The sequence below is a fragment of the Mangifera indica genome, chromosome 18, assembly GCF_011075055.1.
Source record: "Mangifera indica cultivar Alphonso chromosome 18, CATAS_Mindica_2.1, whole genome shotgun sequence".
NCBI lineage: Eukaryota > Viridiplantae > Streptophyta > Magnoliopsida > Sapindales > Anacardiaceae > Mangifera > Mangifera indica.
In genome coordinates this window covers 10,709,398-10,774,344 of record NC_058154.1, presented here as the reverse complement: position 1 = coordinate 10,774,344, position 64,947 = coordinate 10,709,398, and the positions used below count along the sequence as shown (strand labels likewise).

The 64,947-nt window shown below is 31.1% G+C and overlaps 5 protein-coding genes across 6 annotated transcripts; 2 read left to right on the top strand and 3 right to left on the bottom strand.

Annotated features, from left to right (window-relative positions):
- Positions 1-653: 653 nt before the first annotated feature.
- On the top strand, positions 654-2,280 carry LOC123201649. The gene is made up of 3 exons (XM_044617241.1): positions 654-834; positions 911-1,433; positions 1,639-2,280. The coding sequence occupies exons 2-3, from the start codon at positions 932-934 to the stop codon at positions 2,019-2,021; spliced, it is 885 nt and encodes a 294-aa protein (XP_044473176.1). The 5' UTR covers positions 654-834; positions 911-931; the 3' UTR covers positions 2,022-2,280.
- A 4,641-nt stretch (positions 2,281-6,921) lies between these two features.
- LOC123201383 (trafficking protein particle complex II-specific subunit 130 homolog) lies at positions 6,922-17,325 on the bottom strand. 2 transcript variants are annotated; one of them, XM_044616865.1, is made up of 22 exons: positions 17,148-17,325; positions 16,254-16,483; positions 15,716-15,897; positions 14,858-15,041; positions 14,395-14,485; positions 13,619-13,779; positions 13,367-13,456; positions 13,080-13,241; positions 12,774-12,835; positions 12,510-12,600; positions 12,195-12,337; positions 11,808-12,021; positions 10,771-11,316; positions 10,463-10,675; positions 9,835-10,228; positions 9,643-9,733; positions 9,420-9,504; positions 8,931-9,120; positions 8,503-8,801; positions 7,627-7,717; positions 7,338-7,509; positions 6,922-7,152 (listed from the first exon to the last, which is right to left on the bottom strand). In XM_044616865.1, exons 1-22 carry the CDS (start codon positions 17,287-17,289, stop codon positions 7,149-7,151), a joined length of 3,837 nt encoding a protein of 1,278 aa, XP_044472800.1. In that variant the 5' UTR covers positions 17,290-17,325; the 3' UTR covers positions 6,922-7,148. The 2 variants fall into 2 exon arrangements, with proteins under 2 accessions (XP_044472800.1, XP_044472799.1); XM_044616864.1 differs by having other exon boundaries at positions 6,922-7,148.
- A 6,018-nt stretch (positions 17,326-23,343) lies between these two features.
- Positions 23,344-27,816, top strand: LOC123202197. Its single transcript, XM_044618033.1, has 7 exons — positions 23,344-24,163; positions 25,142-25,282; positions 25,375-25,488; positions 25,583-25,756; positions 26,601-26,716; positions 27,413-27,497; positions 27,583-27,816. Exons 1-7 carry the CDS (start codon positions 23,693-23,695, stop codon positions 27,586-27,588), a joined length of 1,107 nt encoding a protein of 368 aa, XP_044473968.1. The 5' UTR covers positions 23,344-23,692; the 3' UTR covers positions 27,589-27,816.
- A 7,189-nt stretch (positions 27,817-35,005) lies between these two features.
- Positions 35,006-36,909, bottom strand: LOC123202190 (NAC transcription factor 56-like). Its single transcript, XM_044618017.1, has 3 exons — positions 36,607-36,909; positions 36,223-36,530; positions 35,006-36,131 (listed from the first exon to the last, which is right to left on the bottom strand). Exons 1-3 carry the CDS (start codon positions 36,788-36,790, stop codon positions 35,619-35,621), a joined length of 1,005 nt encoding a protein of 334 aa, XP_044473952.1. The 5' UTR covers positions 36,791-36,909; the 3' UTR covers positions 35,006-35,618.
- Positions 36,910-58,322: 21,413 nt separating this feature from the next.
- On the bottom strand, positions 58,323-60,432 carry LOC123202462 (NAC domain-containing protein JA2L-like). The gene is made up of 3 exons (XM_044618416.1): positions 60,151-60,432; positions 59,785-60,053; positions 58,323-59,210 (listed from the first exon to the last, which is right to left on the bottom strand). Exons 1-3 carry the CDS (start codon positions 60,329-60,331, stop codon positions 58,641-58,643), a joined length of 1,020 nt encoding a protein of 339 aa, XP_044474351.1. The 5' UTR covers positions 60,332-60,432; the 3' UTR covers positions 58,323-58,640.
- Between the last annotated feature and the right edge of the window lie 4,515 nt (positions 60,433-64,947).

Below are 64,947 nucleotides of genomic sequence, written 5' to 3'. Positions count from 1 at the left end.
TCTATTCGGGTTTGGGCTCGAGTTCGTTTTCGAGTTTGTGTTTGTTTATCTCGTGTTTGTATTAAGATTTGTTTAGATAAAACTTATTTTTAGTTTGAACAAACGTACGTAATTAACAAATATGTAAATTTCAAGAAATGCAATTTTTGGAAAATCAAAAGAAGCAAAATAATTTTTTCAACCTATCTTGTATTTGTCACTTCTATCTCAAGCTTAAACCCAAACTTTAGCCTTGTTTTAATAAAGTCGAGTTGAACATGGTTAAAAAATCTCATTTATTAATTAATTTTACAATATTGATTCATATATCAAATTGAAAAAAAAAAAACAATTTTATGCATCTCCATTAAATTTTCAATTCTTTGTTTCTGTTAACAATAAACCTCGTTTGAGTTTGATTATTTTTTCGAAACTAAATCAATCATATTGAATAAGTAAAACTATAAATCCGGTCAAGTAAATCAAGAGTTTTAAAATATTATGATAAAATATTTCAACTCATATTTTTATATATGAAATCTCTTCAGTTACTACTTAAACTATCGGCTCGAGCGCTTAAATTTTTAATTCCCATTTCACCCCTTCCTTACCCACCTAATATTTCCTCTCTCCACTCAAAAAAACACAAATGCGACGACGTAAAAGCGCGTGAATTGGTAATGTACCACTAAGCTTCTGCGATATTTTTTTTTATATATAAATATATCGTCGTCTTCTTCGGTTAGGGGAACCTCTGAGGCATAATTCCATTAGCCAATCAATTGTTCTTTTTCACAATCTGTCCACTCGAACAACACGACGCCGCATTAATTTTAGCATACGGATTTGGATCTGGTAAGTGAATTTTGTTATGTGTGTTTGTTTCTTGGTTGAGACAATGAACACTTTTCACTGACATTGGATGTTTCAGCTTTGTAAATATTTTACTAGGATGGGGAGTAAAACGGCGTCGTCCACGACGGCCAGCAGAGAGTGGACGCAGATCTACGCAATCTACGGGATGGAGCAGTGGCAGACGTTAGTGTTTCTGATGCTTCACGCGATTTTGTTCTCGGTGTTATCCGTTCTTTTCCTTGTTTATTTCGAGCCAATATGCGTGATGTTCAACTCCTATCTAAGCCTCGGCGCGGCGCGTTTTGCAGCCGGTTTCGGCGGCGCGGTCTTGGCCTTGTCGGCGGTGTGCTTGTTCTTCGCGGCGGGGAATTTCTTCTACTCCGCCGTGCCTTTGCATTATGAAATGGCGCAGCGCATGGTCGGGTCGGTCAACCAATGGTCAACAGTAAAATTGGCGCTTGATATTGGCTGCGGGAGGGGGATTTTGCTTAACACCGTGGCCACTCAGCTTAAAAAGACTGGGAGTTCGGGTCGGGTCGTCGGGTTGGACCGCAACAAACGAACCAGTCTCTCCACTCTCCGAACAGCTAAGTTAGAAGGTAACTTCCAAATTCAACAGTAAATTATGTTCTAATTTTAGAAACCTCTTAAATTACTAAATCTTTAATTTTATATATATATATATATATATATATATATATATATATATAGAGTAGTTTTCTTTTTCACTTTGTCAAAATTCCCAGAATTTTTTGCACAGTTTATGTTTGGTAAATAAACAATGTTAATGGTATGTGGAAACAGGTGTACAAGAATACGTGACATGCAGGGAAGGCGACGTTAGGAGTCTGCCATTTGGGGACAATTATTTTGACGTGGTGGTATCCGCCGTGTTCTTCCACACGGTGGGGAAGGAGTACGGCCACCGGACGGTGGAGGCAGCGGCAGAGAGAATGAGAGTATTAGGAGAAATGGTAAGGGTTTTGAAGCCAGGTGGCGTCGGCGTCGTGTGGGACCTACTACACGTACCAGAATACGTCCGGCGATTACAAGAATTGAAAATGGAAGATATTAGAGTTTCCGAGCGCGTGACGGCCTTCATGGTCAGCAGCCACATCGTATCCTTCAGGAAGCCTAGTCAGCATTTTGCCGGCCCCAGCGAGGTCAGACTAGACTGGAGAATATGACGTGGCAATACATAAACAAAACCAAACTTAGTCTGGAAATAATTAAAAATGTATACATTAAAAAAAAATCTGGGGAGGCGAAGCCGACCCAGATGGCTTGATGAATGAGATATAGTTGTATTTTGAAGTCCATGTCTAGTTTCTTTCAGTCCCAGAAATGAATTTATGAATGAACCCTTTGGTGGTTCAAGTTAGTTCAAATGTAATTGATTAAGATGAACAAAAAATTTATGAGGTTTCGTGACTTCGCTCTACCAAATTGGGAAAGATATTAAATGAGGCATTAAACCATTGCTACAGTTGGATTTAAGATGACTTTGTTCGAAATCGAAACAAGTTTAACTTGAACCAGTTCACAATGAGTTTGGTTTAAATCGACTCGAGTTTGGGTTTAAAAGGCTTTTTTTGTTGAATTTGAGATCAAACTCAAAATTTAAGAATATTTAACTTATCAAGTTTATAAATTTGAAAATTTTATTAAAATAACGTTATTTTATCTTTTTGATTATAGGGGTTAACCTAAGTGATAAAGAAAAGAATTTGCCTTATGAAAAACAAGAGTATGAATAATATAAACTCCCACATATGAAAGGCCAGAATAAGAATAACTTAGGATTGACTAGCGATGCACTATAATAAAACATACTTAAGTTACCTGGTGCAGTGATTGTGATTTACTCACTACATTCCAGAGTTTATCTGTCTAGCAAAATCGGGTGGAGTTGCAGATAAATTAAAAAAACGATGTTGTTTTGACTAATACACATTAAAACAACATTATTTGAGTTTTTTTCTAATTAGTTACACTTTCAAATTATACTTAAAGTTTGGCTTAAGCTCAAACTTGAATTAAACTCAAACAAATGAGTTTGAACAATTTTAAAATGAGCTAAAGTTTGGTTCAAATCCGGCCCTTCCTGCCAAATTAGAAAGCTTCAACTATAATCCGCTTGATAATTTTAGGGACAAATAAAGAAATGGGTTTATGAGGACTTTGTTCATGTTGAAGTTGCCTGTTTGAAAATAATTGTGATGATTTTGAAAAGAAAATGATAATTTTGGGAGAAAGTGACGCCATTTTTGTTGAGGTGATGGAGTGACGTGTGGCTTAAGGGGTATTCTCAAGTCACTATCTAGATCTCTGATTGAGTTAGGTTTGTGAATTAAATCATGTTGTTGGAAATTAACTGAAAATTTGGTGCTGGGTTTTTGTCTCAATGAAAATGAAATTTTACCTGTTGAACAACTCAAGTACAGTCATTTTTCATTGATGGGTCGGTTCAGAACCCGATCATGTGACATGGGTTAGCACTGAAATTAATAAATCTTTTTTTTCTTGAAATTGTGGATGATCCAAGCTTTGCGCTGAATAACAGATTTAAGTAAAACAAAGAAGCTGAATGACAATGGAGAATTGGAGATCTATCTTATGCTGGTTTTTTTCATCAAAGTCAAGAAAGCATCCTCCTTTTATGATGAGCTTAACTTTCAAGTTCCATCTCAGAGGGTAGTTCATGGTTTGACGATATTTTAAAATTAAACTTTCAATAGTCTGTAAATTATTTGTTCATAAATTTGTGGCATCTAATTTTTGTTAGCCATTGAATAAGGATGTAGAGTTCTACACCTGAAAATCGGTTTTAGTCACTTGTCCCTATGCAGGTAATTAATAGAAAACTTTCCACGTTTTGCAGTTGAAAAGATGAATGATACTTCGGTATCATGCAGATCTGATGAGAGGCTGGCAAGCTTGCAATGGGATCTTTCAAGTAGTTGTCTAGTCACCACCAGGATTTTGGTGAAATGGGACAGAAGTGATAAATCATAAGTGTTAGTTGGAGGCTAAATAAATCCTATGATTTCTTGAAAATCGTAGAAACTATGACACCCTTTAAGACAAATTCTATATCAATAAAATATGAGAAATACTGAATTTGTATAGAGTCTAACATGTGAGCTTCTGTTAAGATATGTTTTGGGTTATAAAACCCACAAACAATACCATTATAAACTATGTCCAAAATAGACTAAAGTTGACAATAATTAGAAAATGAACCAGATTATTATAAGTAATGGACAATAATAAGTAGTGTTTCAGTAATTTATTAAGCAAACCCAGTTTCTCCAACAAGTGTCAAAGATCTGTAGTGGTTCAAAACAGCAACAAATGGTACAAACTGAACGAGGGGAATGCATAACAAAGACATGAAAAACCCTAAAGGGATAGTATGAATAACAAAACATACAAAATCCTCAAGTGTAAGGGTTTGGGTTTAAAATTTGATAATGTCATATTATAATCAAATTTTTGATTTTTTTAGTACAGTGATTTCAACCCCTCAAAGAGATGGTCCGATTTGAATAAGTTTTCTTGTCATGAAAAAAAGAAAATAAAAAGACAGTGAAAATTTTTATAGAACAGTAAAAAAGTGAGTAATGTTATCCATAGTTTTGTTCATTTCAATTAAATGTAGCAGAACAGTACTCCAATTGCTTAAACCTAGTAGGGTGACTTGGAGATGCAAAGACTGTAAAAATGCAAGAGAAAAGGTGAAGGTATTTCAATGCAAAGCATAATAGAATCCATTATCCAATACGAATCAATTCGAGGACTAAGAAAGTTTCTCGTCCAATTCCAATGTGATAGGTATAGAAACCTAAAAATCACAAATTGAATATCTTGGTCCCAATATTTACAATCAACGTTTGTGATAGCTCTAAGAAAATCCTCTTTAGGATTCGAATGCCAACATACTCCTCGGTCCTAGTAGCCTGAGATCCTAAAGAAGTGTCCTTGTTGGATCCTAAAGGGAGGTGGGAGTGAATTATGATATGAGTAGCCTGAAGGGATTGAGCTTGGGACGACGGATGGTCATAATAGCCCAAAGGGATGAAGGGATGTAAACGCCCTTGTTTGATTCTATAGGGGGCTAACGTCCCCTTGGATCTTAATAGGCGAAAGATCAAGCTTGAGATAAGGGATGTCTTAGTAAGGGATCGAGCTCGAGAAGAAGATATTGTCACAATGTGTGCCAAAGGGATTGATGGATTCTAATAACCTGAAATCCTAAAGGAACGTCCTTTTTGCATATTATTGGGATGGATCCTAAACGGGGATGTGGGTGAAATATGACATTCAATAGCCCAGAGGGTTGAGCCTCGAACAAAAAAATGGTTATAACTGTAAAACTATTATGACTAAATCACTCCTAAAAAGAGATGGTGAATAGAAGTTATAAAAATATTGCGTAATTAAAATCTAAATTAATTTAAATTAATTTTTTTTTTTACAAATGTATAAACAATTTTATAAATAAAATGTAGTGAAGCCAGGAGAGAGTGGAAATAAATTGTTTAATGACTTTATGGTGGTTTGAGATTTTTATTTCAAACCTCTTATATTCACTTTTTTAAGTTATCTCTTGAGATTCTAATATTAGTGTATTGCGTTAATACAATAATTTTGTCACGATTTCACCTAGTTTATTTAGGATTTTGTCTTAGTTTATCCAGAATTTTGCCCTTACAATAGTTGATTCGAAATTTTGCTAAACAACTTTTGAGTACAAAAATTGTGAGATGAAAATGTCTCCAACTAGGCTGATTATCTTGATGAATAACAAATTTTCTCTGAAAGAAATAAAGGAGAGAAAGAGTTGGAGCAAAATACGTGAGCTTTAAGTAATTTGAACTTTTGATTTAGATTCACAATACAACTATGTGTACCTACTTTGGGTACACAAATGTGTACACACTTATATATGTCATTATATGATTGAACGATTTTGAATTAAAGATAAAACAACACTCAATCATGTGATAATACATATAAATGTATACATATTTGTGTATCTAAAATAAATACGTATAATATTATTCTTAGAGTAATTTCTTTCTTGTGCACTTCTCTAACCCTTGAATGACTCCTAGGACTGCTTGGCTGTTGGTCTGAAAATAGTCATCGTATTTGAAAAAGATGTTTAAATTAGGTAAAAATCTAATGGAATGGATTTTCATTATGATAGAATGAACGTCCTTGATTTGAAGATTTCACCATTTTTTGAAAAGTAAATCTTCAATTAACTCTATAGTAGTTGAATTTTATTCACAATCTTTTGTGGAATAGGCATTTGCCATTATGGAATGGGCATTCTAATTTTGAAGTCTTCGAACGAGCTCAAGATTAGAATCGTTACGGAGGAGAATGACTTAGAGCCTTTTGAAATGAATTTGAGGAACAAGCTCATTCAACTTCAACTTGTATCAAATGAGCGTTCCGTGACTAAAATGGGTGTTCTATCATCTGTAACTTTTGTTAGTAGAACAAAGGTGTTCTTAGTGGATTGACTTTCTTGAGCAATTGTTCTTGTCTTGAAATCTTTGAGAATAGGCATTCGGTTTTAAGAATGAGCATTCCATGTTTAATCTTCAAATATTGATAATAGGCATTCGGTTTTGAGAACGAGCATTCCATGTTTAATCTTCAAATATTGATAGAAGAACATAGTCATTCCTTAATGGAACAACTTGAGACCTTTCAAAATAATCAACCCTTTGAAGATGGATCGAGCGTTCCAATTTGCGAAACATGCATTCCATGCACATGTCTTGCATTTTCAAACTTCAACGAATGATCATGACATAAAGTCATGGCTTAAGCAATGTTGAACCAATTGCGATCATTTTGCTTGGTTTATATCATCAAAACACAAAGTGACCAATAATCTCTCATTTTTTTTAATTGATGAGAAAACAAATAAAACACATGTTGAAATTCGTGCAGGTCAAAATAAAAATGCAAGCTCCCCTTACACCAACGGTTGTTATTCATTTGGTTAAGATATAGATAAATTTTTTTCCTCTATAAATTATCTCCCCCTTCTTGTCATTAAGCAAATGGTGGATTTAAAAACAATTTTAGATAAAGGAGATGCTCCCCTTCAGTTTTTTACAGAACCATTGTATGCATAGAGTTACATAAACCCCCCCTTTTTATTAAATAAAAAATTCAGATTCAATTTTGTATTTAAAAAAAAAATACCTTACAATGAAGAGCTCAAAGTTCCGCTGTACATAAGCCAGGGCTCTACATCACAGTAACAGCCGATGTTGAGAACTCCCACAGAACTACCTAAAAACGAAATACTCTCTTGTGATTTTTCTAATAATCAGGAATATACAAATTTACAGATATCAAAACTGAATGCCTAAATTTATCTCTGCTTCGATCAAATTGTAATATTTCCGATTATACCGTCTAAAAAAATCACAATAAACTGGGAAAAGAGGCATGCTGGATGAGTTCAGAGACATTACGCTGGAATGCAGAATGAGGAGCTTATTGCTGGAGGCAAGACACCGATCAAATGGGGTTCAGAAGGATTGCAACTTATATTCGCCTTGTTCACATCTGGGAGGCCAAGTTGCGGGGGACGAATGTAACCTGCGACCAGTGGCACGCATAATATAGAGATAACTGTTTTTGAACCTGTCACAATAAAAAGAGACGATTCAGGCACCACAGAAATGGAATTTTTTGCTATTTTTGCTACTTAAAATATTCTATACAGGAAAATTTGAAAGCAAACGAAGTTCATTCAGTTACCTTGCTTTGTTGGGAGAGATATGTACCCTCTTTTCCTTCCAGCGATCATCCAATTGTCAGAATTGGCATTCAATTCATATAACACCTCATCCTGTTGCACAAATAATAAGTATGATCAGTAAATAGCCACCCAAAAATCAGCGCAGAAATCATGAGAATACAAATTCCTTGCATTTGACAACAACTGCCAACTTAATTGCAACCCGTCTTTTAACTATGGCCTATTTGACCCAGAGTGGAGAAGAAAGTGGCTAGTAACATAAGCAAGGTTGACCCCAACGGTTGTCCTAAATGGTGAAGAAAGGCTTCCCTTTGAAATGTTAGGAGTTCGAATAGAATGATCTTCCACGTGTGAAAGGTCAAAACACGAATAGTTTGAAAGTGACTAATGATATATCACAAATAGCTTGGGTCTAGTTAAAAAAAAAAAGAAAAGGTTTCGTTTGAATAATTTCAATCTTTTGCTACAAAAACTGAGTGAGAAAAACTGAATTCTCCTGTTTTATACTGTCTTAGTGTCCAAACGATGATAACTCACCATAAGTACAACAGGTTTCACAAGGCACAGATATGGTTTCCATATTTAAGGTTTATGAATCCAAATCAACAGGAAACTTGTAAACTTAGTTAAACTTCTTTTCATACTTCCCTTATCAGTGTAACCTCCTAGATGTGTGAGAAGACATGTCGGATTTCGACAAAAAATATTAGAAACACGATGCCACTGGGGTTGAAAAATTTTAGCCCCGCTATAAATGACATGTCATATTCCTCAATGTTCTAATAGATACTTTCTTAGTTAAGTGTTCATATAAATAAGAATGTTCAGTAGGCTTCTTTAGTGTTCGTGTAAATGAGAATGTTCAATTGACTTACTTTGCCTTGAGAAGATTCAGTGTCCTCAAGATCCTTTAACCTTTCGACCGTCCATTGCATGTTGACAAGCTGTCCAACTCTAAGGTCACCAGAAGGAAGGGGAAGAAACCCAAAAGCTAGGCTGGGATCAAGCACAGGCCGCTCCAAAACAAGAGCACTCCTGAAGATCGAACTGTTTTTAGCAGCCTCAGTTCCAGTGGAATTTGAAGTCAAAAGAGGATGTGCTTCAACTGTTCTATCACCAGAAATTCCATATTGGATATTTAATATACTCTCTGGTCTCACTGCCTCAACTTCAACTGTAAATCAAATAATGGCTTTGGTTACTTGCCATAAATATATGGCATCAGATCACAATTAAAGTGGCAAAGACGAAGCCAAAAGTCCTGCAGCGACTTTGAATCTAGTTTGAACACAAATGCCTATACCTTCAGTAGGTGTTTTCTCCAAGCATATACTAAAAAGGAGTCCTGCTCTAGAAGTTGGAGAAATGACAAGTGGAAAGAAGGCTGACATTGGCCTCCCATCACCTTGTCCTGCATGAATAAATCCATCTTGAAGATCAAGCCAAGCATCATATATAGTCAACGAGGCCTTCACTTGAGAGTGAATTATCACCTGAAAGTAACAAGTGGCATTTACAACTAAACAATTGAAACTTGACATGAGAATTTCAAATTCTGTTTTTCAATCGCAGCGATGAAAGTAAAATGTAATTATCTGAAGATACCCTTTTGAAGTAAAACACCCCTTTTAACCAACGTCTACATAAATATGCACATCTAAATATGGGAAATTCTGAGCCCTAGATGTTTGCTACTCTTCAGCTTAATTCCATCTAGTAATACAAATAATTTATTAAAAACTAGTACAAGCTCAATTAAGTAAAAATCATGCATGAAAATCAGAATAGGTACCTGCAGAAGTATAGTATCATCAATGCCTTTGTACGAAACACGTGTTCTCACATGGAAAGGGTCAGTGAAATGCACAGCTATTGTTCTGCAAATCAATGCCAGGTAATCCAGTAAATTTATACAGATAAACAACAAATGAGTAATCGCCACGCATACACACAGAGGAAACAGAGAAACACAATTTGAAATGATATCTGAAAGAATGATAGAAAAAAGAGAATGCCTCTCAAATGTCTGGTTGGAGGATATTCCAAATATAAGTTTTAGAGCAAGCGTCCTCATTCCATCAATGATGCTCTGCGTCGGGGGTGTTACTGTACATTAATATATATATTTGTTAACAACAGTTGAACACTGAAATAGAAATATACGCAGCAAACAATAGATTGAAACCATCAAAAGTCTCATTCCTAACCTGAAGATGATCCTCTTGCAAGACTTTTGTTGATAGCACGAACTGGGATCCACAGAATAGAATTCACATTACTTGCCCAATCTGGAAGTTGTATCCTACCATCATCAAGATGCAGCTGTTCAAAGTCTTTATTAACAGCCAATGAGCTGTTCTTTTGATTACTATGACAGTTTTTCAACTTGGGAACACTCTCTGATACACTAATATAGCTCTCCATATCAATGAAATGTGACTCTTCAATCATCAGACCTGGACCGGTATCAATATGCAAGATAGCACCTTTTAAAGAGTAGTCAATAGGGCGTACAATAATCCCAACCCACTGAGCTTCATTTATTAACAAAGGAGATGATACCGCTGCAGTAAGATCAACCAGAGGTCTTGGATTAAAAACCTGAAGAAAAAAGTAAATTTAGGTGATAAAATAATAATATAATATCCACCCAAACTTGAATGAATAGACTCTTGTATCAAATTAGAAATGGAAAGATTTAAAAAAAAAAAAAAGAACATAGCTAGACATCATATGCATAAGCATAAGCATAGTTGTTATCATCATAAAAATCTTTAGATACTACTACTCTTAAAATTCCCACTTTATATTGTTTTATTGCATGAGAGAAACTACCTTCAAAATAGGCCTGATTGGCTTTTCATAGCTCATAAAATCATCACTGTCAGCTGGGCCAACCTTGGAAAAACCATGAGATCTGAATCTCAGGAGTCCAATCTGCCCAGTAAGAGCTCCGAGGACATATGAACCTGGTTTTTGTGGTGGTAAATCAACTGTAATGGAATTCTTACCAGGCTTTAGTACAGTAGCATTAGAACTCTTTAACGCCTGAATTATCAGATGAAATAATTAATTAATCAAGAATTCAACTAAAAGTGTCACAGTACTGAATATAAAGTATCTTTATATTTACAAACGCATACCTTAGCACCTTCATCAGCGTTGTATGTAGCAGTCAAAGTGAGACTAAGTGAATCAAGGGTTATATCATCAGGAAAGCCACTCCAAACTGTTACTGATAGAGTGCCAGGATCACCATGACATAATTCCAAGGGTGACCCAGGATTACCAGAAAAAGTAATTAGAGATGATACATCTAAGGGCACAGGATCCTTCAATTCACTGTGAGCAAGACTTATAACCTCTGACTGAAAGGCTTGGCGTTCCTTTGTAGAGAATAATCCTTTATCTAGTGAAAGCAGTCTCACACAAGATAAGAGGTAACCAGCTTTATCATCTAGAATCTTCTGACACTCAGCTAAATTGGGCAAAACTTCAGCCAATAAATCCTGCCATCCTTCTCCTGAGTAAAGGGCACACACCTTCTCATACGATTTTGCAGCTAGATCAAAGTTTCCATGCTTAAACCAAATAGCTGCTATTTCACCATCAAGGACAACTCCATGCCTTTTCCACCATGACCGATGATAATTGTCTGCAGCACCTTTTGAAAGATTCAAATATTTTCGCTGCCAACAAGGTTCAAAATTAAAAAGAGAGAGACAGAGAGAGGGAAAACAAGGTTGCAAGAGAGAAATAGATTAAATTATAAAGGCAACAAGATCTTTCAAAAGCTTTCAAGTAGGAGCCTTGGATTCAAACCTTTATTACATTTGTGAAACTTTAAAAAAATTACTTACAAAAAAAAAATCCCAACAGTGATCTTCGACATTTGGATACAACGTGTTTATAATGTATGACTTTTGGTATTCTAAGTTAATCCACTAACAAAAAAAGCAAACACCATAGAAGTTCTTAATAAAACTTTATCTGAAGAGGCTACCAGATCATCAGGTGACCTCATGAAATAAATGTTTGAATTGAGCATGCGAAGTGAGAAGAAATTCTTCTTCTTCTTATCTTAATTTATTCATTTTTTAAAAATTCTTGATAGGATCTGCAGGCTTAAAATCATACCGCAAAGATTTTTCTTTAAGCAGAATTTGCATGAATTTAGTACCTCAAATTCCTCCACAGAAGACAACGATTTCCAAAGGTCAGGATTTGAAATTGTACTCTTCAGAGCATGCTCAGAGGCAACAAATATCTCAGCAGGTCTCATAGGTCGGTCAATTGAGCTCTCAAAGGTTCCAGGAGAAGAGTTAGTGCGTGACATAGCAATTGCTTGTAATTTTTTTGAACAGGACATCCTTAATGATGCATCTGAAACTGATCTGCCAATTTACACACCATTACAAATAAGAACTTGAAAAATCCCAGAAGGACAAAATAAATAAATAAATAAATAAAAAAGATTACTTCAAATGAAAACCTTTAAAATTCAGTTAACATCAATCAATGTGGAAAAACCCCAAACATTAGATTTGGTTCACATCACGTGCATTACCCATCAAACATTTCTAACATATTTGCACCACTAAAAGAAGCCCTTCGTCGATTGGCCTCACGAAGTAGTACTGAAGGTTCAAGAGGCAAAGTTTTTCTCTGGATACCAAAGGACTTGACCTTTGGAATTTCTTGAAGAATCAACTGCATAATACAAACAAGCCAGAATATTTCATGTCTTTTCAGAAGCAAATAGAATTACAGCATGCCAAAGGAGACAAAGTGTGGCAACTAAAACTTGATGCTTTTAAATATATAAATCAAAACATTGAATGCTCTTTTGCCACACAATTGCCTCTATAATTTAAGAACTTGCCTTTTCTTTAGCAAGCACTTCAGAGGAAGCATCAGGTGGAACCGAAGGCCAAACTGATGGCTTCGGCCAAGGTAGCATACTGAGAGAGGCACTGCTCAAAGGAAGAGAAAATAAATTTATAGACGAATGATAAACAACAAGAAGGTCAAAATTTGGTATGGTTTAAGGTAATTTAGTTTCAGACACAAGGTCTAGTTTATCGAATAACCAGCAACCATAATAGAAGGCTCAAAGTGATATTGATCTTAAATAATCAGTTTGTACCTGTTGACAGGGCTTCTTTCTATATCTGATCCATATCCAATTAGGTATGCAAGCCTCATGAACTGCCATCACCTAGACCCACTTAAAATATATCTCTACATAAAGTTAAAAATAAAAATAAAAGAAAAGAAACAAGATTCATGGTCCCTAGTGGTGTGAAATTCTACATATCTATATATATATATTCAGAGAAAGATGCTGGCACTGCCAGAATTCTGGCCCAAGTATCAGTTGAAAACTGAATCAATCACTTTTAAAGTGAAGGCAAAACACTAGCATCATAAACAAAACTGCTATAAAAATTACCTTAATTCTACATAAAGAATATAGATCACCAAGGAGTCGATAGAACTCCTTTTCTATATCAAGTGGTGCAAGTCCTTCATTGTAATGAGAAGAGGTCACACTGATTAAATCCAAGCATGCAGTGATTTCCCAAACTTCTCGCATACAGAAAGGTAATATATTCTATAAAAACTCCAAGTGGAGTGAAAGAAAAGGGAAGAAACGCATGATCAGAACTAATACTCCTTAGCAAGTGCTTAATATACAACATTATAAATTAACTATATGAACACATAGATATTAGATACCTCATGTTGTGCCAGGGACTTTGAGAAGGTAATTATAAATGAATAACCTCTTGATGCAACCTCAAATGGACGATTCAACTTGAATAAAAGCTACAAATTATAATAAATCATTGACGATGAGGCTTTCAAGCTAACAAAAAATGAAAAACCTCTTCATCCAACCATATGTTGAGCTTAAAAACTGCAGTAAAGTCATAAATAACTAAATCTAACCAATTTAAGGTTGAACAAGAAATTCCCTGTCTTGCACACCTTTGATTGACAAGCAAACAGATATTGTCTAAAGTCAAATTCCCTGAATGAGTCATCTTGAACAATTTGTGTCAATGCTTTATTTGCAGGATTAAGCAGTGCTGCTTGATCATCACCATGGTCTATGCCTCCAAATTCCCTCTGTTTCCCAGTCACATTAACTGAATAAAATTGGAATGAAATATGAATACTTGAGAATAAGGCTAAAAAAGAAAAGTGGGTACTGCCTTTACCAATTAAAAAAAGGCATCAAATGTTATTGGTGTACCATTGCTACAGAAATCAATATCATGCCTAGATTTTCAAATTATCATAAAAATTTCTTGAACTCTGCAAAATTGAACTCATGAAGGAAAACAGTTGGCTATTTCAACTATTAAAAAGAACTTGGATATGTTTAAAAACTATTATTCAGAGTGCCTTACCCTGACTACTTTATAGGCAGAACAATTTTAGCTAATTAAAATATGCATTCAAGTTAATTTTTTTCAAGCGACAATTACATAATCAATGAAGTTGACATATGCATTCCAATGCCTGACAGTGAATGCTTGTATACATTTAATAGCTTAGCTCCAGCCATATTTCAAGAACAAGGTATTAAGTCTTTCTTCCAGAGACCTCACCCATAGGGAAGCTTATAGGCCAGTAAAATCCAAAAACAAACACAAAGTTTCAAAGGTATCTATTCTTGTATAAACACAATCCCATATACGTCCAACCTAAGCAGAAAAGAGGATATATCTATCTAGCAACACATAAGAAACAATAGGCACCTGTTTCCAGATAGCACAACTCCAATTCATCATATTCACGTAGTGCATCTTCATAAAGATGAGCTATTTCAAATATAAATGCCAGGATTTCCTGATAACAGGGAAAAAAAATTGTTAAGTCAGAAACTTCCAATGTGCAATTAAGATTCAAACCTTGTTTTCCATCCCCTAATGTTAAAATTCAAGAATGTAATTTAAATGAGAGATACATGGCTTAAAAAGAACAATTCTAAGAGTTGAACTCTGCATTTATGGTCAAGTATGAAGCACTATCTCTTTCATACAATTATTGAACATGAAATCAAGGATATGCACTTCCATTGAAAGCATATTCACATGAGAAATAAGAGACATATCATTAAAAAGCAAACTAATGTAATTGACAATTAGGACATATTCTCCTTGCTGCCACAGTACCTTCTTATAACATTCTGTTGGTTTTAAGTTTGTTAAGAGAATCAACCTTTAAAATGAAAAAATTACAGAAGTTCCAGACTGGCATGCATCGCTGCTCACTCAGTTTGCGCATCTCATCCTCATAAAATTGCACACGCCTATCCAATGTATTCCGAATGGACTCCACAATCTTGGATTCCAAATCTTCCCAAAAACTTGGTTCAGGGCCATGTAGATCTAATTTGTAGCACCTGAAGTATATAATTAAAGTATTAAAAAAATAAATAGCAACTTCAATAAATACCCCCTTGGTACACCACACATTTAAGGAAGAAAAGATTCTGTCAATAGGCATATTAAAACCCCTTTCTACCCCAATAAAAATATTCATATATTATCCCCGCAATAAAGCCAAATTTGTGAGTTGACAAAAATATTATGCCTTTGAATCATCAACCATAACCATCAGAAAATTTAAGACGACTGGGCTGCTGTATTTTACTTATTTTTTTATTTTCTTTAGGGGATGTGTTTTGATAGTTTTACAGTAGATTCACTTTCGTTTGTAATTTTGCTTCTCTCAGGTTTAAAATTTTACTTTTTCATAAATAAAAAATCATAATCATTGACAGAGAAAGTGACATTATGAGTATGCTCAAGAACACAAATTCCTTTGGTGCTATTCCTAGTGACTTCATCACTACTAGACTTGTTAATATTAAACTTATACAATACACTAATATCACATTGCTCATCCTGTGTATACTGAAATTGCAAGAAAAAGCATATACTGAAGTAAATATTAAATTAAGAATGATGCATAAGCTAGATCAACGCAATTAATTTTGAGTCAGACTAGGATTTATGCATTGTTCCCAATGCAGTTGTTAAAGTACAAACAAGACATTCAAAACAGCAAGATTACCTCTCTCTCTTCTTAGAGTTAAAATCGGCTTCAATTTTGGCATATACTTTTTTTGCCATTTTGGTGGCTTGATCATTGCTTGGATGAGCTTTGGACACAAATACTATCAGCCATTCCCGATCATCATTTTGGAGAATCAATTTCAAGCGTGGTTTAAGGATTGTTTTGAACTCATCAAGATCCTGGGGAAAATATTAGTGTAGCAGAAAAGATTAGCAATAATACAATGTAGGGATAAAGACAATGAAACTTACCAGATAGCGGTATATAAGTTAGTAAGGCAAAATGATTTGAACTAGCTATGAGAATCCAACATCTAAGATCGTGTATAGTTTTAAACATTTTTTAAAATATCTTTTCGAGTCTAAACTAGTGCCGAACTAGAACATATGATCAAGATACCATCCAGCAGAATGAGTATCATTTACACAGTGTCAATAGCTTTAGTTCAAACCTGTCTCGCTAACACTAAGATCTATCCACTACCCAGGGAAAAGACATTAGATATTATGGATGAATTCAATAATTTGCAAGTTACCTCACATGTCACAAGAACTATAGTTGCATATGGCTCTCGAAACCAAAACAATAGTTGCTCCTGAGGAACTCTACTACGAAGTCTTGAATCTGTTGTTAATATAAATTCAGCAGGCAATTTCTCCACAAACATGAGATTACGTGTCTTGTTATTCAAACAAGCTCTCTTAAACGGCAACCGTTCCTCAAACCCACGCTTCACTGTTGGCCATACATCACTCACATCTTCAACTGCAAATCAGCTCACAGTAAAACCATTAGTAGCAAACATAACAGAATAAATTTGATCACAAGTTATTATTCTTGTCATTTTATATTCCAATTTCATATCACTCCTTACAGAATCAAAACAAATAAGAAACTAATTCACGCCCATTCTTTAATCAGACAACATCCAACAATAATCGTTAAACCAAATAATAAATTCTCCTACTAATAGGCATACATATATTCTTTAGAAAAAAATAACTGCTGCTACAACATTTTAACAATAGGAAAAAAAAAAAAAAAAAACAGAAACTAGTATCCAGCTACTCTAAATTATTAAAAATCTAAAATTATCCAACTTATGCTATACAAACATACATGTAAACATGAAATTTTCTTTGAGAATTTACAGTTTATTCTAATTGGAATCAACTAATCGAGCACCAAAGATTAATACAACAGAGCACAACGAAGTGAAAAATAGCAAATTCTCCGAATAATACCGCAGATATATTTACTAACTATACCATTTTCTTTAAAAATGTAATTTTATGCTAATTTAAAGCTGCTAATCGAAAACTTAAAACTGAAAAATAAATAATCCTTGATCCAGGTACGATCAGATAAAAACACAACAAAGTTATCACTGAAACTGAAAAAAAACTGTATATTATGAGATGAGATTTACCAGCAATTACGATGTGATCAGCCGCGCTCTTGATCGACTGAAACTGAGCTAAGTACTTCGACATTTCTGTGATCGATCTATAAACACTGCAAGCAATCAATGGATCGATCCATCCACAACTACAAAGTAAACGTATGCACATGGAGCAAACTACTGTAACGAACCGGCTATAAAATTTAGGAGGGAGAAATTGAATAAAATTAAAATATAAAAAAATTAATAAAGAATTAATAAAATTAAAAAAATTAATTTTAAAGATTATATCCGAAAATTTTTTATATTCAAAGGAGGGCAGCTAAAATTTTAAAGGGTAGAAGGACAATTTAAAGAGTCTATTTGAAAATATTTCAAAGTTAAAGAGATAAGCTAACCCTTAAATTTATCTATGTTCATCATTGAGAAGCGATCGAGCATTAATACAGAGTGAGAAAGTTATCGTTTAATTTTTTGTTATGTTCATAAGATAAAGAGAATAAGTGATGGTATGTGTGATAAAACGATAAATTTTTACCATTTAAAATTAAAAAAAAAGTCAAATGCCCACCTATTTACGACTTTGTTAATAAATATAATAAGTTTTTGAACTATTATTAATATTTAATATAAATATCCAATATTAAAATATTTTTACTAATTTAAAATTTATCATTTAAAAGGGGTTTAGTTTGTTTAGTTTAGAGTAATACGTAATTACCTTATTAATCTATATTTTATTATTATTATTTTATTGTATTATTGGCGGATTATAAAATATTATAGTAATTTGTTATTACTAAGGTAACATGGTAGGTGATTTAATATATAATCTGATAATCACCTACATATTAAGTATTAAAATATTACCAATATAATCTTATTTTTATGACAATTTTATTCTTGCTTGTTAAATTTTTATGACCAAAGTACCCTTATGTTCAATTAAAATAACACACAACTTAACTACCAAATTTATTTAATTTAATTATTTGATAATATGGTATATTAAAAATAATTTAATTAATTAATTATATTATTTGATAATATGAAAAAAAAAATTGTAATACAATTAACATTGGGAATATTTTATAACATACAAAAAAATGTTTTAATGTAAAACATGTTAATTAAATACAATACTAATTTATAACTAATAATTTTTAAAAAATATTTAAATAAAATAATATATCGGCAATTTTTTATTATTCTCAACCAACAATAATTATTTTATATATAACAATTTTATTAAATACAATATAAATATGATTAATAATCTTTCAGTTAATTTATTTTAGTGATAATATTTTATTTTTATTAATAAAAAATTACTGAAATCTTTTAAAAAAAATTTCAAATATTTTTTTGTCTCTTTTTGGGGTGTAATTGTCATTTTTAAAACCATTGGAGGACATATTAAAATTTTAAAAATACCCCTAAACTTTTTTGAATTTCTAAAAAACCTATGAAAATATTCCTTAATATACCTATTATTTTTAAAAATTGCAATTTGTTCTTTAAACATTTGAAAAGGAAAAATACAAAAAATAAAGGGAAAACAATAAAATAGATCAAAAAAAGAAAATAGAAAATCTATGTAAAATGATCTTTCTATTATTTTATTTAAAAAAATTCATTAACGAAAATATATGACAGTTGAAAATTAATTTTTTAAAACTTAAAATATGATAATATCATTTTAACAAACTCCGGGTGGGAAATAGCCTTTTGGCCTTTAAAATTTCACATCATGATTTCCAAATTCATTAGTAATGTTAAACTATTTAGGGACCTATTGCTTCACAATGTACCACACACAGACGATGACTTCTCATTTGACCGTTGGATAGCGCCCTCCGATAATGTTAATGGGTGTTTGGTCAAAGGCATACCTAAGCCTTTGTTACAGTAGGCCAAACCTCCCCGTAAATTAAAAAAATTTGATAAAGGCAAACCGTCAAACAGAAAATAATTATTGTCCTCATTTGTTGATTCAATATTATAACATTGTAGTCTGAATTCTCTAAGTGGGGTTCCTTCTGAAAACTGTGATAGCTTTATTTGTGGTGGTAGTGCACTTAACCGTGGCTACCTTATTTTTCCCGTTCCATCAAGGGATGACTGCATTTTCCTTTTTCAGTTATCTATTTCCTCCATAGTGATTACACTTTATAGTGTTGGCCAGAATAAATGATGAAACCACAGCTCATTTTGAGGCAATTCACCCGTTTCTAAATTGCATTTATAGTTATGTAGGAACTTGAGTATTGGCATAGCGATGGAGACCAAGGAAGCAAGCAAGGAACTCACCAAAGCAACAACTATGATCCTTTGGGTATGAGAGGACCAAAGCAAAGAAGATGAAAGAAACTGTAGATGGGCAGATTAATGACATTTGGGCAGGTTTGTATTGCATAGTCTATTGACCAAAGAATGCTTATCAATTTTTGAAAATGGAATGAGATGATATCAACATTACGAGAATCACACCTTAAAAGTTAAAAAAACATACCATCACACTCCGTAGCTCTAGCACCCATGCGGATTAGATATACGCTAACTCTTTGCTAACCTTAGGCAAATACTACAATACTTTACACTTAAAATTCTAATATACCATCAAACTCTACAACTCTAATACCCATATGGGTTGTTGCACGCTAACTCTCTACTAGCTCTGATAAACACTGCAATGCTGACATCATTACTTGCGCCACATGATTATGGCAAAGAGTCGTGATAATGACTAATATCAATTAATGTGAACCTTGAAATAATCACTCCTCAAAAGTTAGTTATTGAAATTTGAGAGTCCAAAATTGTATAAACCCTACATTAAAAATTCATATTTTTTAATGTACGATTAAAGTCTCATACTTTACATTTAGAATCCCAATAGTTCATATTTATCCGAATTTCATCTACATTGTATATGATTGGTTGGAAACATTGGTTTGTTTCTCCTACAAAGGTAGTGTGCTTTATTATCCTGATACCGAAGTCCCAAGAACTGGAGAACTTGCTACAAATACGAACATGACGACAATCTAAGTTGATATAAATACATTACATTGTATTCTCGTACTCTTTTAACTTATTTATGAAACACTATCTTGCTTTTTTTATTTTAGGCTTCTTTGGTGGACATATAATTCTTATTGAGAATTCCACAAAGAAAACTTAGTGGAACGATGGAGGGTAATGTGAAGAAAGCTCTAAAGGTATTTATTTATTTTCAATATAATGGATTAAATATGAGAAGGAATTTCAAATAAAGGGTGGTGGTAATATATATAGCATGGAAACAGAAACTTTAAAAGTATTTTCTTAAAAATATAGGAAATGTAAATGTGGAAAAATATATAAATATGAAAAATATAAGGTTTCGTTTATAAATACCAAATTTTATAAAAATACAACTTGTATTTAAAAAAATAAATACAACAACTTAATAGCAACATAAGTTATGTAGTCATCCAACTTAGTCTACCAATAAATAACCAAATAAATAATGTATATCAAATTTAATGAAACCGATTTTTTTAGTGTTCATTGACAATGGGAGAAGTTAGAGATGGAGAGGAGAGAATCTTTAGATGTCAAATCAAAGAGGAGACGAAATTAAAGTTAGAGTTTGAAATTGTGAAAGATTGTGAAACATCAAATTTTTTTTATATTTTCGAGATGCCTCTAAAGTGTTTTAGACCAGTTTCGAGGTGTTTTAAAAACAGAATCATTTCGAAAACACAAAGGTGTCTTTTTGTGCTTCCTAAGGTGCATGATCGAAGATCAATATCCTATCACTAAAGAATGAAGGCCAAAAAACTTACTCCCACCCAAGGTTTGGTCAATTCCTAAACTTTCACTTACAAAGTTTTAAAAATTCAAATACTTATCCTTTTGTTAAAATTTTTTTTTAAGGTTAATGAAAAACCCATCATTTAACAAAAAAATTTTAAAAATATACTTTAATCTCATTTCCCTCCTCTTAATATAAAAAACTAACAATGTCTCTCACCCCAAGTTTAAAAAGTTACCTTTCCTCCTAGGGTTTTTTTCTCCTTCTCTGGTGATCGTCTTCATTCTAATCGACAATCAGTCTTTTTCCCAACTTCTTTTGTCATCATGCCCAATGACCAATTTTATCGAATGAAGACGAATTGACTTTGTCTAACAAAGAGAAGAAGACTATTCATCTTTGTCCAGTCAAAGATCAGCTTTAGAAATATAGTATTACAAGAAATTGTATAATTAAAACAATAAAACCACATGTACCTAGTTTTAAGTAACTAATTAAGTACTCAAAAAAATATGTTATTATGTGATTAAATGATTTTGAATAAAAGAAAAAACAATACCTAATCATATGATGATATATTATCTAAATATCTAATTAAATATTTAAAACTAGATATATATAGTATTTAATAATATAATATCACATTACTGGATAATCGAAACTGAGTATATATATTATTACTCTATTTTATATTAGCTACGTAAAACAATCTAAAAATTCTTGACTACTTCCATATGCAAACAAGAATATATACTTATTGCTTCTTCTCCTCTCAATTTATGAGTTTATGACCATAAAATATTGAATGGTTTGCAAATTTTGGAAACAAACCATCTCCACAAGTTGCTAGGTTAATAATTGTGGTATTATTGACCAACTAATTAGAGATATCTGAGAAATGTAGCTTTCTTTCCCACAGAATTTATGGGCCACCCATGAGGCCATGATGGCCCATAATCCTAAATTATGTGGTCAACTTATGGGCTTCAAATGTCTCTTGTAGATTACATGGGACCCATTTTTCTCACGAGTTGGAGCTTGTTTTCTGAACCACAAAAATGCTCCATGGGTGACTCTTTCTTTTATATCGCCAGTTATAGTACCAAAAAAAAAAACGCATTTGTTAGAGATGGCGCTGGATCTAGGGTTAAATTTGAGCCAAGTTTCATATACGGAGGCTCAAGTTCGGCTCAAACTTGACTCAAGCTCAGCTAAGGTCAGCTCATTTTGAGTTCAAGTTTGAGTTCAGTTCGATTTGTTTTTCGTTATCAAAACGACATCGTTTTTAATATATATTGATCAAAACGACATCATTTTGTATAAAAAATTTTTAAAAAAAATTTACCAAGCCAGCTCGAGCTTGGCCAAGGTCGATTCGTTTAGGGCTCGACCGAGCTGAGCTCAAACTAGCTCGGCTCGAGTCCAACCCTAGTTGGATCAGATGAAAGCTGAATATCCTAATTTCCATTCATGTAAGGAAAATATTTCCTTGTCTTTGTCTCATTCCTAGAATTAGATTTGAACTGAGCTCATTAGAACTCGAACTTAAGCTTGATTCAAACAAACTTGAAATGAGTCAACTTTAAGTGAATTCGAGTGAACTCAAGCCTATAACTTCAAACTTAAGCTCGAGTTGTTCGTCAAACTTACAAATTTAAAATTTTGATACAAAACAATATTGTTTTAATTAATATGTATTAAAACAACGTCGTTTTAATAACGAATTAATTAGAGTTTAAAATGAGCCGAGCTCCAGCTCATTTACAAGGAGCCTGAGCTTGAGCTTATACTCGAGCTCATTTGCAACAAGTCAAAGCTTGAGCTCTATTTTTACAAATAAAATTGAACTTAAGCTCAAACAAATTCAAGCTTAGATCGGCTCAAATCTAACCCTACTCATTCCTATACGAGAATGACAAAGAGTTTATATCTCCTTCTCATAAAAAAAAAATTCTCTCTCATTTCCTTTGTTATCCTTATGAGAAGAATTTTTCAAATTTTTTCCTATCCATTCCCATAAAAATAATAATTGAATATTTATTAAGTGAGATATATTTGTAATAATTTAAAAATTTTAAAAATAATTTAATACGTAAGAGTTTAAATAATATGTTGATAAGAAGGCCAATTAGGAGTGGACAAGTCAAACGTATATTTAACCTTTTCATCGGCCTATCCAGCTATCCGCAGTTGCAGGGATTTCAACTATCCTTATCTTGTCTTTATTGGATAATCCTCCCCCTGTCCGAAAAGGAGTGCATCGAACCCGATTTGGTAGACCAAATTGCCATTTGTAGTATTTTATCAAAAGAAACGGTATCGTTTAAGCTGCGGCTGATTCCACTTTCTAGTGTCAAGTAAAGGGATTTTAATTTTTTTTCTTTTTTAAATCTTCAAAATCTGCCATTTTTATGTGGACTGCATTTCTCATCTCCAGATTCTCACATCACCATTGAACACCACACAAAAAAGAAATAATCCTCTACATAATAATCTAAATTAAAAATCTGCAACGGCACGAATCATAATGAATAACAAGCCTAGTCAATGTAAAGTTTTGGATCTCTGAATCCAACGCGTCATCTCCCGCGTTCATCGCATGATCTTAAACTAAGATCAATGTCCTGTATCTACACCAAGTCATCCACGTAATCACCCAGTTTTTTAGGCCGATGTCTCTCGAATTTGCAACTCGGAGAAACAGATCCAGTTTAATTTGAAGATTGACGAAAGTGAGGTAACTCGGTTAACTCACTTCCTCCCGAACGCAGCCATGGCCTCGCTTTCACCTCAAACGTTCTTTTCTCTATCAAAACCCCAAAAACCGAATTCAAAATCGTTCTCAACACACACTACCCTCCCCTCAAAACTTGTTCAGAACCCCATTTTCTCGAGAACCAAACAGAGAAGCCACAGCAACTGGGTGTTGAATTCAGTGGTTCAAGAAGAACTTGACGTAATCCCAGTACAAAGCCAAGACACTACAGACATGCAAGAGGGCGTTGTGGTGGGTCGAGAGGACGGTGAGTTGGCGAGTCAGGTGAGTCAGGTTGGCGGGTTCAGTGATGGATCGTTGTCACTTGAAGGGTTCTCTTCAGCTTCTGCTTCAAGTTCAATTGAAGATGGAGAAAGAAGAGAAGAAATGGAGAAGTTGATTGAGAGAACTATAAATGCTACTATAGCTCTTGCTGCTGGAACTTTTGCCATCACCAAGTTGCTCACTATTGATCAAGATTATTGGCATGTAAGTTTCTTGTCTTTACTTATAATTTTGAATTTAACTATTCAAAATTTATCAAAGCCTCGATCGAGACTATGAAAATGGTTTTGACATTTTATGTACTTACCAAACCAAGAGGATTTGTTTGTGATTAGGTGAAACCGGGAGATGGGAGTAATTTAGATTAAAACAATTTCTGTATGTGTATGCGTTTATGTGGGAAATATGTGAACTTTTGTATTTTATGTATGTGTAACTTTATCATAATAGGTATGTTATTGGTTTATGTTTTATGTTTATTTGTTTAAAGACGAATTGACGGAGTTGGGAATTAATTCCTGAGCGGTTTTGCATGTAACTTGTACTGTTAGATATCTTAGGGGCAAAACATGAATCATTTTTTCAGCAAAAACTTTTGCAAACTATCCTCTAAAATTATGTGTTCTTTTAGTAGGGAAAGAAATGAAGGAACTTCAATCAAGGTGAGCACAGCTGGAATTGTTTTCTTTAGATGTATTTGATGCAAGGATGAGACAGTGACGTAAGTCCACAGAGGAATATTAAGGGTTATGCCAGCATCTGGTTAGATTAGGGAAATTATTCGACCGAGTGAAATGAAGAGGGATACATTCACCAATGTTCTGGTGATTGAATAGATATTTAGCAATGTTACACTTGTAAAATGCATTTGCAGACTGTCAGGGCTCCACAGATGTTGTGGTGTGAGAGAGAGAATGATTTGTTTAGTCCTCCCCTCCAAATTTCTTTATAGTTGCTTGTAAGTAATTTAACCATATTTGGTGATTTGTAAATTGAGGAACGAAATTCATCTATATAAAACCTTTTTTTTATATGTTTCTCTAATTGATTCTAGCTTTTTGTTTCTGTTTTTATTTTGGATACAGATGGCTGTTATCCTGTTTTTTCTGCTTCTGGGTTGAGTAATGTTAGTGATCATTTATCAATTTGATCTGTTTAAACTCATGTTGGTTTCTCTTTTAGGGTTGGACCCTCTTTGAAATACTAAGATATGCACCTCAGCACAACTGGACTGCATATGAGGAAGCTTTAAAGGAAAACCCGGTTTTAGCCAAAATGGTTATCAGTGGAGTGGTTTATTCTATAGGTGACTGGATTGCACAGGTTAGTGGATGTTGTGGAATATATAACGTCTAACATGTTTTCAGTTGATTTTTCATTTCATAGTTTGCTCATTAATGTCCTGCAATTTGCAGTGTTATGAAGGAAAGCCCCTTCTTGAGTTTGACAGAGGACGAATTTTAAGATCAGGCCTTGTTGGTTTCACTCTACATGGTTCCCTTTCACATTACTACTACCAGCTCTGTGAGGTGATCATTGTGCAGTAAATTCATGTTTAACTCAGTTGTCCCCGCCAATGTCTTATCTATGTGGTTTACTGAAATACTTTTGCTTATTTTCCAGGAGCTTTTTCCTTTCCAAGACTGGTGGGTGGTTCCTGCCAAAGTAGTCTTTGATCAAACTGTGTGGGCAGCTCTTTGGAACAGTATATATTATTCAGTTTTGGGATTCTTGCGGCTTGAATCTCCAATCAGTATTTTTAAAGAGTTGAAAGCAACATTCTGGCCCATGCTGACAGTAAGTAAATTTTTCCCCCTTTCTAATGTACCTTGCCCTCTAACCTTCTTTCCAATGTAGTGAGATAGTCTTGGTATCCAAACTTACTAAATTTAAGGGCAAATATATTTTACTTTTCACTATTTTCTATTTCAGTTAGATCACATTTAATCTAAGTTTTCCATTATAAACTGTTTGTTTACACATAATCTATGTGTTAAGATTATTATCACTCCATGTTACCATCAATTGGATTGTAAAAGAAGGTTTCAAGTTTCATTGAAATTGTTTTTATGGTTTTGAACTAATTTTTGTAGTCATAGGGATTATTAACATTATTATGCCTGGGACTTGGCCTATTCCTATGGTTAGTTGCAATTTTTTTTTCTTGTGAAGCTCAAATTCGCATTGACCTTGGTCCATAACATTCATATATTTCTAGAGGAAATTTGCTCTTTCTATAATTTTCTTTTCGTGGCAAAATCTCATCTTGTCATAGGTGGAATTTGTTTTTTTATTTGAAAGTTGAATGCGGTTGTTTGCTGAATCTTTCTAAATATACAAATCTAATAGATATGTTTATTTTTTCTCTTTCAATGTTTAAATAATCTTTGAACTGGTCTTTTGACTATATATCCTCATTAAGTATTGTATGATTTATTTAGTTTTACATAAACAGTTTTAAAATTTTAAATTATAGAATCAAAACAAAATAAATGTTATAAGTTAAAGAAACATCTTAATTCATTATAATTAGTTGTATTCAGACTTAAGAAGAAAAAACAAACAGCCCCTCAGTTTGTTGTGTGTTAATTGCAATTTGGCTTCCATCTAACTGTATCCTTGTATGTGCTTTTTCATTTAGGCTGGGTGGAAACTATGGCCATTTGCTCATCTTGTTACCTATGGCCTAATCCCAGTTGAACAAAGGCTTCTTTGGGTGGACTGCGTAGAACTCATTTGGGTGACAATACTCTCAACGTAAGTATCTACTGTGGTTTATTCTGTCTAATCAGAAAGTAGGCTCAAGGTTGATATGTTTGTTATTATTGACATTAATATCTCCAATAAAGACATAACTAGATAATAAAGCAAGCTACATAATCATGTCAATTGGAAGATTCACATCTGGCCAACGTTGCACCTCTTGCTTCTAAAACAACATGTTAGATATGCTTAGCGTTTCACAGTCTCTGGACTATTCTTGTGGATGCAAATCAAAGGATTAAAAGGTTTTGTTTTTGCAAGCGGAACCATCTATTGTCCACATTCATTTTTGTCCATTTCCTTGTGTTATTGAAACCCATTCAACTATCCTTGTCAAATGCAACTTGCCAGTCCCAATGCGTTGTTTTGCCAGAAAAAAACATGTGATTTTGAAGAATAACATATAAAAGATGGCTCTGGCCGTCCTGTCACCTGTAATTTTTTCTGAGGCAAGTGGTGAAAATATATTCGATTGCATCAATTCCACTGTGTTTTGGTTGTTTCTTGAGCTTCTCTTCCCTTCTTTTGGTTCCTCGTAAACTTCTGCCTTGTCCAAGTCTGCACCACATAAACTTATGTGCACATACTCACAGAGATGCTCATTAGTCCAAAATATGAGAACTTGTTGATTCGACATCCATAATTTGACTGGTTCTATATTAGACTTTGACAGTCTTTTTTCCTTAACAGTTACTCAAACGAGAAGTCAGAAGCGAGAATTGCAGAAGCACCAATGGAAGCTGCCTCCAGTTCTCGGTCTCTAACTCCTCCCAAGGTAATTAAAGTAATGAAATTTGATCAAAACAATTCCCATGTCCTTTGATCCTCATGTTTACCCTTCTCTTTTTTTCCCTTAACAGGAGTAAATTAAAACAATGCAGAAACAGAGGGTGAAATGGCTGTAGCATGACTGATTGCCAGTACATACTGTATATTATGCACATCTTCTGCACTGGCTTGTGTATGTATTATGAAATATTTATATTTTTGGGATAGCGGAACCACCAAGTGTAAAGAACATGACAGAGCAGCTTTTGTCTTTAAAATATTCACAAGAAATTCCAAATTCTTGATTGAGAAGGTTGAACCTGCAAGCAATTTTCTAAAATATATTCAAGCTCAATTAACTTAGAAGATAACAACTTTCAGGGTAGACAGTTGATATTAACAAAACAATATTGAAAACCATCAAAAAGATTGATAAAGTTACTTGACTGTGGTACCTTGGTTCTTCATCAGATGTGAGTTTTTTTTTTTTGGTCGCCGTTTCTTAGTACCCTTTTGCTAATACAATAGATATTCCAATTTGTTTGACTCAGAAATAAAGGTGTATGTGGTTTAGTTTGGTGCAGTTTAGAAGCTTTTATAAAAGCAAACTTTAAAAGGAAAAAAAGTTATCCTAAACCAAACTGAAGACGTACAAATTGGTCTTGCTTTAGGAGAAGATATTGAAAAACGACTCACCCTAAGACGCCGAGATCAGATTGAGAATTCCCAGGTTGAGGAAGAAAAAAATGATGGCCCGGCAGGAAGCTTTAGCCCCCTTTTTGTGGGTTGTTTTTGAGGGATTCTGTAATATCCTTAAATTAATAAAAGGGCAATTCGGTCATTTCATTAATTATTTGAATATATATTTATATGTTTCTTGTTTAAGTAAAGTGATTTTATATGGGAAACGGAGATTCTGTTTACACTAATTGTGCAAGCGTTTCCTCCAAGCGTGGTGTAACGCATCCTTATTCAATTAAATTTATGTTTGGATGAGTAACGCTTGCTGAACATGATTCTTCTGGAAGACGTTTGGAGGGGAAATGGCATAAAGAAAGGAAGCAGTTTCTGAAGCCTTATCATTGGACTGTTTTTTTTTTTTTTGGGTCCCAAAACCATGCTCTGATACCAAAAATGTAACATCCCATTCCAAAACAACCCCTTAACGGTAACTAATCAAATTTTTTTTTTAATGATAAACATCAAATTGTATTTGATGGTTATCATTAAAAAAAAAATTTGATTAGTTACCGTTAAGGGGTTGTTTTGGAATGGGATGTTACAGAGTCTTTGCATTTTGTGAAGAGGAGGATCAAATCATGTGGTTTGTTTTCAAATGAAATTAAAAATGATGATGCATGGAGAATTGATTTTGTTAATAGTAATATAGCAGTTGTGAGCGACTGACTCGGTGACAATAATGTGAAGGAACTAATTGTTTATCTTGACAAGTGACAGTGGCGTAGCACTGCGACATTTTATTGCATTCCTTGCCCAACAATTCTCTCGTTAAGGATTTTGGGTCTCGCCTCTCTTATTTTTTCCTTAGTGTTGAGGTTACTCCACGTCCATTTAAGTTACTTCTCTCTAAACGACGTTACATTGATGATCTTCTTGTTCGCGGGAACATGACCACTGCCAAAAGTCACAATACCAACTGTTGCTAACCATACCCTTATTCTTCACTTAGAAATGGCACTAAGAGATCTTGTTGAATATCGCACAAATGTTGACAACCTTTGGCATCTCTTGCTCACTTGACTCGACATTGCCTTTATAGTAAATAAGTTGTCTTGGTTTTTGTATCGACCTACCACCAACTATTGGAACACTGTCAAATGACTATTATGTTATCTTTGTGGTAAAGTTGATTATGATTTTGTTATTCGTTGTGACGCTTCTCTATCCTTCTATAAGTTTTCTTATGCTGATTGAGTAGGTAATAAAGATGATTTTACCTCTCTTCTCACTGAACGTAATATCAATATTCCTATCTCTCTTATGATCTATTATGATAATACGTGCAACATATCTTTGCTCCAATCCAGTGTTTAACTCGCATAAAATATATTGCTATTGATTTTTCACTATTTTTGAGATCATGTTCATAATAGTGCTCTAAGTATAGCTCAAGTTTCCTCCAAAGATCAACTAGTTAATGTGCCAACCAAACCTCATATTTCCTCATACTCAAGATCAAGATTGGAATCTACTTTGGCGTTCTATCTTGAGGGAGCATATAGGATGAAATAAATTATTCTATTATTAATTTTATAAAATAATGATATAATTTTAATTCTTAAAAATATTTGATTTAATCTAAATTCTTAATTTACGAGATCTGAAATATCATTCGCTTCACACTTTTAATTATCTGTATATATATCTTTCTCATATCAATCAAGTGAATACAAAATTATATGTTCTCCAATTTCTTAAACATTATTAGACAAAACCTAACCTTAAGACAAATCCAAGAATTGTTCCAATGAAGTTGCAAGAGGAACAAATGAGCTAGCAAAGCTATGCAAATGAAATATATTCTTCAATGCTTATAAAAGCAAGCAAAGAATATTGAAAATGAGAACAGAAAATTGAAGAAACAAAATTTACCAGCAAGTGTTCGGAGAAGAAAACTCTCCGAAAGAAATGAGAATGCATCAAGAAAAGAGAGTTCAAAAAAGGTTGAGATAGTCAACTATTTTCTTACTAGACAAAAAATTGTTATTTCATCAAAGTTCGGGTAGAAAATAGTCGCTTAGCTTAATTAAATTATTTTTAATAATTTAATTCTTTGTGTATTGTATCTATAATAGTTGAATCACGTATCATATTGTGTATCAAGTATCGTATCGTGTTACATAATATAACTTTTAAAAAATAAAATAACAAAATAAAAAAAATCTAGTCGATACGTCATCATTTTAGAAAAATCATAAACACTTTTGAAAATTTTTTTATACACCGTATTGGTAATATATATCGTATCATATGATATGTCTGCTATATCATATTAATTTGATATATCTTATAATATGTATCATTTTTCACATATATCGTATCGTATTATAGGATATTAATAACTATGATCATATTATATTAGTTGAAAAATTGTTCAATAAATTTAAGATAATTATTTTATGTAATATTTTTGAAACAAAAACAGCAATCAAACTGATTCATGTTAATCATTAAAAGACCTTATTAGGAGAGTCCAAAGTACAAAATGAATTTCGCAGAACATAACCCATTCTAGCTGTTCAACTGATGCAACATTTGAATGGTCTCTTTTCCATCACGTAATTAATATCAATCACTAAATAAGGCAAGAGTTAGCTTAACTTAAGATCTGATTAATCTTATTATTGGGGTTTGATTAACATAATATGCGTTAAGCATTTTACACTATCAAATTGTTGGCAGATAGATTGTTTCCAGCTTCGAAATCTGATCACAAATTCTTGATATTTGTTTGCTTAATTTTCAAGCAAAGTAATTGACTAATTAATTTTACTCCATTAACATGGGCTTCATTAGAGATGATAATGGATCGGGTAGAGTCAAAGTATCTTAGTTCTAGAAAACTTTTTCTCGTTCTTGATAAGAGGATGATGGAGAATTCTTGTATACTTTTTATAAGAAAAATTTCTCTCTTCTTCCTCTCTCCATCTGTGTGGAGAAATTTTTCCACACTCTGTCTTTCTCATCTCTATTAGAAAAACAATAAATTATTTATAGGTGTCAAAGATTATTTATAATAATTTAAAATACTTAAAGATAAAATAATATATACGAGTTTAGCAAATATATAAAAGATAAGACACATCAAATGGGGCATGAGCCAGGGATATATTTATCCCTTTTCGTGCCCTATCTCTGACTACAAGAATTTTAACTATCCTTGTCTCCGTTCTTATTTTTATCAGAAATTCCTATCTCTGTTTGAGGAGAAACAAGCTTAAAATCTAGTTTCATAGGGAGAATTGTCATCTCTAAGCTTAATTGCAACCTGTGCTTCGTTAATATTAATTCACTATCATCATATATATTTATAGCACGTATGCCTGGAACAGCAAAGGAATCATCTGTCAAATTGTGGGTCACTCATAAAAACTAGATATATTTATGCTTTCCAGATCGATAAACAGCCTCAATTTTGCCAAGAAATTTAGTTGGCTTGACAAAGATTTATCACAAAAGCCTCTTGTTCATTCACTCCATATTCAACTTTTAGTTGAAACAAACATGAGCAAATTAATCAAACTAGTGTCCCACATATTTATTATTAAAAAAATTTAATCTCTCCTCACCATGACTCTTATACCAATTTCTAATTTTTTTATTTTAATATTTATAAAATTTAAAAGAAATTTTCTGTTATTTTAATTATATCATAGTTTTTCTTTTTAATTATCTTCATTAATTTGAGGTTCTATTTGATATAGGGTTTATGTATAGTTTTTTTGTTTTTGAAGACAAGGGATAGAACAAGAGAACAACAAATCTTATGAAAATATGTTTAGTTGAAATACTTTTGGAAACAGTTTTTAGATACAATCCTAAAAAGACTAGGCCAACCCTGTATAAACTGATAGAGAATTGGAGTTGCTTCCTTATTGAGTGCAAGATATGACAAAACTAGTGATTTTAAGCCGAAATAAGGGCACATATAAGATTGATCTTCAAGATAACATATTGGGTATATCGTACCAACAATCATTGTGGATCCATTTGATATGTAATTCAAAAATAATTTTCAAAAACTAAAATATACAAATTTTTAGTTGGATATAAATATTTTCAATATATGAAAATGTGTTTGATATAATATTCAATTTTTTTTCATATAAAAAAATCTCAAATTTGGACCCTTTTCTACCAAGCATATTTTCATAAGATTAGTCATATTCTTTCTTTCTAAAACCAAAAACTGTAATTAAATTCTATATCAAATATGATCGGAAAATAATTAAAAATGCTAAATTGATTACGGTGGCGGACTTAGAAATGAAAGTTAACAGGTCAAGTTAGAATAATACAAATAAAATTTAAATTTAAATAAAATAATATTTGTGTTAATAAAATATTTATTAACTAAAGCATTGTCTCAAAATAAACCAAACAATAAAAAAAAGCTTGAAAATCAAATTGGAATTTTATTAAAACTTATGAATTTTTTTAAAGTCAAATAAGATCACTTAATTCCTCTTTGACCCAGTTCCGTTCGCTCTTAATAGTTAATACTTTTCAATCTAAAATCCATTTAACATATATATATATATATATATATATATATATTTGTGATAATATTTTATTATGTGATTAAATAAATTTGAATTAAAGATAAAATAACATCTAATTACATGATGACATATTATTTATATATTCAAATTGTATATTAAAAATATAAATGCACAATATTGTTCTTAAAAAAAAGATAAAACAAGAAGAAGAGTTGGGGTATATGAAAAGCATCTTCCACAAAAGGGAATTAGGATAACATCTCAATTTATGATTGAATAAAACGTATTCCAAAATTAGGCAGCAATGGAAGGAATGATTGCAAAGTAGGTTTGTACATTTTTCCATGAAATGAGAGACGGTATAGAAATAATAACATATCACCGTATGATTGTATATTGTTTTATTTTAAAACTATATTTAATCATATAATAATATGTTATTATTTGTACATAAAGTTGTTTATATTATTTGTGTATATATCAATACTAATAGAGAAAAGAAGAAGAGGGGCTGGGGCATATGAAAAGCTTCGTCCACAAAAGGGGATTAGGATAACATGTCAGTTTATGATTGAATAAAACGTATTCCAAAATACTGCAGCCAAGAAAGGAAAGATTGCAAAGTAGGTTTGTTATTTTTCCAGGAAAGGAATGTGATTAAAGATAATGCTTCCTTTAGAGATTGATAGTGGAAAATTATTATAAATGGTCCCGATAGTCAGCAAAATTTATTTATTGATGTTTGCTCATCGAATCTACTCATCCTATAGCTCTTTTTAATCAATGCTACGATAATGACTCTCAACCTCTCATATATTTCCCTCTTTTTACTGATAAAACCAAGAAAATTCTAACCAAACTTGATTGTCATGGTAAAACCTAATTCAACTTTCTCTTCCAATGCGTTGGAAGAGGATGGTTACTATTAAGGTTAGATTCGAGGCAAATTTATTCGAACTCGAAAACAAAGTTAATTTGAAAGAGTCCGAAGCGTGCGTGACTTAAATGAACTTGAATTTGAGTTTAAATTTAAGAATTAAATACTTTCAAGTTTAAACTCAAGTTTTAAAAGTATTCGACTTACCAAACTAACGAATTTAAAAAATTTTCATATGAATTAACTAAAACGATGATGTTTTGACTAATACATATCAGAACAACATTGTTTTAATTGTTTTTTTTTTTTTGCTACAGTACCAAACTGAGCTCAAAGCTTAGTTCAAACTCAAGTTCAACTCCCTTCAAGCGAACTAAGATCAAGCAACTAAGATGAGCTTGATGAACTAGTGTTTGATTCGATTCGAATCAAACCCTACTCACGACGATGGAACTCTTCGTGCGCTGGAAAAATGATGCCTCCGGTGGACTTTTTTGTATCCATTGTTACAAAATATGTGTTGGTTTCAAGTAATAATCATTTGGACAAATATGAGAGTGTCTTTATTAATAGTATATTCGTGATGGCATAGTGTACATTTTCAAATAAATTTCCAAAGTTCATTTTCCATCGAAGATGGTGGCTCCTCATCTGTTAATATCACATAGTCCAAGTATTCACATGTCAGAATATATCCTTTTTTCTGAAAGAACAAATCAAATAGAAAAGAACATCAATTTTAACATTAGGGTACATTCTAGTGAATAATTAAACAGTGATTTACAAATCTTTCAAGTCATTTCTTCTAGTTTTTCACTTTGAACACATGATAAGAATTCCTGTAAGTCAAAATTCTCTAACTTGTAATATAATTAACTTGGTTTTTTGAGTAAATTACAAGGAAATTTGACTACCAACCTAACTACAAAATCGACCGATTCTCATACGCACATCGTTTCAACTCTATTACTATTGTTTGTAAAATTTGTTAAACGTTTGGTTTAAGTAATATTTTATTATAATAAATAAAATATTACTATAAAAATAGACTAATGGGTGTAAATTATTATTTGTTTAGTAAAAATTAATATATATAAATAATTATTGTATTTGATTAGATATAATAAAATAATACTAAAATATTACTTTATTTAAAGATCCTAAAGATTATTGCGTATAATTATTTTAAAATATTCACTATGTTCTTTGTTATATTAAACAAAAATAATGGTATTTTTGTCATATAAAAATTAATAAGTAAATATAAAATTTTAACAAAATTAAAATTACCTTATTAATTTTTTAAATATCTAATATTACTGGATTCTTTTATCACCAAATACAGAATAACATTGGAAATAAAAGATAGATTAACAAGTAAATACCACACATTCATTGGCCAATTATCTGTTTACCATAAAAAAAAAACAATATATTCTTGAAATGTGAAGCAGTAACAAAGTTCTACAACAGAGATTATTTCTATACAAAGTTTAATTTAGAGTTTTGTATATCCTAATAAACCAGAACTACAACACTGATCAGTTTTATTTTTCTACAGCAAGACCCACCACAACAATTTGCTTTTCCACCTAGACAACATACACCAGCAAATCTGTGTATTTAATTAATAAATAATCATATGAAATATAGTTTAATTTATATACATATAGAGTATAACTATAAATAAACTGTACAAACTAATCTGTAAAAATTGAGATGACAATTTATGATTAGTTGATGTGATTTTCTTTTTATCTGTAAAATCACCCAATCAAATATTAACATCTTAATTTATACAGATAAGTTTGTAATATTACTCAGTCACACTGAATGATATTCTGGCTGCTACCCAACTAATGAGTCTCTAATATGTCTTCCCCAACAACCAAAATCCCCATCAGTTCACAGCTAATTAATCTTTTTTCATTTTGTTTCTTTTTTTTTTTTTTTTCACTCAAGCACAAATATATGAATTGTATTTATATAGATTGTTGAACTAAGTGTACTAGTACCAGTTCATTCCTGGAAGCTGATATGGAGGCCGAAAAATCCCATCTCCCATTGACCCCAACATTGCTTGTTGGTGCAATGAAGTCGTCTGTGGTAGATGGCTAAGTAAGCTCGCAATTGAACCATGCCCATCTGTTGATCTCTCAATCCTTCCATCGTTGCTTTCTAAATGAAACTTCTTGTTCAGTGAAGCCCCTGCCGTCGTGTGATCGTCGCCGTCGGTCCAATTCATCGACGGCAGAGTTCTTTTGAGAGAATGATCCCCAGGCAACTGTTGCTTGAAGCTTGAAGAAGTGTCACCATCACGGCTTATAATGCCTTGAAAAAAATTTTGTTCATTTCCCATGAATGTTGGAAGTTGCAGCCGTGAGTCCTGGTGGCTATCGATCATCAACGACGGCGGCAGATGCCTAAGAATATCATCCATGGATTCTTCTTTATCATGAGTCTCCATTGATCTAGTTGTGTTGTTCTTCTTGTATATTCGACATAACACCCAATCATCAAGCTAGAACAAACACAACAGTCAAATTGTAACAGTTAAGTAAAAACAATAGTTAAATCAGAAGAATCAAATAAATTAATTGAATAAAAATTACCCTTAAAGAGTTTTTCTTGTTGCCCAAATCACATCCATGAGGCTTGTAGTTAACTTTGTTATCAGCAAGCCGATACTCGTGCATAATCCAGTTCGTTTTGACCCCTTTTGGCGGCTTTCCTCCATAGAAAACAAGCGCTTTTTTAACACCAACTTTTTGATTCCCTGAAGAAGATAAGACTGGCTTATCCGTCCCTGTCGCCTTCCAATATCCGCTAGTGGCTGCCCTGTTTGGCCTCGCCCCGTTCGGATACTTCCGGTCCCTGGGACTAAAGAAGTACCATTCTTGCTCCCCAAAAGCCGCTTTAGCTAAAACAACCATAAAGATTAAAACTTTCTATGTTAACATATAACATATCGATAATATTCATTAGAATTAACAAACCTGGAAGCTCCCATGGATCGAATTTGTATAAATCTACTTCTGCGATAATTGCTACTGGGAGAGGAGCTGAAGACGCCTTCTTTTTGAGGTAGTGGACCACCAGCTCTTCGTCGGTGGGGTGGAACCTGAAGCCCGGTGGAAGATTCGGCTGCGGCGAGCTGGCCGACGAGTCGGTACTCTCCATCGACGCACCTTTATTGAAAATTTGAGATCTTTTTGGTTATGCAAATTTACGGTCTATCGGAGAATTTTGTGAAAGAATCTTAAGAGGTTGCATAGAATAGCCATGGCCATTCTTTTATACGAGCAATTGGGTGAGGAAAAGATTAAATACTGTCAGCTCATATTAAGATTTTATTATAAGCCAATAAGAAGTTGACACGTAATGAAATTGGTGTAAATACTCATGAAGAGCATGCAAAGGTAGACGAATGCATGCCAAGGTAGGAGGAGGGGATGGGATCTGAGTGATGACGTAAGTAGGGAATGGAACCATCAAGAGGATGACACGTGGGTAACAGAAAGGAAGGAGGTGATGACACGTGGGTGGGGACAGTGGTGGGAGCCACAGAGCACGCAAGATTACATAAAGATAATAATAAGTGTGGGGTGGGAACCAGCTGCTGTATGCTTTGAGAAGTCATGCTATCAAATCCCATCAATCCAAAATGACATTTGGAAACACCTTCACTTTGGGACATTTTAATTAAGGTTGCCCTATCTCGAACTTATTTTCACTTCTGCATGACAGGAATGGTCGAAAGAGTAGTTTAAGTGATAAATGAAATATTTTGAGTAAGAGAATAATAATTCTAATCTTATTAATTATATTTTAAGATTCTTTTTATTTATTGATGATAGAGTTAATAATTAGACTTAAAGTTTCACTTGTTTCAAATAAACGACTCAACTCAAAGATGTTTGGATAAGAAAGTTAAAAGTGGGGAATCAATGAAAAGTGTGTAGTAAAATAATTATAGTTGAAATATTTTTTCTCACTTTGCTTCTTTTAATCTTCAACAAGAGATTTTAAAGATACTGATAAGAATCAAATACCTTAATCCTCGTCCTTATCCCTATAAGAGAAACATTTTCTTATCCCCACTCCATCCTAGAGACAGGAATGATAAGGAATTTTCATCATTTCCTACTCTTTTTCATCATCACTAGAAAAACAATTAAATATTTATTAGATGTTATAAAACATATTTATAATAATTTAAAACTTTTAAGAGGAATTCAATATATAAGAGAGGATATGAATCGAAGAGGGGATAGGCTGGAGAGCCCAAGGATGAGTCAAAGATATATTTATCGTTATTTTTATCTTACCCTTTATTGTAAAAAAGGTTTGTTAAAGACATGAGTTTGTAGACCGAATTATCGTCTCTATCTTCTGCATATAATTTGTCAGATATTCTATTTATATAAAAAATATATATATAATTAGAATCTTTATGTGAATACAAGTATAATATATGTTCTCTTAAATTAAACTAAATGAAAAGGTAACATTAGTAGAAAGGAAATCAGTGAAAAGTGCCTAGTGAAAAAATTGTTCTAGGGTTGATGGGCGTGGCCGTGCGGGTGAAGTGATGGAGGCTTTTGACTAACAAAAGTGAGTGGTGTTGATGATGATGTTGATGGATGGACCCAGAAGCAGAACCGTTGGATGTGACTAATTTTTTGATAAAGAAAGAAGAAAGCAGATGTGGGATCGAGATGTTGTTTCCATAATAGACCATAGGCCCATTTACAGTCAGTTCTGTGTACTGGAATTTCTCATCATCATCGTCAACAATGTGCCCCCACATTTCCCTTTTCCTTCCTTCTGATCAGTGTAACACCATTCATCACCTAATCTCATCTTAAACTTTTATTAATCACAACGAGCATTCTGGTCAAACTTCAACTGAATCAGCATGGGCCCTGATGCTGCACATGCAAATTCTTTTTCGTCTGTCCTTTTGGCAAACACATCATTAGCTCTTCTTTTTATTCTTTGTTGGAGAGATGAATTCGAGTGTGACTAATCTATCGACATTATAGAAAAAAATGCACTTTTCCGATCAACTTTCTTTCAAGATGGACTTCAGAAAATCATCTTTCCAATGCAGATACAATGTTACAAGAGTTGCATTGTCTTCTTCCTTTTTTTAACTTTATTGGAATCTACCCACTCCGTTAAAATGAATTCCACTATATCAAACAGACAAAATCTTAAATTCAGTTATCAATTTTATAATTATTAAATAGATTAAAAGTCTAATTTTTAAATAATATCGGATGAGATTTAAATTTTTCTCTCTTATATTTAGAATAATCTCGTTTGCCATTCAAATTATCCTTAAAACAAGTTGTATTATCTTTTCTAATGAAACTTGTGACTGGGATAGTCTTTTTATTTTTTGACAAAACTTTAAACTAAGGTATTTTGATTGGACATCAATGTATTAAATAACACAGTTATACTAAAAAATCATAATAAAATTATATGTACTTATTTTGAATACATAAATACATATATATTTGAAATGTGTCATCAACTGATTGAATGATTTAAATTAAAGATAAAATGACATTCAGTTATATAATAACATACATAAGTGTGTATCCATTTATACATATAAAATACATAAACGTAGTATTGCTCAAAAAATAATTACAATTTTATTTTGTTCTTCAAGAACATGAGATTCTAATGAACTAAAGATCTTGGATCTGTCACCTATTTGAGTTACACTGAGAAAAAAAAAAGATGAGACACGCACAACCCACATAAAAATTGTCTTTCCATTAGCATACATTAATATTCAATGCGTATAAAATTATCCTTCGAATGTCTCCTCGATTCATATCAAATAGCTACCTCATTCAAACTTTTGTAGGGTAATTCATGGCCATCATTTGTTGAAAGACTTGGAATGTAGCCATGTTTAATATCTTACTACATTTGTAATGAAACGCAAGAATTAAATTTCCAACATTCATACAAGTTTTGTTGCCAAGAAAAGTTCCATAGCCAATAACGCTCAGATGCATCATTTTATGTAGGACTATATATGAGCCCGACTGAGCCCAAATATGGGTTGACTTGAGTTCAGTTTGGGGTAAAAGTTTGAAGCTTGATTCGTATTTTTTACTTATTTATGTATCTTGTTTTACCAATGATTAAAACGGTATCGTTTTAAGTATCAAAACGACAACATTTTTTTTATCATCAAAATGATGTTATTTCGATAACGATCAAAATAATATTGTTTTGTCAAATTTTCAACTTAGTTCGATTTGAATTGTGATTGAGCTTGAATTGAGTCAAAAAATTGGCTTGCAAGTTGGATTGTACTGAAGTTTCCCTAACTCAAATTCAACTCAATCTCTAAACGAGCCAAAAACCTTGGCTCACGCTCGACCCATACAAATTTGAGATGAGTTTTCACAAGCCAAGTTTTCGTTTGAGCCCAACTCAACTCATGCCAACCCCAATTGTATATGACAAATTTCGAGAGAAAATTACAATTTCTCACCCAAGGTTTGTTAAAACTACAATTCCCACCCACTAAAATTTTAAACTATTTATTCTCACCCAAAATCCAACTTTGTTAATGAAAAAGAATTTTGAAAAAATGCCAGAAAGGTAAATGAGTATATAACCCCCAAAAAATTTAAATTTTGTGAAATTATCATATTGTCCTTGATTGCAAGCACTAATAATCTGGTCAAAATTAGCCACTAAAATTTTGGCCAAGATGCAATCTAGCGAGATCACATCTCTCGAGATGTGATTTTGTCGGAACCGTATTATAAATGTGTGATTATGGCATATTTGCACTTGAAAAATGCAATTTTGACAAAATAGTATTGAAGAAAATGCAATCTTATTATATCACACTTTTTAAAAACAATTCAGAGATGATTGTGGTTTCAATAGCTTGTTTTCTCTTTCATTTTTTTTTTTTTTAAATTTTGGGAAGGGAAAATAATAGTTATGCTCTTCTACAATTAGTATTTTTCTAACAGAATTGGATTTTAGATAGGCATGTGTAGTTTAGGAATTCAATGGGTGGAAACTTATGGTTTCACCAAACCTTGGGTGAGAAATGGTAATTTACTCTAATTTTGAAAAAAGCACAATATTCATAAAGGTGACTTTTATATCTCTTCCTCGCTCTCGCCAAAGCAGAAACCAATATTATGTTTAAGAAATTAATATCATGTAACACTTATAATATAAAAGCATGAAATTAAATTTTAAGATTCTAATTAATTGCAAAATTTTTAGGGGGTTTATAGTGAATGAACAACAACTCTCTATGCCAATCTAAACTACCAACTTAATCAAACACAATTTGCCGTCATTCTAACCTTATCAACGGCTAATTTTCATTTGCAATATTTCACATCTAAAATATGGTATCAAGCAAGAAAGATCAATACATCTAGGTGTTAGGATCAAAATCTTAACTACAAATCCATGCACTTACTAATTTTTATAATTTCAAGTTAAGAAGATTGTATATTGTATATTGTTTGTCTATTGAGTTATTGTTAAATTTATTAATATTTATGGGTTGTGTAAATGGTCTAATATGTCTAGGGATAGCAATAGGGAGGAGATCTTAATCTCTGTCCTCATTCTCACAAGGCATATCAGTCCTCATCCTTGGCTCATTCTCATTACAAGGATAAAAATGATTTTCGGTATCTCCTATATCTGCAAGGAAAAATCTCTTCTCCATACCCTCTAAATACAATATAAATATATTAAATAATAAAATAAAATAAAATTAAAACCAACCCACTATTTTAAATGTCGCAAATATAGTATATTAATCATTTTAATATGCACAACAAAAACCTAAATAAATTTGAAAAACACAAATAATCTAAAACTATAAAGATATATTAGTATATTAAGTAAATATATTAATATAAAAGGATGAAGACAGAGACGGGTTGGGGCGGGGGGAGGAGGGGACTCATATATCTCTGTCTCTGATTGTAGAGATTTTTTCACCCCGTCTTTGTTTCTATCGGTGAATCTCCTTCCCATTATTGTCAAAGCCCATAAAGTCAGACTCAAATTGTCATCTCTAAATGTGTTTGATATTATGTTAATAAAACAAATTTAGAGATTTATAATTTCATTAATGGGAAAAATAACTTGTGTTTGCAAAAAAAAAAATCCAATAATCAGCGCGAAATTCCTTGATTGACTTAACAAAAATATGTCAACCCAAAGATTTCATGTTACTAGCATGAAAAAGTATGTCACCCCTTAAAAAGTCACACGAACTTGTTTATTTTTCCAATTTTTTTAATATTAAAATGTTGTTTTATCTTATATATTATTAGTGCAAGGCTGATTACAATCACAAATATGATTGTCTTGATTAGATATGAAGGGCATTGGATAACAAACAGAGAATAACACAATAATTTATATTCGAGAAAAATAAAAAATAGTTAAAATTCATCCTAACATGATGTATTGGTTGAGTTGAGTGATTGTTTAAACAAAAATATAATCAATGAGACATCTTACAACATCAAAGATGATATGATGTTACTTGTTATGTTGCCTTTTGTCAAAATAATGCCGACTCATTTGTTCTTCTATTAACACTTGTTGGAAATTCGAGAAGACAATCTCCACTTCTTCGATTTGGAGCACATAAATATGTAAGTGATAATAAATAGGATAAAAATTTAATACATATATGACTGATAAACCTTCCAATTTATAGTTTGGGAGACAATATTATTTCTCTCAAAGATCAATATTAAAGTTGAACCTTGTTAGAGTGATACAAAGGAAGATAATTAACCCCCTCTTAATGCGAAAGAAGAGTATAAACATCAATGTAAATGTTGATGATTCATATTTCATAATTGCGCCTTGTTTAGAAACATATATTGGAAATGATAAAGGATTAGGTTAATAAAGAGAAGGTAAAGATACCTAATTAGAGTTGATTCGATCATGACGATGAAATTATAGTATTTCGTTAACAAATTTTAATTTGAAGAGAAAATGAATGTTCATATAGGTGTAGATGCTATCAGATGATACACAAATCTAATTACACTCCACGCGACACTTGATCACATTAATGAAGGACTATCAATTGATAATAGAAAGATTAAGACAGTCCATGATCAAATGCATTGGCTAGCTCCCTTCCCTGACTAGCCAATGAAGTCTATTACTGTAAGGGAAGTAAGATGCAGGTGTGATGACAATTGTAAAATGAGTGAGCTGCCGATAATGCAAGTTCAAATCAAATTTTGTTTGTATCTAACAATCATGTAATTTATATTCTTGTGTGGCACTAACTAGTTATATCAAGATTGACATACCTTTCAAGAGAAGACATCAAGTTTTCTCAAACAGCCCAACTCAATTCGGGTCTAACCTCAATTATATATGATAGATTAATCTAGAGAGTAGATTAACATTTCCCACCCAAGATTTGTCAAAACTACAATTCCCACCCACTAAATTCTTAAACTATTAATTCTCACCTATAATCCAACTTTGTTAATGAAAAAGAGTTTTGACATGGTGTCAGAAAGGTAAATGAGCATTTAACCCCTAAAAAAGATTTAAATTTTATGAAATTATCATATTATCATTGATTGCGGTCACTAATAATTTGGTCAATTTTACCAATTAAAATTGCAACCAAAGTGTGATCCAATAAGATCACATCTCTCGAGGTGTGATTATGCATAAACACTTATACTTTGTTGGCTTATAAACTTTAAATTGAAAACTAGATTTCAAAACATGTTTTTTAACACATTTTGTAAGACTTCATTATTTTTCAAAATACTGATGATTTGCAAGTCAGAGATATTTCTACACCATGTATTTTTTTACACTAAATCAAGTTTCAACTGAGGTCGAGCTTATTTTCAACGAGTTCGGCGAGCCAAAGCTTGAGCTCAATTATTAAGGTATTGTTATCTTGCACTAAACTCTCACTAAATCTTCTCTGAAAAACATACAACTTTTACAAATTTTGTTTAATTGAATATGTTGTATTTTGACATTTGATCGGATACATGATGCAATATTTTTTGGGGGGATTTCCTTATTTTTCATCTATCTTCCTTCTGGCCCCAGCTTCACGGTACAATGAAGACCTAATTGGCTCCTTCCGACGGATTTGGGCAAGTCACAATTACAGGAGTATTTTATATCATAATTATCAGTATTTTATAATACATAATATGTATCATATTATACAATACAATATGATATAATACATATACAATATAATATATATTATCGATATAGATCAGTATACTTTTGTAGAGAAATGAAAATGTTGTAGGGATGTATATATGAAATTTTAAAATTTTTGAAAATATTTATAATATTTTGCAAAATGATGATATATCAACTAAAATTTTTTATTATTTTATTTATATATATTTTTTTATTTTCTAGAAGTTGTATTTTATATTACGATAAGATACACAATATAAAAAATTTAGTTTTTAATACATAATATGATACACAATTCAACTATCATGTTTCACATGTGATCAAGATCCTTGGCTTGGGAGTTGATGCCCATCTTTTTCTCCACAGGTTTTACATAACCATCTATCATACAGTGATTTGCAACCAAACTATTAGACCTAACAAATGGGTGGGTCAAGTCAGATCGATACAAGTTAAAAACAAATTAAGTTATATAGGTATAAAATATGAAAACTCATATCCAATTTTGTTGGTACAATTAGACCTGCGGGTTACTCGTATATGTGAGGCTTTTATTATTTTTAAATTTATGATAGATGCATCGAAGGAAAAACGAATTTTATGCATACTAAAAGTTAAAGTAACCTTTTTTTATGCACGCTATACAAAAGAAAAACGAAGTTTTCTTGCTGCCACTATTCACCTTTATCAATTCCTAATACCATATAAATTAGTAGAGATATATTTGTAGAAAAAAGGAAAATATAGATAAAAATAAATGTTAAATATATATCTATTTTGCTCCAAATTAAAGTTGAATTTTAAGAGTTGAAGTTAGAGTTGCAGACAGAGACACAGGAAGAGAGAAGCAGCTGAAAAGTGTTTTGAAAATTGGAATTATGAAACGAAAGAGTGCCTTGAGGTTGGAGATGAGAGTTGACTTTGTTTTGAAATAAAATATTGAAAATAGTACAATTGCAGCTTAAGAAAAAACTTATATGTAAATCAAAACATGTTACACTTTTTTCTAAAATTTTTTTTGGTTTCAGGATAAAACTTTTAGCTTCAACTTTTTTTTATCTTTTTCAGAAGAACCCACTCATAAAAAACAATATTATACTTATAAGGGTATATACGAGTACAAGTTTAAAAGCTTATAACTCATATTTGTTTTATAGGTAGGTATCCGTAGATGATACAGGTAGTTTGCCTATTTTGTCAGGTATACAAATTTTAAAAAAAAGTCATATATATATATATATATATATATATATATATATATATATATATGCCCTTTAGTTTTGCTTTAATTCCTTTCATAATCATATATAAATCAAGATGATGTACTCATTAGATGATAGAGAAGAAAGAGACTCCAATACAAATAACAATATCTTAATGATTTCATGGATGATGTCAGTGGTGGTAAAACCCTGAGTGCAGACAGATGGATGAGATATTAATTATAATAGTCAATTTTTCTGTTTTTTATATATATATAATTTTTTTTATTATTCAAATATAATTATTTTTTAATTTGAATTTATCTCTAAAAAGATAAAATTTTGAGATTTGAGATTAATTGGATAAATTGGTTAGATATATTGGCCGACCAATTAAATATGTTATTTTATGCTTTAAGTGGATAAGTAGAAAATTTAAGAATATTTCAAATATTTTATATTTTAAGTGTGTATATATATATATTAAGAAAAATATGGCTATATATACATACAAGGGAAAAAAATGAGGGTATTTTAATTAATATCCTCAAATTGATTCTTCCTTCATTGCCAGTATTTTTTTTTAATTGAAAAAGCATGGATGGGGTTTTATGCACGTTATTCATAAGGATTAAAGCCATGTATGTGTGTGTATATATATATATATATATATATATATATATATATATATATATTAGAATGAGGAGTATATATGGCTTTGTTACTTAAAAAAAAATATTATTAACAAGAGAAAAAATAATAAAAGAATAATGTCTGGTTATTATATATACTTTTTTTATGATTTTAATAACCGATTATTTATATTTTTATTAAAATTAAATAAATTTATAATTTTAAAAAATAATTATTAAGAATCTATTTTCTATCGTTAAAAAATTGTGTTCGTTATTTGTGTATATATTGTTACTTGATGAATAAATACACACATAAGCAAAACTGTGTGGCCCTCCCCTATTCACGGGTGATCAGTAGCAGTTGTGATTACAAATTCCAGCTATAGCTTTAATTAATGTTCTGGAAAATGACCAAACGAAAAAAAATGCAAGTGGAAGTCATAGGTGTTAGCTCAAAGAAATCAATGAAGTTTCACTTTCATGGCAGAAAGCAAAAGATGCATGAACAAAACTTGATGGTGGTTTTCATTAAGGAGCTTCTTTCGTTTTAATTGAGCTTTAGCTTAATTTAGCAACAATGTCACAATTTGCTAATTTTGTGGTAAGTGACAAATAATAATTAAAGCCATCGGTGAAGATAATTGAAAATGCCATTTATAGATAAGTATACAACCCCACTTGAGCAAAGTTAATAAGGGTAGTTTTAATTACATACTAATATCTAAAATAGGGAAATTTTGGGAGTATTAGATTAGAAAAAAATTGAAGTGTCAAATGAATATAACCTGATTTCATTTTATAAAACGATAAAATTATGTGTACAAATTTTTTTTGTATACAATTTAGGTATACAGATTATGTGTTATTATATTATTGGATGATTTTAAATTAAAGATAAATTAATACTCAATCACATGATAATACATCATCTATGTATCTAAATTATGTATAAAAAATATGTATATATAATGTTATTTTTTATAAAATCAGACTATATATGCATTCTCATAAACAAATCTTCTCTCAATAAACTAATATCTATATCTAATCCTTAAGCCAACAAATTGAGATGCGATGCCCTTACTAATAGATGTTGAGATTTCTCGTTAATAACTGATGTACATAATTTCATGTCTTAAGCCAGATATGCTACGATAACCGTTATTAAAATTGGTCAAGTAGTTTCATTATACACTACAATGAAAAAATTGAAAATGTGTATAGATTAGACTCAAAAAAGTTTTTAACATGGTTTGACCTGTTGCTCAAAAATCTACGTCTATAATTATGTTATTGATAGGTTTGGAAAAATGTTTCAATAAAGTGTGAATAGAGTTGTACAAAGAATATGTCATTAGGACTCAATTTTGGAGCATTGCCTAAGAAGAATCGATGAATTTCTCTGAAAGTCACATCACTTATCTTACGATAATATTTGTCTAATCAGAAGTGTAGGATACTAGTTTTATGGAACCATAAATTTGATTTGTCATTTATATATATTATGTCTAACCTCTATTACAAGAGCATTTTTCCCTCTCTCTCTTCCTTTAGGCGATCTTTTATTTTTATAAGACGAAGAGGTAAGATTACAATCTTATCAGTTACCATTCAAATTTAAATTTTTGAAAAATAACTTTTTATTAAATTATGTAAAGATAACATAACATTCATGTCTTGTTATGTCAAAAAGTTATTGTTTTCTATTATAAACATGAGATTTGAATAGAATGCAAACTGCGAGTTGTTTTGTTTGAACAAGAGACTTCTACAGTTTTATCAGCATGTCAAGTCACTAATCACTATTTATATAATTAATCAATTCTCCAAATATTGTTCTATGAGTTTGGTCAAAGTGTAGTTTTATCGCATAACACTAATTAATGGGAAGGTTAGAATGAAATAATGTGAGGAGATCAATTTCAATGATGTATGGACCATCCCTTGGGCTACAATCTTTGGGCCATTTTTGGCCCGTTCTACTGCTATCATCAGCCCAAATGTCATTTTACAGTCAACCCATTTTCATCTCTCGGAAACAAAAATAACCCAAAACTTCTGGTTGAATTTTATATTAAAAGTAACTTGTCAATATTTTTTACTTTTTAACCCACCTATATTTATTAAACAGATAAATCTGAAATATAATAATCATATTTATAATCATTAAATCAGATAAATTAAATTTTCATAAAAATAACAAAGATTTAAATCCAAACATTTTTTTGAAAGTTCTAACTCGCCAATGTTATTATCGTGATCTCTTTATTTTTTATTTATTCTATGTATTTGAATATAAATTTTTATAATATAAAATATTTATTTATTTAGTGTCATGTCACTTTTTAAGTTATAAACTGTACGCAAATTAACTATGTATAATAGTTAATTATTTTTGCAACACAAAGAAAGTCTAAACAAATGATAAAAGTTTTGAATAAGTCTCCTATTGTCGCTGCAACAATTAAGGAGGAAAATAAAAAGAAATCGAAATAAATTTCAAAGAAGTAATGAAATAGTTTATTCTTATTTTTTGCCTGCATTTTCCTTTTTATAATGTGAGTGAGATTCAATATTTTTAGAATTAAGAATTTTAAAAACTAACCCAAAAAAAAAAAGAAACTACGAAAATAAATTCGGTTTAAATTTGTTTATAATTTATTTTACATTTGTAGTATTTTTTTTTCCTACCAGCAACATTATCCAATTAATTAACATGTATATAATAGGGCAAAAAACAATATTTTTAAAATCGAATTAATGCCCAGATGGATTATGTTACTAGTTCACAATTTGGCTAATCAAGTCAGATAACTAACTGATTCAACTTATCATCAAATTATTATATATTTTTTTAATAGTATCATATACTTACCACATCTTTTAAATATAAAATATAATTTTAAATCTATTAATTAAATAATTAATTCTCCATTATATAGATAAAAAAATCAATTACAAATTTTATCATTAATTTAATTAAAAATTTATAAATTATAACTCTTTTAAATTTTAATAAGATAAAAATAATATAAACCTAGTTTTGTTGGTTTTAAATAATATTTTTAGTTTAACTCTTTTAAGTTTCAGTAAGACAATTTCTCTAAATGCAATCAAATTGGATTATAAAATATTTTATAGTTTAACTGGTCGAACCAACCAATTTGATCTAATTTTAAAAACTTCGAAAAAAAGTCAATTTGATGGCTTGAGATAGGAAAGTTTGGTTGGTAAAATAGTGATAAGGATGACAATTAGTTTGAAGATTAAGACTTTAAGCTCATTTTAAAAATAAATAAAGCTAATCCAATGGTCAATCAATCCACAACTTTAAGTCGTGCCAATTACAATTAGGGTTCATACTAATGAACATTTAACATGTTTAAATCCACACAATAAACATTAAGATTTTTTTTTAAACTTTATAAAATCATTCCTTCTGACAAATTATGTGACGCAAGTGCATTCGTGCTAATCCAAGATCCACAGTTCGCATTAATGTAAACACAATTCCATGTCCACAAAGACTGCCAAGGGAATAACGACTCAATTATGGTCAAAAGGCGGGGAATTTTTAATATTCCTTTCAGAAGAACCCAACTTTAAAATTGTTGAAAGTAAAGATGGTAATGGGAGAGGTACAAATCGAATACTTTAATCTTTGTTCTTTTTTATGGGAGAGGTATAAATTGAATACTTTAATCTTTGTTCTTTTTTTTGTAGAAAAAATCTTTTCTCATCTTTGTTCTGTCTCTAATATAAGAATGATAAGAAATCTTTGTCTTCTCTCTCTAGAAAAAAATTTCTCTCTCTTTTATATCCCTAAGCCCACAACAAAAATTCTCTACACTTTCTTTTTTTTATCCTTCCTAGAAAAATAATAGAATTTTTATTGGTATCAAGATATATTTGTAATAATTCAATATGTAAAAGATTAGATGATATATAAGGAGGGGATATGTTGAGAAAGAAATGAGCTAGAATATAATTAAAATAATATTATATGTACCCACTTAGAGTACACAAATGATGATATGAACCTCAAAGATGAACTATGAGACCCCATACGCAAGTAAGGATGCTAGGAAACGTCATGCTTCTTACTTTTAACTTGTGTCTTCAATATTTTCAATGTTATTCAGTTTACCACACTTTTGTTATAGTCTTTCATTATTGCATTACATTTTTTTTTTGGTCTTTTATAGATCTTATCAAATAAATATATATTTATGTGTGTTATCATGTGATTGAATGTAATTTTATTTTTAATTCAAAATCATTGAATCACAAAATGATATACATAAGGTGAATACCTATTTATATACTTAAAATTGATATGTATAATTTTATTAATATAGTTAATCATACCCTAGTCTTGTCAAAGGATTCATTTTCTTGTTAGAGCAAGAGTAAATCCAAAACCGGATTTCACAGGTTTGAATCCTCATCTCTAGTTGAAAGTGATTGAATACATGAGTATTTAAGTTCTTGTAGGGACTTTGTATGTGAAGCCGTTAAATAAGTGTTTCCGTCCAAGGTAGGCAGATGCATGGTGGAGCTACAAAAATTGACTCTCAGCGGATATAGAAAACCATCATTATCCCGTTTATATCATTGGAATTTCAGTACTATTACAGCAAGCTTTGAAAGGAAGCTGATTAGAAATTACAAAATTGTGATGGCGGCTACATAAAATAAAGTCAGTGTGCGAAGAAAATGACAAAACGTAGGGCTGTGAAATATATTTTGATCTTGCAGAAGCGTCGAACCACATGTATTTAATATGATTTTGATTTGTTGCACGTGTAAAATAATTATTTTCTCTTATACCACGAATGAAAGTGGCTGAAAAAGAGAATCCAAACTCAGACAATATTTCCATGGCGGTTGATTCCCATTCCTACTAGTTTCCTGGGTTAGAATCCAAACTCAAACGAACGAAAGTGGAACTTAATATTTTGTATCACATTGGATTTGATTAATGATTTAAGGTTTCGTTTAATTTACGTAATCTTTTATTGTTAAAAGTAAAAAATTATATAAGAATAAATTATTTAAAAAATATTAAGTATAAATTAGTTATAATTTTATTTTTATCTAAGTTTTAATGCAAAGATAAATATATACTTACGGATTTCCAAAAATTTAAATACCCAATTATAAGTTAATTTTTATTAAAATTTTTAGTTAAGATGTAAGATAGAATTATTATTTTAATATTATTAAAAAATATATAATTCATTGATTTCCTTTTTTAGATTTTAAAAACTTATAACTTCATCACTGTTTAAAATTTTCTAACTTTGAAATGTCATATTCCCCTTCCTCCCAAATCTAAGGTTTCCATCTTTTTTCCATTTCAACTACCTCCCCAAACTTTTGAAAACATCATTTTAACCCCCCTTCTTCAACTTCAAATTACTTAAAAATCTGGCAACCTCTCCTTCCATCGACCTTTGCTTCTCTCTAGCAACAAAGAGATGCAATTTCTCCCCTGTTAGGTTAGTCGTGTGATTCCTGAAGATCTCTTCATCTCAACAAAAAGACGAAGAGTTCTCTACCCGTTTCTCTTTGGCACGCCCTGTGCATTGGCCAACCATTTTAATGGGAAGGGATGGTCGGCTAAATGGAGGAAAAAGGAGGACAAGTCGAAAAAGGGTAGTGACTGAAGAGAGGAGAAAAAAAAAACTAGTGGTGGGGGGAAATAGACACTTTTCATAACTAAAAATATTTAGACAAGAATGAAGTTGTTAATTTCTAAAATCTTAAGGGGAAAATGAGATAAAATTATGTATTTTTAATATTATTGCTAAAATGACAATTTTACCCTTAACTATAACACAAAATTTTAATATAAATTAACTCATGAGTGAGTGTTTGGGTTTTTAAAACTGTGCAGGTGTGTATTTGTCTTTGTATTATAACTTGGGTGAAAATTAGTCCTTTGACTTATAAATTATAATTATATTTGATAAAATTGGTAAATATAACTATAAAAGCAAGTATAAATAATTATTGTATTCAGTTAAATATAATAAAAAATACTATAAAATTATTTTATTTAAATGTCATTTAGTGTAATTATCTAAGATATTTTTTATGTTACTTGTTATATTAATTGAAAGTCAAGGTATTTTATAATAAAATTAAAAATACATTAGTAATTTTTTAATAGCTAAAGTTATATGTGACATCACCATTGGTAATAAAATATTATCCGAATACGTTATTACTTACAAACTAAATAAGGTAATATAATTAATGAAAAATAGATTTCTAAGGTAATATGTGTTTCAAGTATTAAAATATTACTTTACTAATCTATCTTTTATTATTGATATTATTTTGTTTAATTTGTTAAGAAATAAAATATTTCAGTAATTTTCTATAGGCAATGATGATGTTAAGGAATATAACAATTAATATAAAAAATATTTTAAAAAATTTACCTAAGAACATTTAAATAAAATAATATTTTAATATTATTTTATTACCTCTAATCAAACATAATAATTATTTATGTGTATCAATTTTTATCAAACATAATAATAATTTATAACAAATAAGTTTTTAAGCAATTAATCTTTAAAATAAACATTCATTTTTAGTAATAAAACATTATTTAAACAAAATACACTCTAAATGTATATTTCTATAATTATGTTATTAATTATTTAAAGAAAAATGATGACAGAGTATCATTAAGAACGCTAAAAGTTATAGATTATTAGCTAAGGATAGGGCTAAATTCAAACCGAATTTGTTCAAGTTTGAGCTTAAACTCAATTCGAATGAGTTAACCCCAAACAAGCTCGAGCTCGAGCTTGCAATTTCAAGCTCAAGCTCGAGCTACTTATCAAGCTCGCAAGTTAAAAATTTTAATACAAAACGATGTCATTTTGACTAATATATATTAAGACGATATCATTTTAATAACGAGTTAGTTAAAACTCGAGCTCAAATCAAGTTTCAACTGAGTTCGAGCTTATTTATTTAATTTTAATTTTACAACTCACTATCAAATTTACTAATCTTATTTATCAAAACATATGACTTCAATCTTTCATCTAAATCAATTGTTTTTTTTAACGTAAAATTCTCTTAAATTAGTAAATAAAAGCAAAAACAATGACATATTTATTACCAAGTTTAAGATTGAAGCACCTAAATATAAGCTCATTAACTAAATTAATAATACATAAGGAGTCAATAAAAAGTTTATTATCTAATATGGCAATAGTGTTTCTTTCAATGTGTAAAGTATTTTCTTACAAATGAGTGGCTAATCGGGTGCTATAAAATATGAATTTTTTTTAATAAAATTATACGTACATATTTTTTATACATAATTTGAATATACGTTATTATATGATTATACGATTTTGAATTAAATAGAAAATAATATTCAATCACATTATAACACATTTATATACCTAAATTATATATAAAAAAACGTGTACATATTTTTTTCAATATGAATTTTTTTCATATTTAAAAAAAATATGAATTTTTTTTTTCTTTCTTCACTAATAATTATTTTAAAAAAAATCTTGTTGGGTCGACAAAACAAACAATAGTATGTCCTTTCTTAATGCCTATGGCTATGGTGTTTTAATCGTTGTGCAATGAATTTAGACGTTAATGGCAAGAGGGTCTCACTCATGTTTCCAATTTATTTATTTTTATGTGTTTTCTTCTTCTTCTTTTTCCATTATTATTAATACTAAAATCCAAATTGTTATTGTCCCTTTTGAATCTAACTGACATGCTACTTCTTATAGATAGATACATATAAAATATAACATTTTAGAAAAACCATTTCTTCAAAAATTTAAAAATGAAGAAAAAGGGGAATTTTCTAGGATTTGTAATAGTTCGAAGTTTTCATGTTAAGCATTCAATGTTCACTTTTTCAAAACAACCCTGATAAAGTTACACTATTAACGTATGACCCAATATATTATTTTTCTAAGAAATTGTGTTTTAGTTATTTAAGATTTTGTCTTTGTACACTAGTTAGGTTAGGTAGTCAAATTTCTCTATTCCTAAAAAGACTTTGAATTGAATGAAATTTTACATAGTGAAAATTATGGCAAAATTCAATCACCAAAAAAATAAACATATATAATTTGCGTGGTTCAACAATGTGTGTATATCCACCAAACTAGAAAAAAAATCTCTTTGCATAGAATATAATGTAAATTAAAGTTTTTTTAATCTAGAAATTGTTTGAATAACCCAAAATTACAGTTGTACTAGATTATATTTCTTTAGATTTGAAACTATAAGTGAATAATTCATTGAATGAGTTATATTCTAAAATTTGATCAAAGATTTTGCTCTTGATAATAGTTTATATAAGATTTTGTCCAAATTAGTTTGAGTAAGAATTGATTACAATAAATATGCATCTAACTAGGTTGATTTACATCGAAGTGACTAAATTCTCTTAAAGGATTTAGGTTTGTGTACTAAGATAGGTAGAATGGAGAGTATATGAGCTTTTAATGCATTCACTTTTGCTTGCTTTTCACTTATAAACCCTAACCCTTCAATATGCTCCCAAAGATTGCTTGCATACTGAATTTTCAAAGAATGATGCAAGCTAACCGTTTAGGCCACGAATAGCATCGTTGACTCTAAAAATAAATTTGAATTAATTCTGCAAAGTATGAAGAATGGAAATATCCTTTTTCATTTTGCACTTGGAACGAGTATTCCATGTTTAGTCAAACTTTTGTAGAATGATGAAGAACTTCAAGAATGGTCATGTTCTTTGTGGAATGATTTGAGGATTGTCTTTGGAGACATACATTCTAAACTTGGACTTCAATTTTCATTCAAACTGTTCACACTATTGAACTTCTTTAAATGAGTTTGTTCCTAATTTTTCTTGAGTTAGAATACGTATTTGTCATATGAACAACTATCCTTGGCTTGCTATTGACTTCTTCAATCAAAGCAAAATCTTGAACTAACTTGTCAGAATAGGTTGTTCTTGACTTGAAACCTCTTAACTACATGATTAACGACTAAACATATCACCTACATGCAAATTGACCCAAAATTTAAGTAGAAATTCTTTTATCCAAAAAGAAAATGAAAGACTCTTTCAATTGTTTCCACAAACATATCATTATCATTATATTATTTATATTATCATGAAATCACTTTCTATATTCATCTTTTATTATTACAAGATATCGTAATTATCTCTCATTTTAGTAAAATAACATGATTAATTGTTATCATTATTGTGTCTAAATTTGTTGTACTATAATTTAAGTATCTAATCATACAGTTATGTACTCATCCCTCTCATCTTGTCATTTTTTAATTTGTACTATAAATAAACAATTGTACAAAGAAAATGGGATGATGATTTGTAATAACTTATGTTTCTTTGCCAAATTTATATTAAGAAAACAAACCCAACGATTTATTCCCACCTAAGGTTTAGTGCAAACCTAAACTCATACTGGTAACTTTTGAAAGTCCTGACTCTCACCCATTATTAAATTTGACTGTTACTAATAAGGATAAAATTGTTATTTAAACATATATTGTAGATTGCTCTTAAGTTTTAAAATATTTATTTCTACCCCTTAACTTTATATTTTCCAAGTTTAAAAACTTACTTTTCCCCCTAAGTCTAGAGTTGCAAACTTTTTCCCATATATGCCGCTCCCCAACTTTTTAGAAAATTACAATTGAACCCAACTTCCTTTCTCCTTCTCTCTAGTGAAGATTCATCAGGGACAACAATCAGATCTTTTCCTCCTCCTTTTGCTCTCCCTTCCGGTCACCCTCCTTTTACTATCTGACCATCTTTATCGGAGACAAAGGTGAAATTGTTTTCATCTCAAACGAAGACCCTTCATCTTCATTTAAGATGAAGACAATTTAGTCTTCATCTCCGATGAAGAAGGTCGGATAACGAAGAGAGGGTGACCAGGAGGAAAAGGCAAGGGAGGAGGAAGAGATCTGACCACCGTCTCAGGCAAATCATTATTAAAGAGAAGGAGAAAGGAAGTTCCATTCAGTTATAATTTTCTATAAGTTGGGAGGCAACTGTATATGAAAAAAAGTTTGCAACCCTAGACTTGGGGGGGGGGGGGGGGAGAGTGAGTTTTGAAACCTGAAAAATATGAAGTAGGGGGCAGGAATAAAAATTTTAAAACTTAAGGGTGATATTAAAATATGAATTTAAATAAATTTTTTAAATGATAAATTTATCCTTGATAGTAATAACAAAATTTATCAGACTAATGAGAGTTTGTATTTTCAATAGTTAATAGATATCAGTTTAGGTTTGTAACATACAATTTGAGTGGGAATATGTCTTTTGGCCTAAATAATAACTTACCGACATAAATTTCCAAATAGCTGACCAAAATTAATGTCAATTACATCCTACAAGTTGGTGCATTTTTTCGTTTCTATTATTTTTTGTGGGAAAGATCAATAACCTTGCAAAACTGGAATCAAATGGTTAAGAAAAAAGAGGTATGCATTGAGAGAGAAAGATGAAGCCTCTGGAATGATGAATAGTTATTTTTTTAAAAATAAAATCAAACCCTAACTATTACTGATTTTTGTGGGTTTTTATTACAAATACATATAAAACCTCTAGTTGTTTGCAAAGTGTAGCATTGTCCTCCTAGTTTTGTAACAATACAGTTTCATCCCAAACTTTGTTTGCCACACATACCAACCTTTTTTTGGCATAAACAACATTTATCAAATATCTAACCAATTATAAATTATCTTACCAAATAAAAGGGTGAACAGATCATAAGATTCACATGTTAAATATGATATTATAAAGTTCATTGAATTAAAAAAAAAAAGAAAAGGAAATTTCTTTATTTGGTATTAAATCCTCTACTTCCATCAATTAAAAAAAAAAACAAAACCCTTTTTTCCTATTAATGTAATTAGAATTGCTTCGCATACAAGTAAACGCGGCATTGGATACCTTGTACGGTACAACCCATTGAATCTGGTTCAATTTCAAAAGCTTCATGAGATTAGTCAAAATGTTTGAATAGATAGATTATCATTTGCAGCCAGGTTGACCACACGTGCAAGCAAAGAATTTTAAGATAGAGCTCAATCACTCAACCTAGACGGTCAATGCATATCTTCACGTTTGAACTTTTTGGCCTTTTTTTTTAGCATATGGAATTATCCCTAAAGTATAATTTGAAACTACATACTTATCTTTTAATTTCTTCCAATGTCTTTTCAACCCTTATTATTTGTTAGATTTTTAAGCTAACGGAACGATTAGGGTCGATTTCCAAAACAATTCCAATGATAAATATAATAATATATTATTTATATATATAAATTACATATTAAAAATAAATACTCATAATAATATTTTTTTTTTTTTGAAACTTAGTCTACACAAATATTTTTAATTTTCATCTTTATCTTCCAGAACAAAATAAACAACTTTAAATTGGAATGTCTTTAATATAAAATGTAAAATATCAAAAATAAAATTAAACATTTTAATCGGACGGCTATGGATGGTCCTACGGTCTCATAAAAAATCAATTTCAATTAATCAATCCTAATGATATTGATAGTTATCTCTGACGTTGATCTTGATTAGGAGGTCTATTATATCCTGCCTGCGATTTAAAATACCATAAATGTTCAACTGATTTTGGTGGGTTTATCTCAACTAGGTGCAGTCCTTAGATTAGATGCCAATAGTTTTTATTATTATATAATTATTTAGGCTAGAAATGACCACAGATTCTACAAGGACGAAACATCAAGGCCAAAGGGCTATTCCCCGCTCAAATTATACTGTTATCTTAATTTTTTTTTTAATCTTTAAAAACTTTATTTATCTATCTATAAACGATTAAAATTAATAAAATTGTATCTCTATTTCCTTCTTAAATCCTAAAAACTAATTATTTTTTTAGGTTAAATTTTAAAAAATAACATTCTCCCCCGCTAGGGTTTAGTTTTTAATCCCTAGAGTTAAATCTGACATCATTGCTAATGACAAAATTTTCCTAACGTATTTTTATGCTCTAACAATCTCTCTCCCCTCCTCTGAAATTTTAATCGACTCGAATCTATCCTAAAAAGACAAAGGGCTTTATCGAAAGACAAGTGAAACTTTTTTCCATCCTTGCCCGTTCATGATACGAGAATAACGAGAAATCTTCATCTCATCCTTGCAACAAAATTTTCTTCCCTTTCTCTCTTCATACCTCCTCGAACAATTTTCCAGCACTTTTCCCTTTTTATCATGTTAGAAAAATATTATAATATTTATTAAATATAAAAATATATATGTATTTATTTGAAAATTTTAAAAGTTATTTAATAAATAATAATTTAAAAAATATGTAAGAGAATAAACGAATTGGAAAGGGATCTGTCTCTACCATATTTCTGATTGTGGTGATTTTAGATGTCTCTATCTCTATCTCTATCTTTATTTTCATCGAAAAATTCTTTTTTTATTCAAAAAAAATACAAGCTAAAAATTCAATTTCATCATTCAAATTGTCATTTCTAATTTTGATAATTTAAGGACGAGAAATATTATGATTATTAAAAAAAAATACAAAAATCATCTTAATTAACAAATTTGAAATTGAAATTACATGCTAATTAAAAAAAAAATTGAGATTCGGTTAAAATTAATTGTACAATAATTTTGTGCTCGTCTATGTTGTTGAATCTAACCGACCTAACCAGCCAAAAACGGAGCAATTCAGTCTTGCCCATTTGGTGCTTCAAGCCAAGCCATGCCTCCCTAAACTTCACCTGAACTTCTGTAGCAGAAATGTTATCAGCGCAAATGTTCCCATATTTACATTTTTACCCTTGCCATCTTTTCAACCCGACCCGCTTCTTATTATACTATCAAAATACGTATAATCACCGTCATCATCCATCAATTATACGTATTAAATAAAATTTGCATGTTCACTGTCTAAACCCGTATGCGCCTTGCTGAATCGGGTATCTGGATCCAGACGGGTCAACCGAGTTAGAGAAATTTTGAGTCAAAATGCCGGAGTTTTGAAGATAAAACCTTGAATTATCAACTCGTTGATTTCTAACTCCACTTTGGACCTCTTCATCTGTCAAGTTACCAATCTTTCCAGTTTCCACGTGGCAAAGCTGGGGCATTGAAGCGACAAATACGTCGTTATTTGCGTAACGCACCATCCCCTGACTCTGAGTTTGCCCACTCGACGCGAGTTCAGGCACCGAGTTAAGCCCTGCAAGACTCGCCCAGTCGAAATTCCCCGAACCCAGATTGTTCAAGTTTATCTTCTCGTCTGGCTGTAAAGTTTTCAGTGAGTTCATCTGTGGCACAGCGAAAACTCCATCGTCAATCTCTGGTAAAGACTCCAACACATCGTCAAATTGTGACGATGAAGTTGAACATGATCCATTACTGTGTTCTTTGCTTGAAAGACTAGCTGTTAAAAGTGGCCTCTGAGCACTCGAATTCTTCTTGTAAATTCTGCAGAGAACCCAATCATCGAGCTGCAACATATAACAGATTAATGTTAATCGCAAATATTTACCAGAGATAAAAAAGAAAAGCGGCTTAATAAAGCTAGCATTTTTTATATGCGTGCTACGAAAACAAAAACGTCAAAATATATTTTCTCGTAAATATAAAAAACGTGAAAAATATATTAATATAAAAAATACTGAAAATTTTCTTAAATAACAAAATTTATATTAATTAATAATTATTTTTTATTATTTTTATTAATTAATAATTAAATAAATAATATATATCAATCCTGATTAAATTGATTTTTTTACATTTGGCAATGGTTAAAACAGTTAAAGATAGAGATAAAACAAGTTTTAATATAATAAGGTTTGAAATGTTATAAAAGAGTAATAAATGAAATCAATTTTTACTTATTAGAAAATAAAGAAAAGAAATCTTTTTCTCGAATGCGTTTGAAATTTTTTTTATATTTTTGAAACACTCTGAAACGTTTCGTACCAATTTCAAAAGGTTTTGGAACACAGGAACGCACCCTGAGATAAGTTCCCCTGCTTCCTAGTTTTTTAATGTATAAAATGAGATGCTTATTTGTACCTTCGAGCTTCCATTTTTACGAGAAGATTCAAGGAGGCGATACTCATGCATGATCCAATTCGTTTTGGTGCCTTTTGGAGCTTTGCCGACGTAAAAGACAAGAGCTTTCTTGACACCAACTTTACGGCCTCCTGTGGTGATAAATTTGTCGGTTCCCGTGGCTTTCCAGTACCCGGACCCCGCAACTCTATTGGGTCTTGACCCGTTCGGATACTTACGGTCTCTAGGACTGAAAAAGTACCATTCTTTTTCACCAAATAATGCCTTACCTGCAATATCAACAAAATAAGTCAAAATCACAAGCCGTTTCGTTTAAAATGAGGCAAAAAGTTTTAACAAAATTAAGCTTTAATTTGGGTTTCTTACTTGGTAAAACCCATGGATCAAACTTGTACAAGTCAATTTCACCAATAATTTGCAGAGAAAAATTATGCCCTGCAACTTGGCGACATAGATAATGAACAAGAAGCTCTTCATCAGTCGGGTAAAACCGAAAACCCGGCGGTAAGTTCAATCGAGAAAGTGGGTCTGTCTCCGGCACACCCATCTTTGTTTTGGAAAGTACACGAAGAGGCTAATGCACAGAGAGAGAGAGAGAGAGAGAGGCAAAGAAAATGAATCTAAATTTCTTTTTTTTTTTTTAATAATTCGGAGATGTGGTGTCATTTATAAGTACGGCCGTCCAAGTCTTACAGCTCAGTGATGGAGCCCACTTTGAGTTTATCACGGACACGTGGCAGATTGAACGGCCGACATGCTCACTCACTCCGGTGGATTAACGAGCAAGAAAAATAAAAAAGTGAGTCACCTCGGCGGCTCGGACACGTGTTCGATGCATGGCAAAGTCTTCTAGATTCTCTGATAAAAGGTCTTAAACACACAGATAGAAAATTAGAAAAGAAATTATTAGCGTTTTTCACGCTTGGGTTAAGCCACGTCGGCTAGAATGTGACACGTGTCCAGAGTTAGGCTTGAATTTTGTCAAAGTACAGCGGGTGATAAGGGAATAAAGAAAAAGATGGTGTAACGGCAGCATATTTTACGAACACGGTAGCATAAGCTTTCTTTCTTCTTTCTTCTTCTTATTTTATTTTTCCTTTTTTAATGGTCCGGAAGACTGGAATTAGGGTTTCTTCCACTCAAAAACCTCTGAGAATCAGCTACCTTACAAGTTTACTTCTATGCATTAATAAATATTTATTAGGAAATTACATTGACCAATAAAATTGTATATGTATCTACTTTAGATATACAAATATGTACATACTTATATGTGATATTATTTGATTAGATAATCTGAATTTATATATAAAACAATACACAATTATTTGATGATACGTATAAATATGTATATATTTATATACTTAAAGTGGTTAAGCATAGTATTGCTCTTACATTGATTTTAAAATTTCAACTCAGTAGAACAAGGTGTGCGTCACTTAAACATTACAAATTATCAAGATTAAACTAGGCCAAAAGACTTATTCCCACCCAAGGGTTAGTCTATTTTCAAACTTTTATTTAAAAATTTAAATATTAATCTATCAATTGTTAAAAATTAATAAAATTCGTTAACTCTACAGATATAATTGTTATTTAACCTTTAATATTAAAAAAAAATTATATTTTATTTTTTCACCTTAAATTAAAAAATTAATAATTTTCAACCCAACCTAAGTTTTGAAAAGTGACATTTTTCCCCTTAGAGTTTTTTTTTTCCTTCTTTCATTTTCGACCACTAGAATCTGTCTCCGACCGTTTCTTTAGCCCAGTTCGACACTCTCTCTCCCTCTTAGAGCTCCCTATAGTGATCAATCCGCGCTCCCCTCCCCCCATCAATTTGTACTCTTAGGAAAGGCAAGTTCTTCAGGAAAATCCTTGGGCACTTTTCCACCTCCAATTAGATTTAATAATTCGGATCATCAAGTTGTATTAATATCGTATTAATTCATATTTTGGATTAAAACTCTCAATTCTAACCCAACAGAAAAATGATAAGATAACAAGACTTAAAAGGCATCAAGACTTAATTGCAGAAAGTGTTAAAAAGAGAGAGCTTGATATTACGAGAGACAGAGTTTGTGATTTGGATTGAAATTTAAAGACATTTCGATTGAGATTTTTTTTTTAAAAATAAAGTGGAAAGTTTGTAGTGGAGGAAGGTGGGAGAGTTTGTGCTATTGATGGTGAAGAGGAAGGAAGTAGAAAAGTCAATAAATTAAGGAAAAGATAAAAATAATGAAAAAGGAAAATAATATAATAAAATATTACAATTTAAGATTTAAAATTAGCCCAAAAAATTGGACCAAAATAAAGCAGTGCCATTTTTATATTCAATAAAATTATGTATATAATTTTATATACAAATAATGATATATCATCAAATAATTAAGTGTTATTTTATTTTAAATTTTAAATTATCTAATCATATAATAATACACTATTTTTATATAAAATTATACATATTTTTTATGTACATAATTCTACTCTTTTAAATTACAAGTAAGAAAGTGTTATTTAGAAAAAGGGTGGAAAAGGTTCTACCTATAAAGTATAATAAACGTGGAGATCTCTTGTACAAGAGAGGGAAAGGTGCCGTTCATGTAGGATGTATTAATTTTGAAGATTTAATTGTTCGGTAGGTCAAAAGGCAAGTAGATGTATATTAGTCTTGTGTATAGTGTGACATCTGGTCTTTTCTTAATTCTAAAGATTAGGTTTGACAATTATATTTGATTAACATAATACAAGTCTTATTGTCAAATTCAGTTGTCTGAAATTTCATGTGGATAAGGCTTCATTCTGATGGCGTGTAATGTACAAGTACTAGGGATGTTGAAAATTAAATAACAACTAATTAAAATTATGAATAATATTATGTATATATATTTTTAGTATATAATTTAGGTATACAAATGATGTGTCATCATGTAATTGAATGTTACTTTTATTTTTATTTCAAAATCATTCAATCATATGATAACACATCATCTGTGTACTTAAATTATATGTCAAAATGTAGACACAAAGTTTTATTGTAAAATTATATTAATCGTGGGTGCAATATGAAATAAAATGGCATGGTTAAGAATAGTAGTGAAAAAGTGAAATGAGAATCAAAGTGTGATTTTAAAGGTGATTCAACCTATAACTCAAAAGTTAAGCTTCACCATTATGTTTTATGTTTTTAGTTTTCTGATGATAAGGAATTTTCGTCTCCTCCTCGTAGGGAAACTTCCTCTCCCCTTTCCCACTCTATTCCTGTGGAAAAAATTTTCCTTACTTTTCCCTCTCTATTTTTGTTAGAAATTTAATAAAATATTTATTAAATGTCATCACATATTTCTAATATTCAGAATTTTTAAGGTAATTCAATGTGTAAGAGTTTAGTGGATATGTAAGGGAGGGAAAATCGGGAAGGAGATGGGTCGATAATATATTTATCCCAATCCCTACTTTGTCCCTAAGGATTTTCCAATTCCTTTCATTTTTCTAATCTTTAACGGAAAATCTCCTTATTTGGGAGAAGGGCAAACTGATTTTCCAATTTTGTAAGTCGAATTATCCTCTCTATTTCTTTTTTGTTCTCTGATATAAGGTTTTCTACTTGCATTACGCTAGAAACTAACATATAAATAACGTGTTTAATAGTTGTATGTAATTCATGTAAACATTTACCTCTTTATCGTTGCTTTCATAAGTTTGAGTAAAGAAAAGTGTGATAAAATATCACTTACTAACACGCAAAAGTTTCGTGGATCCATTCGGAGTGCAAAGAGATGACAACTTGTTCAATGACACGTGCATATAAAAGTGAAATTGAGATGGCAGCACTCGAATTTCGTAAGAAACAGCACTGTCAAGTAGTTTGGAAGACTCATTTATGTTTTTTGTTGCAGCTGGCATTTGAATTCTCCATCTTCATCTTCAAAGTCTACACGTAGAAACCCTAATTTTCAAAAGGAAGCTCAACTTTGTTCTTCTAGAGACAGGGATCGCTGGCCAATGAGGTGAAGCCATTGGCAAAAGTTCGATACCCAATTGAATAACAACACGATAAGAATATAAATAACCTTGGTTCTATCGGATCAGCATGCTCTAATCAGTGACGCATACATGGATGTGTATTTGAGGGTTTTAGAATATTATTTATATAATTAAAAGAAGAAGCCTATATTTTATTAGGATATATCGATATTAAGTTATTATAAACTCTTAATTAAGTAATAACTTTCTTGTCTGGGAATGATCTATGCGATCTATTTTGACAACTTTCAAAAGATTACAAAGGGGTGCTCATAATTGGATTATCCCAAGTCTAATCATGATTTCATCATATAAAAATTTGATTTAAGAAAAGGCCAAAAGGCTTATTCTCACCCCACATTTGCTGAAATAATAAAGTTTCATCTATTAAGTTTAAAATCTAAATATCCACCTTCTATTAAAATTTATTGTTAAAATTAAAGGTAAAAATATTATTTTGTTAAATATATTTAAAAAATTAAAATTTTATTGCATTCCTCATTAGTTTAAAAATCTAATAATTTATCTCATATAAAGTTTGAAAAATGACTATTTCTCCCTAAGGTTTTAAAGTCGTCACCACTTCTGACAGTTGTTACTATCTTCGATCGCGTTCTTTCTCCCTTCATCGTTAGCAGTCTTTGTCAAAGATGAAAAATATTTAAAAGGGAGGGAAAGAGACAAGTGAGTTTATAAGAGAGGGAGGAAGAGAGACCAAAGATGAAGACTACTTGAGACAGTAAAGTTTGTTATCTTAGGTGATAGTTTCAAAACCCTAAAGGAGAAATGATCACTTTTCAAATTTTGGATAGAAAAAAATTATTAAATTTTTAAACTAAAGGAAAAGAGAAATGTGATAAGTTTTTAGTTTTCTTAATATTTTTAGTAAAATAACATTTTTATCTTTAACTCTAATTATGAATTTTAACAGAATGGTGTGAGTATTTAGGTTTTTTAAACTTAACAGATAGAATTTTGTCATTTCAACAAACCCTAGGTGGAAATAAGTCTTTTGGCCCTAGGAAAACAAATTGTTAATGAAATTTTTCGTCGCAAACGTAATTACTCTCTTGATATAAATGCGATGAGTAACCTATGGAAGTTTACTTGGTTGTGGAGAGGTCAATAGTTCTTTTT

Bases quoted from the DNA above. Each gene is read 5' to 3' on its own strand.
- LOC123201649 (XM_044617241.1), top strand. From the start codon at position 932: ATGGGGAGTAAAACGGCGTCGTCCACGACGGCCAGCAGAGAGTGGACG. The intron at 1,434-1,638 runs GTAACTTCCAAA...ATGTGGAAACAG, and splicing joins CCGAACAGCTAAGTTAGAAG to GTGTACAAGAATACGTGACA.
- LOC123201383 (XM_044616864.1), bottom strand. From the start codon at position 17,289: ATGTGCATACGTTTACTTTGTAGTTGTGGATGGATCGATCCATTGATT. The intron at 14,486-14,857 runs GTTGATTCTCTT...CCCTGTTATCAG, and splicing joins GTAATTTTTTCATTTTAAAG to GAAATCCTGGCATTTATATT. The intron at 13,242-13,366 runs GTATCTAATATC...GAGTTTTTATAG, and splicing joins AGTCCCTGGCACAACATGAG to AATATATTACCTTTCTGTAT.
- LOC123202197 (XM_044618033.1), top strand. From the start codon at position 23,693: ATGGCCTCGCTTTCACCTCAAACGTTCTTTTCTCTATCAAAACCCCAA. The intron at 24,164-25,141 runs GTAAGTTTCTTG...TTTCTCTTTTAG, and splicing joins TTGATCAAGATTATTGGCAT to GGTTGGACCCTCTTTGAAAT. The intron at 25,757-26,600 runs GTAAGTAAATTT...TTTTTCATTTAG, and splicing joins CATTCTGGCCCATGCTGACA to GCTGGGTGGAAACTATGGCC.
- LOC123202190 (XM_044618017.1), bottom strand. From the start codon at position 36,790: ATGGAGAGTACCGACTCGTCGGCCAGCTCGCCGCAGCCGAATCTTCCA. The intron at 36,531-36,606 runs GTTTGTTAATTC...TGGTTGTTTTAG, and splicing joins CGATCCATGGGAGCTTCCAG to CTAAAGCGGCTTTTGGGGAG. The intron at 36,132-36,222 runs GTAATTTTTATT...TGTTTGTTCTAG, and splicing joins ACAAGAAAAACTCTTTAAGG to CTTGATGATTGGGTGTTATG.
- LOC123202462 (XM_044618416.1), bottom strand. From the start codon at position 60,331: ATGGGTGTGCCGGAGACAGACCCACTTTCTCGATTGAACTTACCGCCG. The intron at 60,054-60,150 runs GTAAGAAACCCA...TTGATATTGCAG, and splicing joins TGATCCATGGGTTTTACCAA to GTAAGGCATTATTTGGTGAA. The intron at 59,211-59,784 runs GTACAAATAAGC...TATATGTTGCAG, and splicing joins GTAAAAATGGAAGCTCGAAG to CTCGATGATTGGGTTCTCTG.